General features: G+C 48.8%; 1 protein-coding gene across 1 annotated transcript; it reads left to right on the top strand.

The window, feature by feature from the left end:
* The first annotated feature begins 21,171 nt into the window (after nt 1–21,171).
* LOC116279687 (uncharacterized) lies at nt 21,172–42,098 on the top strand. The gene is made up of 15 exons (XM_072958203.1): nt 21,172–21,680; nt 24,002–24,116; nt 24,274–24,447; nt 28,478–28,584; nt 31,422–31,489; nt 34,408–34,466; nt 35,367–35,505; nt 35,990–36,048; nt 36,949–37,087; nt 37,562–37,620; nt 38,521–38,659; nt 39,122–39,180; nt 40,081–40,219; nt 40,698–40,756; nt 41,657–42,098. Exons 1-15 carry the CDS (start codon nt 21,460–21,462, stop codon nt 41,822–41,824), a joined length of 1,704 nt encoding a protein of 567 aa, XP_072814304.1. The 5' UTR covers nt 21,172–21,459; the 3' UTR covers nt 41,825–42,098.
* The last annotated feature ends 28,284 nt before the right edge of the window (nt 42,099–70,382 follow it).

Here is a 70,382-nt window from a genome sequence, read left to right as displayed (position 1 = left end):
CACCTTATCTCATCTTTCTTCAGGAAATGATACTTAGGCAGTAGGTAGCATGGTGGTGGAAAAGTGGGCTCTAAAGCCAGACAACCTGGGTTCTAATCCTGGGTCTTCTACCTATTGGTTCTATGACCTTGGTTAAGTTATTTAATTTTTATGTGCTACAATATCTTCATTTGTAAAACTGTTATAGTGATTGTACTTAACTCATATGATTGATGTGAAGATTAAATAAGAGACTTTGTGAAAAGTACTTAGAGAAAACGATGTCCAGTGCTTGTTGTGTGCCAGGTATTGTCATTATTATTGGCCCATAATTTTTCTAACCCATCATCTGAATCTTGCATTGACAAAGATCATGAATGCCTCAAGTGGCTGTATTTCCAGATATGCCAGGGACAATCCCAGTATACACTTGTTGTCCCAACATCATGATGAACAGCATTCTGTTTCAATCTCAAAAGTGTTCCAGTTTGGAAATAATTTACATGGTCATCGTAGTAATGTCTTTATAATTAAAAAATCCAGTGGGTCTTTTCTGTGTATCTTCCTAGCAGTACCTCAAACGATACTGCATACCCTTGTTTCAGAAATTCTTCTTTAGTTTCTGTAATTGGAAGGGTGATGCCGTGTCTACCCTACCTTTTTCCATAAGGGTTTCAAGGATTAGGGAGTGGATCCCTCTCCCAGAACTTCATGGAGAATGCCCTGCTCATGTGTTTGAAAGGTCCACAAAAATGATGGCACTTCAACAATAGCTCTGTGACAATGTTCATATCCATTAATGGTACCTATGTACCATTTAGGAAATAACTATGTCTCACCCTGTGTTTTGTTAAATCCCATCAGTAGTTGGATATCAATTTACTCTCTAGGTCTTCAGTTTTTGACCTTCAAAATCAAGTATTCCTGCTTTTCATCCAACCTATGACCTCTTTAATGAGTAAAACCATCCAGGTACAAGATAGACTTTATGGATTAAAAAAAAAAATCACCTGTCAGAATCAGGAAGTCTATCTCTCCGAATAGTAACTTCCTGGTGCCAAAACCCATGAAACCCTAGTTGAGTCTTTTAGTGTTATCTATTAAATGAATTCATTGCCATCTACCTAATTAGATATTCAATATTTAAATCACTACCACTTTCAGAGTTTGTTAGGAGACATTTGTGTCCTCTTAGAGATCAGCTCCCCAGCTCCTTACTCTTCCCCAGTCTGGTTTATGTCTCTATTCTATATTCCTCCTTGCTGCTGGGATCCACATATTCAAGTCTGAATATATTCAGGCAAAATTAGTGTTCTACTTTTGCTGTCACTTACTAGCTGTGAGACCATGAGGCATTTCCATATTGTCCCTGTGCCTCAGTTTCCTAATATGTACAAAAGAGGATGATGATGCTTATTCAACAGGGTTTTGTATGGATGAAACAAAAATTAGATGACATGTATAAAGTGCTTTTTAATTATACAGCAGTGTACAAGTTATTGTACGTTATCATGATGCTCGTGATTCACAGATGGGTATGTAGCACTTCTCGATCTCACAAATGCATTTTATTGGGACTAGAATCTATGACTTATCACCTTGGGTATTCAATTTTAGTGTCACCTACTGTCTCAGGCACAACAAGGCTGAACTAATGCATGATTTGCACTGGGGAATGCTATGAGAGAAAAATGCCATATGACTGTAAATCCAATTTTTTGTACTCGATAGTATTCTATGTAAGCCTGACTCATTTGTCCTTTCCTGTGTGTAGGTGATTGTGGTGACTGGGGAGTCAGCTTTTTAAAAATTGCCTTCAATACCTATGCCTTCAACATATATTTAGGTCAGAAAAAGTGAGTAGAATGCTGGACAGTCTGGTCCAAAGACTTGTCATCTTATGTGAATGTAATCCTGAAAGGATGCTAAAGCTGCAAGATGTTACCCTTTGGGTCATACTCTGTGGTGATGTATTTTCTTATTTCAATCGTCTATTGCTATATTCCTTTTAACTTCTTGACCTCAGAGAATTTTGCTAATAATGTTGGGTTTCATTTGGTTTATTTTTCTTTTGCTTGCAATTTTCAACAGGAGATCTTTTGAAAATACATGTATATATTTTTTGTAATAGCATAATTACCATAATTTCACACAAAGAAACTAGATAGAATTGATGTGACATATTTAACAAAAAAAACTTTTTCTGAATACTAGTGAAGGAAAGTAAAATGACAGTGGTTTGATGAATTTCCAATCGTATATATGCATTACTAAAATATTCCTGAAAAGCATTGTTACTGAGTCCAAGCTCATACTACTTGCCATACAACAGGCTAACAAATTAATTCTTTGTTCTTGTAGCTGTTCACATAGATCTGGGCAAAAAGTTCCTATAAACCTCCATTAAGACAATTGTCACTCTCTGTTCTGCAACTTTTTATCTCTATATGAATGAAAAGTGTTATACTTTAAAGGTCAAGCCCGGGCATATATCTCACGCTACAGGCATATATCTCACGCTACAGGCAACATTCTTTTACAGAGGTGCAGAGCTAGCAGACTAAGCACAGACAACAGAACAAAAAATTAGAGCTAAAGGAATAGACCCAATATGGAGTCAATTTGTTCTTCTCTGTTACAGTATGAATTGACATTGCTAAACCTTCTGTGCTAAGATTTTTGAGATATACTGTCAATAAAACCTTATTTATTAAGCTTACTCATTTTAAGTAAAACCAGTACTGTATACTGACAGGTTGAATATATAGTTATAAAAAAATAGTCTCTGAACCTTGAGTTAAAAGGAAGAAAATTACAGAAAATACAGTAAAACTAAAAACATTTTACTAGAGGGAAAGAAAGGAAACTCATTTGTTGAGATTCATTGATAAATGGACCATGTAAGGAGCTAAATTTAAGATGCGGTTCTCATGGCCTATGAGCACAGGGTCTAGAGACAAAACCCAGGGTTTGAACAATGGGCATGTATCATTAAAGATATGCCCACAAAAAGCTTCCCTGTGTAAATGTGAAGGAAAAAAGACATCTATTATAAACTATAAGAAAAATTATCTGTCATAAGTCTCGGGATAAAAGGAGTGAAACACATTCTTTTTTGATTTTTAACCATGAATTGTTTCTCACTTAAGGTTAAAGATTTAAATCATATGTTTTGCATAGGTTTGAAAAAAGAAGTCAAGTATTCAACTTAAACCCATTCTTGGTGGTAATAATTCTAAGCAACTGGTAGAAGTGAGTGCTAAGTCCTTTTATACTAAATCAGTTCAAATAAGGTGTTAAAGTGTTTTCTAACATAAAAATCCAAAAAAGGATGAGGTCACCATTAAAATGTAGAAGAGAAAAGCAAAGAAGGAAACACAAGCAAAAATAAGCAAAAGAACTGACAGCACAATAAAACCTGCAAAATCTTAACATTTTGAAATTATAAGACCAGAATATAAGAAGTATGTATATAATATGTTTAAGTAAACTTTTCAAATAATTAAAATATTTTCAAGGAAAAACATACTTATTAAAATGTCCAAAAATATTTGAATAAATATTTAAATAAACACTTTCAGCTATGGAAAGTATGAATATTGAGTTGAAAAATTCAATGGATATGTTTAATGAGCTAAAGAGGGAATTAATAAACTGAAATAGAAATCAAAAACCACATCTGCATATAATATAAAAAGGAAAAGAAATAAACAACATAGAAAAGAGTTAAAGATACAAAGGGAAATATGAACATCTAATATATATCTAATCAAAACCAGAAATAAACAGAAAGTAGACCAGAAGCAACATACACAGAATTGTGAAAAAAGACCAAAAAAAAAAAAAAAGCTAGGTTCCTGAAGCTTGGAAGTAGACCCCAAACAAAAAACACCTATACCAAGTCACATCATGGTGAAACTGAAAAACACCTAAGACAAACTATCTCAAAATCAGACAGAAAAGTCTAATTATCTCATTTAAAACAAACAAAACAAAAAAACTAAACAAAAAAGCAATATTTAGAGTGTCATCTGGATTCTCAACATTCAGAGTTAGAAGATAATGGCATAATGTGCTAAGAAAAACATTACAAGTGCCAACCAGATTTATATACCCAGTTAGAATATCTTTCAGGAATAAGATTTTCTTGTAGACATTTCATACAAAGTGAAACTGCAAAATTTTCTGGCAAGAGACTCATTAAAATCAATTATATTTCAGTGTATTGAAGTTAGGTATCTTGCTTGTAAAGGAGTAAAGATATGATGAATATTAGTCTTTAAGAAGTACAAATTTTAAAAATCTTTGGAAAAAAAAGAAAAGTGAAATAAATTGTAAGCAAAGAAATGTAATAAGTTAAAAAGCAATGAATTTTAAAAAGAGGCAAGAAATGAAAGACCGAATGCAGATATGGTGGGTCAAGTACAAAACACAGAAAGACAAGGTAGAAATGCTTTATTTTAAAAGATTGTATTAAAAAATACAGCTATATATTATATATGATATCCACATCTACACATATGTATACAGAAAGGTAAAAAATAAAAAATGAAAATACTAACCAAAAGAAAGACAGTGTATTCATATTAAGATTAGAAAAAAATGGACTTTAAAAATAAGAGAATAACTTATATTAATAAAAAGTTAAATTCTTATGGAAACTATAGGAAAATTAAATTTCTATGCACCCAAAAACATAGCTCCTAAATGCATAAAGTAAATTTACAGAAAAATAAATAGAAACAGTTAATTCATTTAAAGTATGATCCTGGCCTGGAAGGCTTCACTGGGGAATTCTACCAAATATACAAAGAAGAACATATACTGATCTTTCTCATACTCTTCCAAAAGGCTGAAGAGGAGGGAACGTTCCCACAGTTATTCTATGAAGCCATCATCACCCTTATAACAAAACCAGACAAAGACACTAACCAAAACAGAAAATTACAAGCTAATATCTTTTATGAATGTAGATGCAAAAATTCTCAACAAAATAATACCAAACTGAATCCAACAACACATGAAATGATCTTATACTATGATCAAGTCAGATTCATCCCACGGACACAAGGATTGTTCAACATACACAAATCAAACAATGTGATACACCACATCAACAAAAGAAAGGACAAAAACCATATGATCGTCTCCACAGATTCAGAAAAGAACATTTGATTTAAAAAAAAATTCAAAGTATGATCCTGGGTCCCTGTCTTCTTGTGTGTCTCTTCGTAAGTTCTCATTAACCTATACATTTCTGCTTTAAATGTATTACCTTCTCTCATATTATTTCTGTGAGTTAACCTTGATACATTACCCTCTCCAATGCCACAGCTGTTGTACACAGTACTTGTGTCAGTCTGTTCAGGCAGCTATAACAAAATGCCATGAACTAGGTGGCTTATAAACAACAAAAATTTATTTCTCACAGTTCTGGAGGCTAGGAAGTCCAAGATGCAATCAAATATATGGTAACTTCTTGCTGCGTCCTCACATGGTGTATGGGGCAAGGGAGCCCTGTCAGGCCTCTTTTGTAAGGACATTAATCCCCCCTCCTGAGGGCAGGATGTCCATAACCAAATCACCTCCCAAAGTCCTCACTCCTAATACCACCATCTGGGAGGTTAGGATTCAACCTATGAATTCAGGGTGAAGGACAAAAATATTCAAACAGTGGTATTTACCCTTAAACCCAGATTATATGGCATTAGCTTATTTACACAACTGTCTTCCCAGTCATTTTTTATAATAAAAAATTTAGCTTCAGGTTCTGAAATAATCATGAACTTCAGGACAATTGATGGAACACTTCCCTTAGTTATTTGAATACTTGTTTAGTATAATGTTTGTATTTCTTCCAAACATAAAGAACTGGCTTGTATACTCAGATGCATGAATCATAAAAAATAAAATACATGTAAGTTTGGTTTTAACAGTTTTAAAACTCAATTGCTTGCTAAATCAATAATTCACAGTACATCTGTAATAATTATTGCATAACGATCCATAGGAAAAAATCTGTCTTCAAAAGATGCACTGATTTTAAAAATACTTCCATCATCCAATAATACAAATGTGAGGCTAAATTCACTTCCTTTGTAAATACTGAAATACCAGATGCTTTCTGTAACTAAACAAAGCATAAAACTTGAATAATTTATCACATGAGGCACCTAATTTTCCTCGTTATAGTTGAGTATTGCAGAATGATAATGATGACTTCAGAACTACTATTCCCTCTGCCCATCACATCCTTCCCCCTCTGCCTAGCGAAGTCTCTTCTCTCTTCACATGCAGCTTTATTTCTCCTTGCTGCTTTGTGTAATTCTCCAGGACTCCCTGGAGCAGAGTTAGTGGTTCCCTGTGATGTTCCTGTAGCTTTTTGCATCTGTGATCACTCTTAATATATTGTATTTTCATCACTTCTTCCTATATTGTTTTCCTCCCTTTAAACCTATATTGTATCAGAGGGCAGACATCCATAATATCTTCATCCTTTAATAAGCATTTATTAAACACCTAATCTGATGCAGGCACCACACTGGTAGCCAGAGATACAGAAAAAGGAACCAAAAGTTTCCACTTACATGTTTCTTACTTACTCCAGGAAAGAGACAGTAAAACGGTTACAATACAACCAGAAGAGGGCCGTGAGGAAGTGGAGGATGTAGATAGAAAAAATCTTTCCCAGGGACTCAGGGGAGGTTTTCTGAAAGAAGCTGTCTAAATTGGATTTTGACAAATGAGGAGGCATTATCTGAACTGGGGAAGAATGACTACTAAGAAAGGTTGGGGTGGAATCAGGGAGAAGGGTTGGTCAGGGAGTATAGGCAGAAAGGACTGGATATCAGGAGCTATGCTGGTGGTCTTGGACCTCCCTCTGCTTTATCTATGCCTCTTGATTATGTGTATATTTCAAATTATTATCAAGTTTCATCTTATCCCTTGCTAAGAGCTCCATTTTGATTTGACAGTGTGATCTGTGTTATCTCAAACCTGAAGCAAAGTAGGTGATAATCACTTCAGAGATTTAGTTCATCCTAGAAGAGCACACTGAGGAAATTCCTGTTTAATAACAGAGGATATGAAGATACTCTCTTGACAACAATTCATGAGAGGAGAAATGTCGTGAGGTTACACATCTTTTGTAGGAATGAGAAATGGATATGGCTGGAGATGTGGACAAGGTTTCCAGAAAGCCTGGCTGAAGTTACAGACCATGATTGTCTGGTACCTCAGCCCCCGTTTTTTTATTGGTCTGCTCTTTTTTTTTTGTTTGTTTAACATTTGTTGTAGTTGATTTAAAATGTTGTGTTAAGTTTCAGGAGTACAGCAAAGTGATTCAGTTATACATATATATAAATATTCTTTTTCAGATTCTTTCCCATTATAGGTTATTACAAGATATTAAATATAGTTCTTTGTTCTATACAGTAGGTCCTTACTGTTTATCCGTTTTATATAGTAATGTCTGTTAATCTCAAATTCCTAATTTATCCCCCTCCCTTTCCCCTTCAGTAACCATAAATTTGTTTTCTACATCAGTGAGTCTATTTCAGTTTTGTAAGTAAATTCATCTGTATCATTTTTTTAGATCCTACAAGACATGTAAGTGATATCATATGATATTTGTCTTTGTCTGTCTGACTTACTTTACTTAGTGTGATAAACTCTAGATCCATCCATGTTGCTGCATCATTTTATTCTTTTTTATGGCTGAGTAGTATTCCATTGTATAAATATACCACATCTTCTTTATCCAGTCATTGTTGATGGACATTTAGGTTGCTTCCATGTGTTAGCTATTGTAAACAGTGCTGCTATGAACACTGGGGATGCATGTATCAATTAAAGTTTTCATTTTCTGGAAATATATGCCCAAGAGTGGGATTGCTGGATCATTTGGTAACTCTATTTTTAGTTTTTTGAGGAACTTTCAAACTGTTTGCCACAGTGGCTGCACCAATTTACATCCCCACTGACAGTGTAGGAAGATTCCCTTTTCTCCACACCTTCTCCATCATTTATGATTTGTAGATTTTTTTGAATTGGTGCTCCCAATTTGCATTGAGTTTTCTCCAACAGTACTAAGCAGGCTGGGTAAAGGAGCAGAAAAAAATGGGGGACTGCATTGATTCAAGCCTGGAGATGTTCTACCTCAGTGTAGTGCATCTGTATTTTGTAAAAATAAGGGGTGAGAGACTGGTGGATATTGAAAAACACTAAAAACCAAAGGTCAGTTTATTTTTTGCCCTGCAAGCCACTCCCCATTCCATTGATATAAAATATCAAAAAAAGTGCTGCTGAAGGACAAGCAATTCTATCTTTAACATATAGAGAGGAGAATAGAGGATGGGAACAAGAATTATCCATACTTCTCTCATCATGTAATAGAATCCTAGCCAAGGACCTTCTGCACTGAACGGCAACGATGGAGACTTTTCAAGTCATTGTAAATATGGGGTGGATCACCCCATAAATAGACACATTCCCCTCAAAATCATAAGCTAGGATAGGTTTTATCAATAAAACCCACTAATTCATCAGAAATGCCCACTGTTGAAAACACTCTAGAAAATCTAAGCCAGAAGTTGACATACTTTTTCTGTAAAGATCCGAATGGTAAAAAATGTAGGCTTTGTAGGCCATGTGGTCTCTGTTGCAACTACTTAATTCTGCCCTTAGATCAGGAAGCAGCCATGGGCAACGTGTAAATGAGTGGACATGACTATGTTCTAATAAAATTTTATTTACAAAAAGAGATGGTAAGCTGGATTTAGTCTACAGGTGATAGTTCACCAACCCCTGATTTAAGCAAGTTAAGGTTTTGTTTATTTATTTATTTTTTCTCTGTAAAGCAAGCAGGCACACTCTAATTTATTCTCATAGATATCTTTATTTTTACGTTGCTTGCTTAAATTAAAACCCAGCTGTATTTTAAGTACTGTATTTTTCCAAGTAATTATAAAATAAAAAGACAGAGATGGCTTGATTCAGTAACACATAAGGGATAGAAATGTTCATAGTTAATCATTAGCAGAAGGCTTTTGGGAATGCCTATACCATGATAACTAGCAGATATACTGACTTTGAAATGACTAGATTTCCAGATGGAGTCCTTACTCCTTGCATCTATGGAGACACGTTTCTTAGAAGCAGCATAATTACAGATAGATGGCACAATGCCCCCCAATTTTTAGGAAAATGGTCCTTAGCATATAATGACAGCTTGAATATGCTCTTTTTCAGAAGACACTGGAAATTATTCTGCTTTAGAGTTAATGGCCTTAGTTTTTGTATTTGATGTGGGAATAATTTAAACAACAGTTCAGTGATAGTTATATTATTACCATTTTTACAAGTTTATGTTTATGAGCATGTTTTATCTTGATTTATTTCATGATACTTTATAGTCACAGCAAGAATAACCAAACATCAGGGCAGGAGAGGGGTTATTCCTTAAAGAGATGGCGCTGCCTAGATCCTGGCAAGCCTGGTGCTAAAGGGTGGTGTGGGCTCTTTAAGGAGTGAGAGTTGTAGAGACCTGCAAGCAAAACAGGGTCCCCCTGAGGCTAAAACCATCATAAGCTTAGGAGAAGGTAGGTGTGGAAGAGGGGGCTCCTTGGGGAAGGCTATGAGAAGCAGTATTCTCAGAAGAATTAGTACCAAGCGTCAATTGTCTAAACGTGCCCTGAAAGCACCTTTTGAGAGGTTCATTGTTTAAAGACACCAGCTCAGAATAGCCTTGAGGCTAGACTATTGACCATGAAACTTGTCAACATGGAATTTAATTTATTAATATAATTCTCACATTTCTTTCATGTACTGAATTTTTAATCTCAATTAGAATCTTCTCTTTTTTTCTTGCATGTTATACTTATAAATAGAGCAGGCATATATTAATTCTTTAAAAAGGGGAAAGACATAAAGAGACATGAAGATGGTGTCTTACATGACAGCTGTTTCCTCTCTTTTGCATCTTAACCATTTATTTTTCTTCTACAGAGATATACACAGTATAGTTAGGTTGTCTCAGAAAAAATCCTACTACCATGAGATTGCCATGCATGAACATGAGGAGGTTTTTGCAGCACTGCTGGAAATTCTAAACCAGGCCAATAGATCTGACATCTACAGTCTGCTGTTTTTCCTATCACCATACCACTGCACATATAGGTAAATTATTGCTGTGGAATGACGATATTTGGGAGAAATCATTGTTTTAATATACTGGAATCTTGTAAGTTTTAAGAAGTAGGATATTCTAAAGAAAACATCAGTGTGACAATTCATTCTCAGGGATTTGGGAGGGTCCATTATAAGGAGCCAGAAAATTAGGATAGACTTGTTGCAAGAGAAACCTTGGTATGTTTCCATGGGACAGTGAGGAGAGAAGAGGCAGATGGTGGCAGGGCTGGTAGGCATCTTGTCCTTTAATCACAAACTACACTTCAAAGTCCTTTGTAATAGTACTGATTAAGCAAAAATAGTCTTAGAATAAAGACGACTGTGTAAGAAACTTACTGGATTTATTTTTAAAGATTGAAATAAATAAATTCAGGTATCTAATGAGAATATCTACAAAAAACCTACAGTTAACATTATACTTAATGATGACAAACTAGAAGCTTTCCACTAAGACCAGGAGCAAAGCAAGGAAGTCCCATCCCACCACTCCCTTTCGGCATCATACTGTTGACCCTAGCTAATGTGATAAGGTAAGAAAAGGAAATAAAATGCATACAGATTGGGAAGAAAGATACAACTCTCTTTGAGGATGACATGATTGCCTATGTAGAAAATTTGAAAGAACTGACAAAAAAAAACCTCATACACACACATAAGATTCCAGAACTAATCAGCAATAAACATTGCAGGATATAGAGTAGATATAAAAAAAACAATCCTTCCCAAATGCCATTAGTGAATGAGTAGAATTTGAAATTAAAAACACAATATCATTTACATTAGCATCCTTCAAAATGAACAACAAATATGTGTAAGATCTATATGAGGAAAAATCATTCACTACTTGTGGGAATGCAAAATGGTGCGGCCGCTTTGGAAGACTAAATGTACTCTCATTATATATCCAGCAATTGTGCTTCTTGGTATTTACCCAAAAGAGTTGAAAATTTATTTTCTCATGAAACCAAGTACATGAATGGAACTTTATTCATAATTCTTAAAATTTGGAAACAACCAAGATGTCCTTCAGTAGATGAATGGGTAAATAACTTGCCTACATCCAGGCAATCAAACATTCAGTGCTGAAAAGAAATGAGTTCTCAACCTATGAAAAGATATGGAATCAACTTAAACGCATATTACTAAGTGAAAGAAATTGATCTGAAAAGTCTACATAGTATATAACTCCAACTAAATGACTTTCAGGAAAAGGCAAAACTATGGAGACTGTAAAAGCATAGGTGGAGCACAGAGGATTTTCAGGGCTGTGAAACTATTCTGTATGACACTACAATGGTGGATAAATGTCATTATACATTTATCAAAACCCATAGAATGTAGAATACCAAGTATGAACCCTAGTGTAAACTATGGACTTTGAGTGATAATGACATGTCAATGTAGGTTCATTGAATGTAACAAATGTACAGCTCTGGCATGAAATTTTCATCATAGGGCTGTGCATATGTGGGCATGAGGGGTGTATGGGAAATCTCTGTACCTTCCCCTCAATTGATTTCTGTGAACCTAAAATTGCTCTAAATAATAAAGTCTATTTTTGTTGCTTCCAAAATTTTTTAAAAATTGACAAATGACTTGAAGACATTTCTTCAAAGAAGATACACAAAGAGCTAATAAGCACATGAAAAGATGCTCAACGTCATGAGTCACTGGGTAAAATGCAAGTCAAAATGACAAGATTCCACTTCACACCTACTAGGATGCCATTGATAAAAACAAAACAAAACAAAAAATGGAAAATAAGTTTTGGCGAGGATGTGAAGAAATTGGAACACTTGTACATTGCTGATGGAAATGTAAAATGGTGCAGATACTGTAGAAAATAATTTGGCAGTTCTTCAAAGAGTTCAGCCTAGAATTAGCATATGATCAAGCAATTCTACTCTTCGGTGTATAAACCAAAGAATGGAGAGCTTGGATTCAAACAGATACTTTTAAATTAATATTCATTACAGATTATTCACAATAGTCAAAAAGGTGGAAACAACCCAAATGTGCACCAAGAGAAAAACAGATACACAAAATGTGGCTCATACACACAGTGGAATGTTATTCAGCTATAAAAAGGAATGAAGTTCTAATATATGCTACAATATGAATGAACCTTTAAAACATTATTGCTAAGTGAAATGAGCCAGTAACAATAGGACATGCATTGCATGATTCCATTTATGTGAAATATCTAATAGGCAAATTAATAAAGAAAGAAAGTAGATTAGAGGTTACAGGGCCTGGAGTTATTAATTAATGGTTACAGAGATCTATTAGGGGTGATTAAAAAATTTTCGAACAGGATAGTGGTGACAGTTTGACAACATTTTGAATGTACTTAAGATAACTTAATTGTACACTTAAAAGGGTTAAAATCACAAATTTTATTGTATATATTAACTACAGTAGACTTTTTTTAAAACAAGGAGTTGTTGGTTATGTGCATTGGAAAAGAGGGAATCTGCTTTTCTTCCTTTCCCTAATACTCAATCTTATCTGAAGGAAAATGAGTCCTTAGAAAGAAATGGTTCAAAGGCAAGTTTTCTGAGAATTCCAAAAAAAGACAAAATATCAATAAATTGGGCAAATGAGGAAATTCCCAGCACACACAAAAAAAAAATCTCCCAAATTCTGGAGTAGTTTTGACTCTAAATTGCCTTCCTCTATTTGTAGAACACTTAGGAGTGAAACTAACCCTGAATTATATGAAGTTATCTTTTTAAAATATGGCTCTGATTGTGTCTATCAATAAGGCTTTATAATCAGTAGAGTCAAGATGCTAACTATTTTTTAAAAATCATCTGATTGAAAAAATGATCGTGAAATTTTAAAAATCATTTCTTAATCCCTGCTTAAATTATCTGAGAGGGAGGTCACATGTTTGATACAAAATCACTTAGCAAAGCAAGTAGCAAGAGAACATAATAACCACCCTGAGGCAGTGTTCTTCACTTGAGAAAAGGTAGTTCTAAAAATCAGTTTTGTATTATTTGATATATTCTTTATATATATATTTTTCTCCTCCATTTCTCTCCTTTACACTCCCAGAAGTAGCCAGCTGTTAACGTCCTCAAAAAGCTGTGTGACAGGGTGAAAAGCAGAAATGACATGCAAGCCTATGGCTTTTGCTTTCCCGAAGTCTACACTCTTAGAAGAACTGAGACCATTATAAAAGGAGGGAAAAGGGACTTGCAGACATAGGTAGACTATCTAAAGAGATATGGAAAGCAAAGCTTAAAGAGAGATTTCCCCAGTTGGAGACGTCTGTGGGTCTGAGGATAAGAAAGAACTTCTACCTCCTTTCTGAAGGAAGACTCGTGGCCACAGGTATCTTTGCAGGAGCTCCTGGTGTCCCAGAAGACAACCTCTGGACCAGAAGAGGAGAGATGGGTACATGAGGTGGAGGGCTCTGTGGCCATCCACTGGATCCAAGATGGAAGACTAGATACTGTCCCTCAGCCCACTCCCCATCAATGTCTTGGCATTCTCTATGAGATCCAGAACTAGCCCCAAAAGGACAGATGCTTAGTTTTCTATTAGTTCACTAAAATAGTAGCTTGGGATCAGATACAAATTTGAGCTATGAAAAATAAAAAGTGATTTGTACAGCTAATTTTTTGGACAGTGATTTATGTCCACCAGGAAAGCAAGCACGTACATACCTTACTTAATTACAAAGCTGAGTAATTGCCTTGGTGGTGAGTCCAATATAGAACTCAGGCCAAGCACACAGCCCACCTACTGCTGTGCCTCTCGTCTGGGCCACCAACACCCTGCCACCCCTCTTCCCCCTCAGGTCCGGTATGGCAGAAGACCCAACCCGAGCGTCCGCGCTGCGCTCAGGAGGAGGGGCGCGGCGCGCGCGCGCGGACGCACAGACGGGAGGATGCGAGGCCGCTGCGCTCCGTCCAGAGCGTGTGGGAGCTGGCGGGAGCCGGGTGCTCCTGGACCAGCCCCTCCGGAGGAACGCGGCCTGGGGTCTGGACCGCCGCTTGTTGTCGCCTACGCTGCTGCTGCTGCCGAGCAGGTAAGGGGGCGTTGGTGGGGGCGCGCAGGTCAGGGAGCAGGCAGGTGAGGCCTGGGCTGCGCAGTTGGGGAGGCGCGTAGGTAGGGGTTCGTCGGTGATGCCCGGGTGGGGCGGCCGATTAGGAACCTGAAGTGGGTCCGTGGCCTGCAGCCATGGTTCCTGGTGCCCCCCCCCCGTTAGTAGTCCCTGAACCCCGCCTCTTTGCCGCCGCTTGTACCCGAGTTCGGGAAAGCGGCTGCAGCCCGGGGAGGTGGGAGGGCGCCGGACGGTCCCGGAGCACTTCCCACCGCCTTTCTGCCTAGGCGGACCTGCCTGGCTAGCGGAGGCCGCCCTGGACCCTCCTGGGCTTATGCGACTTGGGGCAGGATAACCGGCAAGGTCTGGGCCTTTGGGAACTTGTTGGCCTGTCCCCGAAATGAAAAGCTTTTGGCAAGCCTATCTTTAGGTTTTTTAGGAATCTCAATCGGTTTGCTCCTGGGAGGCAGACGCGTCGCTGTCAGGGTGCGGGGGGGGGGTAGGGGGGGCGGCATTGGCGGCGGCGGCGAGGAGAGGGCTCAGCCCGTGCGAGCTGGTCTGTTCGCTCCGATCTCCCCGGCGGCCTGGCCTTGGGGGCGGCCTGGCCTGGGGGCAGCACTTGCTGCCCCTGGTTCGCTGAAGGCAAGTTCCCAGGACAGCCTGCTCTCTGGAGGCGGGCGCGGTCGTTCAGAGGTCTGGGCGGGAGGTGGCAGCTGCAGGGGTAGAGGGGGTGCCGTGATGCTCTGGTAGACTTGCTCCTATCTGCCCCAAGGCGTGGCCTGGGGGCGGCCTCTATGTCCCCATGTTCGCGTGACCTAGCTTCCAAGTCAGTCTGCTCCTGGGAGGCGGGCGCGTGCAGTCAAAGTGAGGGCGCCGCGGCAGCGGGAAATGAGAGCAAGTCCTGCGCTGTTGCATGGGGCAGCCCAAATCCCACCGTCACCGCTGCCGCAGTAGCGGCCGCTCCCTGGCCGCACCACGCCCGCCTCCCGGGAGCAGGCTGACCCGGGGACGTGCTTCCAGCGAAGCTGGGGCGGCCGAGGCCGCCCCCAGGCCATGCCCCAGGGGCGGTGAGGGCTAATCGACCAGCTTGCCAGGGGCTATGCCCGTTTCCCCGCTGCTGTCCCAGGTTCCTGAGACACTTGCTTGTAGGTGAGTGGGCTACCGGGAGGCAGGTGCCCTGCATGGTCATGGGGTGGTGGCGCCGCTGGTGGGGAGGGGAAGGGCGTCCATCCATGTTGCTGCGAATGGCGTTGTTTTTATTATTGTTTATGACAAAATCATTCATATGTTTTACTTTGTAGAGTGGTACTCTATTGTATAAATAGACCGCAACTTCTTTGTCTAGTTATCTGTTGCTTTATTTAGGTTGCTCCCATGTCTTGGCAATTGTATATAGCGGTGCTGTGAATATTGGGGTGCAGGTGTCTTTTCACATTAGAGTTTCCTCCAGATAATAATGTACGGAGACGTGGGATTGCTGAATCATATGGGAAGGCTATTTTTAGCTTTTTGAGGACTGTCCATACTGTTTTCCGTAATGCCTACACCAAACTACGTTCCCAGCAGCAGTGTAGGAGGGTTCCCTTTTCTCCACTCCCTCTCCAGCATTTATATCCTTCATGAACTTTTAAATGATGTGCCATTCTGCCTGGTGTGAGGTGACACCTCATGGTAGTTTTAATTTGCATTTACCCTATAGTTAGTGACATTGAGCATGTTTTCATATGCCTGTTGGCCATTTGTATGTCTTGTTTAGGTCCATTCTCAGATCAGGTGGTGGTGGTGGTGGTAGTGGTGGTGGTGGTGGTGGTGGTGGTGGTGGTTGTTGGGTTGCATGTGCTGTTTATATGTTCTGCAAATTAAGCTTTTGTGAGTCGCTTCATTTGCAGATATTTTTTTCCCCGTTCTGTAGGTTGTCGTTTAGTTTTGCTTAGGGTTTCCTTTGCTGTGCAAATGCTTTTGAGTTCAGTTAGGTCCCATTTGTTTATTTTTGCTCTTATTTCCACTGCCTGGGTAGACTGCCGTAAGAACGTTGTGAAGATTTATGTCAGAGAATGTCCTGCCTGTATTTTCTTCGACAAGGCTTATTGTGTCTTGTGCTATATGTGAGTCTTTAAGCCATTTTGAGCTTAGTTTTGTGTACGGGGATTTACAGGCTGCTATCCAGTTTACCCAACACCACTTGCTGAGGAGACTGTCTTTTCTCTATTGTATATTCATGTCTCCATTGTTGAAGATTAATTGATCGTAGGTCTGTGGATTTATTTTTGGGCTCTCTATCCTGTTCTGTTGATCCATATGTCTCTTTTTATGCCAATACCGTGCTGTTGTGATGATTGTAAGCCTGTAATACTGTCTGAATTTGGGCCGGGGAGCAGTTATTCCCCCAGCTTCATTCTTTTTCTTCAATACGGCTTTGGCAATTCTGAGTCTTTTGTGATCCTGTGCAAATCTCAGGGTCAGGATCATTTGCTCCAGTTCTGTGAAAAATGTCCAGGATAATTTGATGGGGAAATCTGTAGATTGCCTTGAGCAGAATGGCCATTTTAACAGTACGGATTCTTCCAACCCAGGAGCATGGGGTATCTTTCTGTTCTTTTAAAAGTGTTCTTGAACTTCCTTAATCAATGTTTTGTAGTTGTCCACTTGCAAGACTTTCACCTCCTTGGTCAGATTTATTCCTAAGTATTGTATTTGTTTTTTAGATGCATTTTAAAAGGGATCCTACCTTTACTTTTATTTTCTTGTTGATTCAGTGTTAGTGTAAAGAAATGCAACTGATTTTTGTATGTTAATCTTGTATCCTGCTCTCTTGCCGAATTCTAGTATCTTTAGAAGTTTTTGTGTGGAGCTTTTAGGGTTTTGTGTATATAGCATTTTGTCCTATGTGTATAATGTAAACTTTACTTCTTCTTTTCCAATTTGGATCCCTTGTATTTCTTTTTCTTGCCTGAGTTATGTGGGTAGAACTTCCAAGACTATGTTGAATAGCAGCGGTGAGAGTGGGCATCTTTGTTTTGTTCCGGATTTTAGTGGGAAGGTTTTTAGGTTTTCACTGTTGAGTACTGTGCTGGGTGTAGGTTTGTCCTAAATAGCTTGTATTATGTTGAAATATATTCCCTTTATACCCACTTTGGTGAGAGTTTTTACCATCAGTGGGTGAATTTTGTCAAATGCTTTTTCTGCATCTACTGAGTATCATGTGGTTTTTGTCCTTTCTTTTGTGGATGTGGTGTATCACATTGATTGATTTGCATATGTTGAACCATCCCTGTGTCCCTGGGGTAAATCCAACTTGATCATGGTGTATGATCTTTTTTAATGTGTTGTTGGATTTCGTTTGCTAATATTTTGTTGAGAATTTTTGCATCTACTTTCACCAGTGATACTGGGCTGTAATTTTCTTTTTTGGTAGTGTCTTTGTCTGGTTTTCATATAGGGGTGATGGTGGCTTCATAGAATGAGTTTGGGAGTGCTCCCTCCTTTTCAGTCTTTTTGAAGAGTTTGAGAAGGATCACTGAGTTCTGTATGTTTGGTAGAATTCCCCAGTGAAGCCTTCTGGTCCTGGACTTTTGTTTACAGGGATGTTTTATTTTATTGACATTTCTGTTTCATTTCTAGTAATTGGTCTATTCAAGTGGTCTGTTTCTTCTTGATTCAGTCTTGGTGGGCTTTGTGTTTCCAGAAACTTGTCCATTTCTTCCAAGTTGTCCAGTGTGTTTCCATATAGTTGTTCATAGTGTTCTCTTATGATGTTTTTATCTCTGGGGTATTGGTTACAGGAGCTTAGTTCTTGAATGATTTTAAGATTGGCCTAGGATAATTCACATTCAGTAAAGCAATGGTTTATGACTAGTAAACGGAATAAATTGATTATTTCTAGGTCTTAGTCTTCTTAGCCACTGCCCCCAATGAAGTGTGAATCCTCACGTCCCTTCCAAAAGGTTCTGTAGGCTAGTGTTTAATTTTATATTTATTAATTGTATAGTTTATAATCTAGTAGATAAAATTTCATAGATCTCATGTTTTTGTAAGGATGTTTAAAGCTATTTTATTATTTTAACTGGAACAATTCACACTATATATCTATGCAAAAGCAACCTACATTTACTATTAAAAAGGTACAAAACACGAGAAAGAAAATACATATGCGACAAGGAAGACCTCAGTAGTCACAGGGGATGTAGGTGTGCCTCACTCTGCTAAGACTGAGTCCTCCACATGCCAGGTTCTAAAGAGTCATACTAAGCTTCTGCCTACCTCCTTCCCCTACGAGCACCCACTTGGGTCTCAGGGTGGAGGCTGAGCCACTCAATTTGTTTCCAGTGAAAAAAATATCAGCCACCAAGAGGATGGTCGTAACAATTTCTTGGCACCAAACCCCTATAAATCTAAGAGGCCCTACGTTTGGCCCAGATTCTGGAGCAAGTAAAAATGGCTGAAGACTTTGTGAAGCAGAGATGCTCACCCATTTTTGTTGAAGGTGGTAAATGCACTAGGGGCTGACTGTAGTCATGAGGAAATAAGCTCAGTGCCAGCATTTGCCTTTTTCTTCTTGGAAGCAAAGGCCCTTGTGGGAGGGTTAAAGTAGGCCTGCTCTGTGCCCTCACAGTGCTGGAGGGCCCATGACACAGGGGTTAGTCTGGATTAGACGGGAAAGTGTGGAAGTAAAACAGGACCGAGCTGAAATTTTAACTTGCATTCTCCGAGAGTTTCAATGTCTGAGAGCTACCAAGAAAAGTTACAAATGCCCCATTCTGCCTAAGGAATCTCAGAATCACAGATGCTGTCTGCTCTGGCTAGATGGCCAAAGTAGGAAGAGGGTGAAAACATTTTGCAGCTGTAAGCTGCCATGATCCTAAAGGAGCCACAGAGATGAGGGCTATGCCAGGCAAGAAAATGTTCAGATCAGGTCTACAGTGTTAGGGAGAGGGGAGCGAACCATGCCAGTTTCCCCCGGACTGTCTTGATTTTATCACTGATAGTCCTGGGTGCCAAGAATCCCCCAGTCCTGGGCAAACCCGGGAGCCCACTTAGGACACATTCCTATGCCCCAGCAGCTGTCCTTCTGGACCCACATCTGTGTCTGTACCATGGCCATGTTTCCCACAAGTGCTCCTAGCCTCTGACTAGCAGGGTAGGGGTACAGTACAAGCCCATTTCTGGAAGAAGTGGGGTTTCTTTATTGGGCATTTTAAGGCTCCGGGACTCTCCTTTGGCCTTGCCAGAAACATTAGAATTGTTCTTCAGTTTCAGACGTTCTCCCCAATCCTCTTTGTTCCCCTCTGCCTTCCACGTTTGCATTTTACTTGATTTTTTAATTTTCATCTGCATACTGTTCTTCAATTTTGACATCTGGTGAAATCTACACCAGTCAGTCTGTGCCTGCCTTAAGTACCGCCAGAAACTGTCTCCTCTGTCTCCTGTAACAGAATTACAGCTTAAACATTTTCTTCACTCCTGCTATCAAAAGCAAAACAAAAGAAAATAAAACAAAACCACAGACATCCAATGATCATTTATAAATTGTAGTGAAGAAGTAATATACCATCACAATAAAGAAATGAAAAAAAACCCATATATAAATATATCAAGAAATATACAGGACTTACATAAGGAAAAAAGACACCATAAGCTAAAGAAGGACATAAAATGAGACCAATTGAGAGACATACCATGCACCTGGATACACTGTTACAGGAGATTGATTCTCAGTTAATTCTCGTAACGTAATTACCATGAAAAGCCTCACTAAACTAAGAATTCTTTTTAAGGGGGCATAGTGATGGTTAAAAATTCAGGTCAAATAATGTAAAGGTAAACATTTCCGAGAGAATCCTGAAGAGGAAGGATGAGGAGGGGAAGTTTGGACGTGTACTGCTGATGCTAGAAGCAGCAGACCATTCAGTGGAACAGAATGGAAAACCCAGAAATGGAAAAAAACCTCTGAGAACTGAATGCAAGCTGAAGTGGTACAGCTGAGAAAAGATGGGTTGTTTGGGACAAGTGAATAATCATTTTTAAAACATTCTCCAATGTTACCCCATGTTCCAAAACAAATCTTGGATTGATGAAAGATGTATTTGGTGGAAAGTCAAAGCAAAAATTAAAAGTGAAGCAAATGTGAAAACATAAGGCTGAGCCACAGGGAAGGTTCAGCAGGCCCGTGGAAACACGTTTTCATTTCATCTGGAGAATGTGCATCAGTTTCTCTTAAGTTTGAACTGAAAGACCCACATTGCTACAGTCTCTGAAACGATGAAAAGAGCTTTTCTGCTGTTGCATCTGCTACTTTCCATGGAGAGCGGCTGGGGCCCATAGGCATGTGGAAGGTGCTAACTAAAAAGTGGCACTTGGCACCTGCCTCTCCAAGGATCGGATCGGGTTGGCACTCGCCAGCTAACTCTGCTTGGATTCAATCAGGAGCTGCTGCCACCGCTCACCTCCAACACTCTGTGAGAGGAGTTCATGGCAGAGGTCAGGAGTGAGGCACTCTGTGCTCTCTGAAAACTGGCTGAACAGGCCTTCAGACAGTTAGGTATTTTCAGGAGAAGATTTTATGGCCCAAAGTCTTGCATCTTCTATCTAGAAAAGTACGAAAATCATTGATGGTGACATCTGCTCCTCATGACTAGCAGCAGCTTCTGCCTGAGTGTGTGCTTGACTGCATGTGCCCCCCTTCACTGAAATCCTGTATGACACTGAGTTTTCCCTTTGCTTCTTTGGAAGAATTTCTCAGAGCTTTCATCTTGCCGCCAATATGACTTAACCCAGAACTCTCTCATTGTGTGACTTTATTTCAGTTGACAACAGGAATAAACTGAAGGGCAAGGAGGTTGAAAGAGTTTTCGGGGGGAGCTCTCCGGGGGATGAGGCCCTCAGCATCCTGAAGCTCCACACCACTCCATGACCAGTCACATGCCAACACGTCTTTCTTGGGTGAGTCTAAATTCTGCAAATGTCCTGAACCAGCCAGCCAAGTAGCAGCAATATTTGAAAGGAAAGCAGTGTGGCCCAGAAGCAGTGGCAGAGATCAGAGATGCCTGGGGCTGGCACGTGCGGGCGGGGCGTGCTGGGCCTCAGGGCCTCTGTGCGCACGGGTAGGGGCTCGGGGTTCCGAGGCGCACGGGCACTGCATCAGCGTTGCTAGGCTGCGGTTACTGTGTACGGATAGAATCCAACGGACACAGCTTCCCAGCCAGACCCCAGTGGTGGTGGAAAGCCTACTTGTAGAGATAATGAGCCGATTTTTTTGCGTTTGCCGTGCGAGCTGCGAGTCGCCTGTGGGCTGTACCATCAGCCCTCAGAGAGACCGCAGGAACTCGCAGCCTGGCTACCACATTCACAGAAGGGACCTAAAAAAGATCCATAGAGCTGCCTGTGCTGGAGATGTCAGGAAGGTCCAGCGAGTACTCTTCCTGAGACAGAATGGCCTGGACGAGCGTGATAGAAAGAACAGGTCACAGGGGTGGCAGGACAGGGCAGGGCGGGTCTGGGAGGGGCCGGGGGCCGGGGGCCTGGCCCAGCTGTCAGTTTCCCTCTGAGGCTCCTGGAAACCAGCGTGGGGTCCAGTGGCCAGCAAACTTTATAGGCGGCTAAAGCTTGAGCTGGTTTTGGACCCACTCATAATTCCCCTTAGAGAGCACTTTCCTGACAGTTTTTCAGTGACTTAACTGCATGGCAGTAATAATAGAGACCAGATTCAACATAAAGATAAAAATGGCATCTTATTTTGAATGTACACTTTTATATACAGGAAAGTGTGTAATGAGAAAAATAATTGCCATGATAGATGAGCCTCTGGGATAAAACTTCTTGGGATAAAATTCAAGATCCATTTTATATCAGTGTACACGTTTGTACATACATTCTTTACTGAAGGACCTTAGAGGACAACTTTGAAGTGGGGAGATAGATAGCTGTGCTCTTGAACACGTGGACTCATTTTCTTTAAATCTGTGGTCTTCCCATATTTATTGAATTTTCCATAAACCAAATTCAAATTACAGGCTTTTTTTGCTTGTTGCTTTCAAAGACTTGTCAGTAAAAATGAACATATTGTCTGACACAAATACACTGTACATCTTTTAAAGGCACATTGTTGGTTTTTTTTGTTAATCTTATTTTCTGATCTACAGGGTTTTAATTTTTTTTTATGTTGTTCAATCAACCTCCAGAATTCTTGCTTTTGAAGTCCTTCTTTGGAATGTCTTTGTCAGCATAAAAAATGTATAGATAGAAATTTATGTTTTCTTCTGGTACTTTTCTCACTTTGTATATTTAAAAATGTTTATCCATACGTCTTACACTTATGTACGTGAGATAAAAATCTAGCTACTTTCCTCTAAATAGATTGTTTCTCCATCACGCATGAATAACTTCTCTTTCCCTTATATGAAATTTCATCAGTAACAAGTTCTAAAGTCTTACATAGACTTGGGTGTTTGGGCATGTTCCGATCCATTCATTTATGTGTTTTTTCAACTGTTGGTAAATCAGTAATTTGTGGAAATTTACAGCACATTTTGATATCAAGAAGGGTAACGCTTTGTCTTTGTCTACTACACAGATGTTTGAATTTCATCACAAGAATTCAAAACAGCATGTGTAACTCACAATTCTTCAATGGAAGTCTAGTTGATTTACAATATTGCCTATCATGTTTTTAAGGTCTAAAGTTGATTTAAATGCCACCCGTGTGACAAGAACTGCAGTAGACCTGCGGCATGGGCCATTATTGCACTTACTGAAAGGCACCATAGGTTGTCAAATGCCCCACTATTTTATGCCCCAATAAGGAAATTTGTTAAGTGCTGCCAACTCCCAGATACAGAGAACAAACTAGTGGTTCACAGTGGGAAGAGGGAAGCGGGGCGGGGCAGTATAGGGGTAGGGAACTTAGAGGCACAAACTGTAAGATTTGAAAGAAGCTACCAGAATATATTGTACAACACGGGGAGTATAGCTACTGTTTGATAATAACTCCAAGTGGAGTATAACTTTGAAAGGTTGTGAATCACTGAACTGTACACCTGTAATTTCTGTCACTGTGTTATACATCAACTATACTTCCGCAACAATAAAAATGCAACCGGAGACCAAAAGATATTCCAATAATTAGACCAACAGGAAAAATGAGAAACAGTTTTAAAAAATACTACCAAGTATGGTTGTAAGACATGATGAATTTGAAATTGCCTTCCCATGCCAGAGATGTTAAACTGTGAGAAAATGAGCATCTTAGAATCATTGAAGTCCAGTGTTCTCTCTGATCCTTACAGAAGCAAAGTAGGTGTGATACCATTTTACTTCATTGAAATGCTGTCTTTGTAAAATAGTAGTGAGAGTCATGATTATATTGTCGGACAGCAACTGAGCTGTTACTTGTGCAAGGAACTGTTGCAAACACTTTGCATGGATTTTCACTGAAGCGTCACAGCCGTGTCCTGTGAGATAACTCCTACTTCATCCCTGTTTGGTTGATGAGGAAATTGAGGCACAGAAAGGCTAAGTGGCAGCTTGTAAGTGACAGTTAAAGTAGAAGTCGGGCCCAAGTTGAGCTGAATCTCGAGGTCATGCTTACTATTCAAACAGGTTGTTCTTCCTTTAATGTGGTGAGTAATAAGAGCTTATAAATAGTGTTCTTCCTGCATAAGGAAACTGAGTATTTCTTTTAAAGGGGTAGGAAGAGCATGCTATTGAATGTTTCCAGTGATATGAGTAATTGTATGTTTGAACTACTACGCTCTACTGTCCTAAAAAGTTGTCTCCCGTTCATAGGACGGCCCTCCATTTGGCCTCTGCCAATGGCCACGGAGGCGTGGTGACTCTTCTTCTGGAGCGAGGCTGCCAGATCGATGCCCGGGACAGGAAGAAAAGGACGGCGCTGATCAAGGTGTGTAGCAGCCAGCCGTGCCCACATGAGGTGGAGTCCATGTAATGACTTAAAACTGAATTGGTTTGGTTTAAGCATAATGAACCGCTGGGACTTGTGGCATGTTGACTTGGAATTCCTGGCACTTACAGTCTGTTTCTTGGCATGATACCGACAGGCCGTACAGTGCGAGGCGGAGGAGTGCGTGGAGATCCTCCTGAAAAGTGGAGCGAACGTCAACGCCGCAGATGTGCTTGGCAACACCGCACTCCACTATGCGGCATGCCTCGACACCGCGTCTATCGCGGAGAAGCTGCTGTCCCACGCCGCGGACGTGGACATGAGAAATCAGGTATAGCTCCACTCGCTTTCTTGACAAAGTATTTCAAATACAGGTTCTTTTTTAGCCACAGGTGTTTTATTTCTAATACATGTACCGAATAGACTACATCAGGCCCTGTTACCATGGAAACAAGTCCAAAGCCAACGCCAGGGGCTAGAGAAAGGTGATGCCCACAGGAAAGGCAGAGCTCTGTCACCCAGCACCTGTGCTACCCTGGAAGGAACAGCTCCCCATTAGGAAGTGCTTGGGAGTGGGTGGTAGGTTCAGAGGCCATAGAAGATGAAGGCCTGGGGGGAGTGAAATGATGATGAGGGCTGGCTGCCTTAAGAGGCGGGGTGGCTACTGGGGATGGGTGGGAGGAGGGAGGCTCAGTATGCAGCAGGGGAGCTGGGTGAGTGCACATGGGCAGGGGAGGCAGCAGGCCACAGGCCCTGAGCACCCCAGGACCCCCGGTAATAGGATCAGGGCAAGTGAGGTCAGTCAGGTCATGTTTGACAACCGGCAAGGGCATTCACTGGTGCTGGTGTCCATGTGGCCCACCACGTACACCTTAGGGTCTTCCACGCTTAGCCTGGTGTAGCTCCTCAGTGGGGCTGTGGCTCTTTGTGGGCAGCAGGTGATGGCAAAGCTGGTCCGCCTGCTTTTGCTCCAGGACATCTGTTACCTCCCGCCACTGCAGCCCTGCCAGGAATGCCCTCCGCTGACATAGTAGGTGCAGTTTTACATATTGGAGGCTCAGGCACTTCCTGAGTGAAAATGTTTGGAAAGAACTTGTCTAAGATTTCACTTTAAATAATGAGATTTGCAAAGAAGCATTAGAAGGTGCAGCTTTCTTTTGTTTATTTATGGCAGATATTTGTGCAAACGTTGCATTTGTTGCAGGTAAAAAAAATTCTTTTCAGTTTTTACCCACTCACTTTTTTTTCTGTTTGGTGTAAAAATCAAAGAAAGCAAAACTTGCCTTGGAAATAGACTTTGTCTTAACACTGAAGCAAAACAAAAACATCTGACAGTGTAATCAACTTCTTGCTGCTATGGACAAGTTTCTGTTTTATTAAAACAAAGAATTTATCTAAAACTGATTTCTGTCTCATTGCCCAAGGCTTAAGGGGAAATAAAAGGAAACAGACTATGGATTGAGCAGTTGAAATACGCAGGCTAGTGTGGAAATTGGGAAATAGCAAGAGGAGGTTTTTGTTTTCCTTCTGTTTATGTAGTTGGGCAAGCTGTTCTTCACTTGTTGGGGAGAAACATTGTCATCTTGGGAAAGAGTGTGAGTGAACTGTACACTTGCCGAGACATCAGTTTTATGGGGACTCTGAGGAAATGACACTGGTGGTGAACAGGGAGGGGGTGAGTCCGTGGGAAATAAGAAGAACAGATAACAAACTGACCCAGTGTCCTATTCTGGCAGAAACAGCCTCTTAGATAAGAGTCTAGACTTGGCTGTCAAATCTAGGATGTCTTGATGGGAAGTAAAGAATGCAGAGATAATGAAATCAAGTTGCTTCTGAATTGAGTAGTCCCTGTTGTACTGCTGTCTACCCAGGAGAATGAAATGCAGTTTTGTTAAGTGACTTTTATGTCTCAACATTTCTTTGTTTGTGCAAATCCTCAGATGAGGGAAGGAACTGGCCACGTGGGTAAGCGATGGGTCCGAACTGGTCGGTTGTCTCCTGTGCGAGTTCTCAGCTAAAATCGTGCCAGTGAACCACAATCACCTGGCAGCATCTCCAAAAATGTTCAAGCCTAGGCTGTCCCCTGAAGATTTTGAGTGAATAAATGTAGTAAGGCTTGGGCACGGGTAGTCGAAAGATTTCCTTGAGATTCTGATACAGCCCTTGGGTGAGAACTGTTGAATGGCTACGTGTACTACGTGTCAGTTCACAGCTCTCGAACAGAAGGCCTCTCTAGAAGAGTGGGAGTGTGACATATGCGGCGTCCTTCAGTGCTCTCCTGTCCAGCCACAGAAGTCTGACTTCTATCCATCCCTACTTCTGTGCTTGACAAGTTAAAACGAGTATTATTGGCAGTATCTGTGGGCTTGAAGAATAACTCCTTTTTCCTTCCAATCACTGATCATTCGGTGTCACTCAAAGAGTCTTAGAAATTTGCTTCTGGTGAATGATTTAATAAGTAGAGCCCTTTGAGGATTTTGCACCTTTTGTTACCAACCAAGGCATTAGGCCAACAGGGTTTCCTGAGTGCAGTGATAATAAATCATGACCCTTCTGTTGGTTAAATCTGTGTGACCGAATCTTGCAATATATCTGTTAGATTCACTGAGCACCTGCATCATTAAAATGGTGGGTTTTTTTAAAAAATTGCAGTATACTTGATTTACAGTGTTGTGTTAGTTTCTGCTTTATAGCGGTGATTCAGTTATATACACACACACACACTTTTTCATATTCTTGGCCACTTTGGTTGACTACAGGATGTCGCATACAGGGCCTTGCACTGTATAGTGGGACGGTGTCGTTTATCTATTTTATATGCAGTAGTTTGTATTTGCTACTCCCAAACTGCTAACTTACCCCGCCTCCACCACCTTTCCCCTCTGGTAGCCATCAGTTTGTTTTCTACATCTGTGAGTCTGTTTCTGTTTCTTCAGTAAGTTCATTGGTGTCATAGTTTGGAGTCCACATATTAAGTGATATCACCTGGGGTTTGTCTTTCTCTTTCCAACTTTCCTCATCCAGGATGATAATCTCTGGTCCCATGCATGTTGTTGCAAATGGCAGGATTTCATTGTTTTTATGGCCGAGTAGTATTCCATTCTAAATGAATACACCATGCAAGATGGCAGTTTTAAACATCAAAACCCAGGAGGTTACTAACAGAAGGGAATTGTTTTAAGAATGTAGTTTCAGGCATCTTATGAACTAGACATCCATATGATTAACAATAAGGGAGATTGCGATACAGATTGTAGTCTGAGTAGGCATAGGAAAAGTTCTTAAAGTAGGTATTATGAGTCTTAACAGCACTTTTTATGACATGTTGGGGCCCAGTTTTTTTTTTTTTTTTGGTAGGACATATGCTACTAAAGGAAGGAAAGGTTTTACATCCAAATATTTGCTTCATACCCAGCTGTTTGGAAACACAGCAAACATACAAACACAAGTGGGCTATAGACGAAACATGGCCCCTGGATATGTTCAGTTGGCCTCCACACGTTGAGTCAACGTTTAAAATTTAGGAGACTCGTGCAGAAATCTACGTTTCAGACTTGAACTAAAGGAACAAATCTAGTCCCCCGTGAGCCCAGGCTCCCGTGTGGTCAGCTGTGCAGAGGCGGCCCCTAGTCAGTGGGGTGTGTGTTCTCCACTTTGCCGTCCTCACCTGGGACCTTCACTGAACATGGGTCCTCTACTTTGCCTCTGTAAGCATTTGATTTGACAATTACTGTTTTACAGTATATTTTGATAATGATTTTGAGGTTTTAAAGTCAGTGAATATTAAATTTATAATCTATTTCATATTGTATAATAATCTCACGCATGGGATTGAATTTTTCAAATTAGAACTTATAAGTTGATTTTTAAAACAACCTTTTTCTTTTCATGAATATGCAAATAATCATATTCCCATCGGAATGTCTTTAAACCTGATGAGGTTGGTCGTGGTCAAATCTGTACAGGTTATGCTCACTGCAGACGGTGTGATGTCTTTCTCCTCCACGTGGCTCCTTAGAGTTGCGCTTGACTCAGTAGCTACATGGCTCCCTGTGGAGCAGTGCTGAGAGCGCTGAGCGCAGTCACAGAGCAGTAAGGGGGCGACAGAAGGCCTGGCAGAAGCAAAGGTTCTTGGAACCAGTAAGTGCTTGAAGTGAGTTTTAGAGAATGACTTCACGGTGAACTTTCTGAAGAGCTCAAGGAGGAGTGTTTTAAAGAGTAGGAGCCCAGAGGGGTGAGGAGGAAGAGGCTACTTTGTATTTACTTTACATGATATGTTTATGTTCAGACTTACAAATTTTTACATTCAGTTTTGAAATATGTAATTTTGTACATTATACACTGTTTTTGCTGTTTTACAGGATGACCTGACACCACTGTTACTTGCCAGAAGGAACAACAGGCAGCTAATGGCAGACTTTTTAAAGGAAAAACAGGCACATATGCCTACAGTTGAGAAGACGAAAAGGTACAGTAGTTTGTTACCTTTTAAAAAAAAAAACTTTGCTGTTGTTCCCGAGCAGTATCAGTTAGAAAACTTAAATTAATAAAATGATTAACTTAGAATCCACACATCTTCGGTTAGGGAGAAAAGCAATTCCGACTGGGTGTCACAAAGAACAGAATAGAACAGGATTCCTCTTCCTTTATAATATTGACTGATGTCATTTGCAACCTGATTCTTTTGATCATATGATCTTCTCATAGGTCAGGGAGATCACTTTCATTTTATTAGTATGAATTCCAATTTTAATTGATGTTATGATAGAACATTGAATATCTGAATTCTTTTATAATAATGTTTAAATTTCTACTGTGTATAGGTTTTTTCTTAAAAGATGAAGGTTAAACATAGAGGAATTTGTTTTATCTTTTAGATGACTATTAGCTTGAAATGACTTTCTTTGAAGAATACTGATATTTTTAGGTTATCACACACGAGTGTGCATCACCATTACCGGATCCTATGGGCTCATCCGTTTTTATCCTTTCTCAATTCTTGTTCATTTTGATGATTTTATTTTTAATTGATAATGGTAGAAACAGGAAAGATAGCTTTAGTGATTGAATAAACATTTCCTTTAAAGCAGACAAGGCAGTGGTAGATGATAAAGAGGAAAGAGTTGAGCTTTAGATCCAGACCAGGTTTAAGTCCTAGCTTTCCTGTTTGTCAGGTGTGTTCCCTGAGGAACATAACTTCTTATCGACAGATAAGTTTCCTGATATGTAAAGGAGGACAGGAGTACATCCTTTATGGGGGGTTGTGTGTAAGAAGGAAATACATACGGTATTTAATTCAGGGCCAAGCACATGCTTCTCAGGATGATTCACTGCAACCGGGACTATTTTCATTATTCATATTATTGTTTGAAGCCTGCAAACAGCTTTTGTTTTCCTGACCTCTAGCTGATTTTAAAGTATAAAATTTCAGACTCATCAAGAAATGGGGAAATCTTTATTTAAATCTTTCCCTACTTGACATAAGTGACCTCAGCATCGTTTCTTGTCCATCAGAGGACTTTAAATCTGCAAGTTCGTCTCTGTGTTACCCCAGGAGGACAGGGGGCTGCTTTTTTGTGGCTTGCTTTTGGCCTTGAGGTAACTTGCCGAGATGAACACTTGAGCATGTATATGATCAGTCTTACAGAGATGGTCAAGGTACAATATATCAAATAAGCTGTTGGAGTAAGTTAAGTAAATTCCTTGGGGAGGGGGTGGGTTTTCTTCCCTGATTTTAGAACAGCCCTCATGCTTGCTGTAAATGATGAATCACCAAATATGGTCAGGCTTCTTCTTCAACAAGGCATTGATGTCTTTCCTCAAGATACCTAGGCATGGAGTGTAGAAGGATATGCTCTTATTAGTGGTTTTAATACGTAAGTGTTTACACTAAAATGGCGATGATCACTAAACTGAGGTTGAAAATAAGTGTTACTTGTCACACGACAGGTGAGAGTTCCGAGTTGGGTGCAGGCAGTTGGGGGATGGCAGTGAGCTGTGCCCATCATGAGCTGGAAATCACGCCAAAGGCCAGACTAGTGAGATGCAGCAGTGGCCCAGGATCCTTTATCTCAGGGCCTCTGAGCCCTTTGTCCTTCAGCATCCTCGTGTTCTGTATTTCATTCCAAGTGTATCCCTTATGCATGGGGTACAAACAATGTCATAACTGATTTTTCTAAGCAGCTATTTGGGTCCTAAAGTGTTTAATTGAGCAGAAAATCCTGTCTTTTGCCTTGAGGGCTTTCCTCTATACTCTTCCTCTGGAATCTTCCAAGAAGCGAAGGGATTCCCTGAGGTCAAAGTGACACCCGTCTTCCACAGGTCACTGGGGTTGGGGTGGGGAGGAGGGCTTTCTAGCCATTCTGTTGTTCCCCTCGATTCTGTTGCTGCAGCGTCGGTATGAAAACTGGTCTCAGCAGGGTCTCGTTGGCAGCTGGGTCTGCGCTGTGCATGTTGTTCTCTAAAGACCTTTAATAACATCATTTTAAAAGAAGAAAAGAAAACAGAATGTGGCCCTGCAGTTGGTCCTGTGTGACCTCTCCTCCCAGGATGCCCGTGCTGACCCACGCTCCTCAGCCTTCCTCGTGACCCACACTCAGACTGCAGGGCGACAGCTTGTATAGTTCTCATGCATTGCTTGTGTGACGTCCTGTACTTACAAATACAGCTACAAAACATGTAATAGCTGAGGTGCCCTGAATTATAATCCCTGAAAAAGGACGGCTCATCACCATAACTTGGAACATTTTCTGAAAACTGCACCTTTGAATATTGCACCTATGAAAAAACACACATTGGTTTTTATTTGGGGTGCTAAAATAGTTCTGGCATTAAAGTTCAAGAAGGACTTGTTCAATTTCTTCACCGTTTCTTGGAGCATTGTGGGGGTATATTATGTCATTAAATCCTCTGAATACTATTGGGAATTAAGGCTATAAGATCCCAGTTTTATAGAGGAACACTTTGAGCTGATGAGAAACAACTTTTCCGGGAACAAATAGCTGTTGGTTACAGAGCTCGGACTTCTGAGTTCAAGATCCTTTCCGTGTGTCAGACTAAGTCTAGTTCACTTCATGAGCTATCCTGCCCTCAACTCATGACTACTTAACCTGACTTTTTTTCTCCTTTAATTACATGTTAAAGAACAAGTGTATAGAACTTAGAAATTTGAGGTATACAGGACCATTGAAGGTTTGATATTAGCTCTGCTATTGTATGAAATAATGTAAGAGTTTAGTATCTTTGGTCATTATTTTCATATTGGCATTCAAGAGTAATATTTATCGATTACTTTTTTTAACATAGCGAACACAAAGACGAAAGGAGACGTGAAAGACCCTTTCAAACTACCAGCCTGGCGAAGACTTCTGATTGTAAGTGACTCTCTGTGGTCCTGCCATAGATGGAGAAAGTGAGAGTGAGGCAGTGCTGATCATGACAGAGCAGTCAGAACAGCCAGTGTGGGAATTCCATGTATACCTTGATTTTTACAATTAATTTCTCCCTTAATTCTCTACTGTTCCAGATTATTTAGGAATTTAATTGTAGGTCATTTAAACCCTGAGACAGTGTTGTCTGGAAAGAAATTCATGTATTTAAACACAGCCCCTGAAATCCCATGTTCTGTCTTTGTGTAAAGAAGGAAAACAGATCTTTAAGTTTGTTGTACATTTCCTCCATCAACCACACTATAACACACTGGACTTCTCATAGAACTGGATCTAATGGGTTACACTGGGGAAATGAAGGTTAGTTATTGCATAGTGACTCATCTCACTTAAAAAGTTACTGTCTTTAAAAGGGAGAAGTCAGTAATCCCTTCCTGGTACTCTAACGCTTTGGCAACCCGTGAGTACTGCAAAGCTGAGCCAGTGCGCAGCACACCAGTAAGAGATTGTTGTTGAAAAGTACCCAGCGACAGTACAGAAGTCCGGAAAGCAGTGCCTTGTGGAGAAGCACTGGTCATTTTTCCCATCCTTACACCAACCAGGTCTCACTCTTACAACTTCATTCCTCATAAGTGCGAACAGAATGTGATATGCTGACCTAATGACAACCAGATATATTCCTGTCTTTCTCCTCCTTCTCCTCCTCCCTCTTCCTCTTCTTATTCTTGGATACTTGTCATGAAACTAATTTTGTTAGAACCAGCTGCTCTGTTGCCATCAGTTAAAGGATTTTCATCATAAATATTCAAATAGCCCAACACAGGACTTAAGAAACTGCAGTAAAAGCACAAAAATGCTTCCCATGCGCATGAACACTGCTGTGCCGCCTAGATGAGAGCCCTGGCACTTGCACAGTCTGCGCTCTGTGGGGGCCCCTGTAACACAGCTAGCCCCTGGCAAGCAAAGAGCTTCTGCTGGTTGGCGTTGCCAGTTATGGGAGACACAGAGATGGAACTGGTAGTTCTTGTCCTTAAGGCAATCAGAATACGACACAGTTGTCCCTGGTTGTTTTCTGTGTTTTTTAAAATAGAATATTGAAAGGAAGCATTCTCATTGATCTGATAATTATTATCACTTTTTAGGTCATTTTTTTTCCCCACATAAATGGCTGTCAAGTGTCTCATAGGTGCTAAGCACGAACCTGATGTTACAAAATGCAGACATTTAACATGCAGCCCCGCCCCCCAGGAGCATGTCACTTATCGTCATGTTTGTGAGTCCCTCTCGGTGACTCTGCTCCCTGTGTCCCAGGGCCCCTAGGGCTTCATAAGTGTCTTTCTGTATCTTTCATTGGTATTTCATATGTGCCCAATGCTTTAAGTTCATGGTGAGGAAATGGCTCTTGAAAAAGTGGGCAGGACTGGAGGGAAGCATGCAGGGCGAGAAGTTTGCCAGGGAAGCAGAGAGAAGGACAGTGTTTGGTAGGAGGAACAACTTTCAAGATGACATTTGGCCAAAGGAACAGCAGGCAGAGGCAAAGATGTGCCAGGGAACTCAAGGGGATTCATGAGTTTCATGAAGTTGGCCCAAAAAGGATGCCGTGGGCGTGGTTGGGAACGAGGTGAATGCAGAGCTCAGGCACGCTCTGGGAAGTCCTTCTAGTTCTACAGAGAAGAGTAGGTCTCCTGTAGACCCCGGGAAATGTATCGGAATGCTGCTTGCTGTAACGAATAATAGACCTGAGGGGCAGTGGCTAAAACAAGAAGAAGTAGGATTGTGCAGATGATTCATGATGCCATCAGCATCCCAGATGTCCCTCCTTCAGCTGTGAGGCTGCCGGTGTTTGACGTCTCCTTTCCTGGTCTGCTGGTTGGCAGCAGCTCCTGGCATTATATTCTCACATGGGAATATCCAAAGGCCGGAAGGACTGCTTTTGTCTACCTCTTTTCCTACAAATAACGAAGAACAGTAGGATGCTTACAATAGCCTTCACCGGATATTTTACTGGCTGGGTTATATCACATACTCATTCCTAAATGAGCCTCTGGTGAAGGAAAGGTAGTTCCACTCATTATCTTAGAAGTCAATTCTGTTTCGGGAGCTGGGGAGAGGTTACCTTCTTTGTATATTGGGATAAAAAGATATCAAAGTAAAGTTGCAATTGTGCAACAAGAAGGAAGAAAAACAATGGCTGTCAGGTTGGAAATGAGCAACATGTGCTGCAGGGATTCCATAGGGAATTTTGAGGAAAAGAGCAAGAAGATTAGATTTGAGTATTAGGGCTCTCTGGTCATGACCTAAAGCATAGGGAGGGATGACCGAGCCAGAAATAGAGAAACAAGAAAACGGTACTGAGACGGATGCAAGCGATGAAGGTGCTCCAGAGGAGCCAACAGATGAGAAGAAGTTGACCTTTGTGGATGGAAAAGACAACACTGACATGGCCAGTAAAATAGTAAAATCTATGGAGTTTGATTTTTCTTCTCTCTGTGCTTAAAAGCCACTACAGGGTGAGGGAAGAGAATAGCTGATTGGTAGATGGATCGCATGCTTCAGATACAGGAGTTCCTTGGTTCAATACCCAGTATGTCCATTAAAAACAAAAATACAACAGCTAATGAAATATATCTGAAGTCTGTAGCTACAGATAACATATCCATTACTGTTTCTTTTCCATTTCCCAACTACCGCAATACATAGCCAACAAAAGACCAAGGTTTTCCTAAGCAAAGTGCATCTTCCCTGTGAAATTCTTTTGGGTAACGTTAAATTACGGAAAAATTCTTGCAAGCAGTTAGGCTTCACGTGTGTGTGTGTGTGTGTGTGTGTGTGTGTGTGTGTGTGTGTGTGCAGGTCAAAGCTGTCAGTGTTGTCTGAATAATCTGTGTGACTGCACCCTCTAGGTGAAGAGTCACCTTTCCCCTCGGGACCGGAGGAGGACGCACGCACCCCTGGCGAGGAGGTACCATCTCGTTTTCTTGACCTACGTCGTCTTGTAGCACCTAGCCGTCGAGGGTCCCTAGTGCACATGAGCGGATGGATGCATCGCCCCTGCGTCCCAACGTTTGCGTTTTCCCGTCGCGGTTCTTGACTCCCCTTTTGTAATCCAAGCTCACTAAGTCACTCTGTGCTTTCGGTCTCGCCAGGGCACAGTACACTTGTGTTAGTTCTCCACACTCCCCTACTGAGAGCGGTGTCTGTGTCTCCATTCTTTGCTTGCACTGCTTTTCCCTGGTAGGTTAGTCCAAGTCACTGCATATAGATAGCTCCCCGTGCCAGTTCGGTCAGGTTTCAGAGGTCTCCCGCTTCGCCTTGTCGTTTTGGCCCTCCTCGGTTTCGATGAGTGGCTGGTGCCTCAGTTTACTGAGTCTTGCCAGTGGGGTCTTCCCATTCCGTTCCCACCCAAGTGTGTTCCCGGTGTTCCGTGTGACTTCCCGTGCCGTTTCCCACCTCGTCCTTTGGCTCAAGCTGCCCCTCCTCGAGTCCCTCAGCCTGCCCCCTCTGCGCTCGGCCTGCCTTTGAAGACACGGTGCGGTCTTCCCAGCGTTCCCCGAGCCGAGCCCTGCCCCAGACTCTTCTGTCCTTTGTGCCCTGCCTGTCCGTTCGCGTCGGCTGTCGATAGGCTGCTGAATGGCCCTTTGCCGTGCTGATGGGTGTTCCCGTGTCCCTGCGTCTGGTAACAACACGGAGCAGAATGTGTCTTTCGTGTGTCTTCCCAGCTGTTGGCCAGGGTGATGCCTGTGGTTTGACACAGGCAGTGACTGGTTGCTGCCTCACCGAACTGACAGACTGAATGGCCAAGTGCAGGAGTCGGATGGTTTCTCAAGGTGGGTTGTGGGGTTCCTTTGCTTTGTTTTTACAGGAAGGGGTGCCCGAGCCCAAAGCAGAACGGGACGGCACCCGTGCTGAGACACTCGTCGCTGACGAAGGCGCTCCAGACGAGACAGCCGAAGACGAGACCCTGCCGCCTGTGCTTGCGGCAGAGCAACCTGATGAGTCCGGTAGGTTGGTGAACATCCACGGAGGTTGACTGTTCTCCTGTGTGTGCTTAAAGGCTACTGCGGGGCGGGGAAGGGTGTAGCTGGTGGGTAGATGGGTGGCATGCTTCGGATGCAGGAGTTCCTGGGTCCCATGGCCAGGACCTCCTTTCAAAGGAAGAAGCCAAATGGCGATCTAAGATACCTCAAGGCTGTAGGTCCACATACCCCATGCAGTACTCCCGTTTTGTTTTCCTTCTGCCCACTGTCTCCACACATACCCCCAACACAAGCAGGCCTTCCCTCAAGAAACTGCCTCAGTCCTCTGAAATGCTCTTGGGCCACGTTAGTTTACGGAAAGCTTCTTGGGTGGAGTTAGGCTTCAAGTGTTTGTGTGTGTGTGTGTGTGTGTGTGTGTGTGTGTGTGTGTGTGTGTGTGTGTGTGTGTGTGTGCAGGTCAAAGTGGCCAGTGATGTCTCTGAATAATCTGTGTGACTGCACCCTCTAGGTGAAGAGTCACCTTTCCCCTCGGGACCGGAGGAGGACGCACGCACCCCTGGCGAGGAGGTACCATCTCGTTTTCTTGACCTACGTCGTCTTGTAGCACCTAGCCGTCGAGGGTCCCTAGTGCACATGAGCGGATGGATGCATCGCCCCTGCGTCCCAACGTTTGCGTTTTCCCGTCGCGGTTCTTGACTCCCCTTTTGTAATCCAAGCTCACTAAGTCACTCTGTGCTTTCGGTCTCGCCAGGGCACAGTACACTTGTGTTAGTTCTCCACACTCCCCTACTGAGAGCGGTGTCTGTGTCTCCATTCTTTGCTTGCACTGCTTTTCCCTGGTAGGTTAGTCCAAGTCACTGCATATAGATAGCTCCCCGTGCCAGTTCGGTCAGGTTTCAGAGGTCTCCCGCTTCGCCTTGTCGTTTTGGCCCTCCTCGGTTTCGATGAGTGGCTGGTGCCTCAGTTTACTGAGTCTTGCCAGTGGGGTCTTCCCATTCCGTTCCCACCCAAGTGTGTTCCCGGTGTTCCGTGTGACTTCCCGTGCCGTTTCCCACCTCGTCCTTTGGCTCAAGCTGCCCCTCCTCGAGTCCCTCAGCCTGCCCCCTCTGCGCTCGGCCTGCCTTTGAAGACACGGTGCGGTCTTCCCAGCGTTCCCCGAGCCGAGCCCTGCCCCAGACTCTTCTGTCCTTTGTGCCCTGCCTGTCCGTTCGCGTCGGCTGTCGATAGGCTGCTGAATGGCCCTTTGCCGTGCTGATGGGTGTTCCCGTGTCCCTGCGTCTGGTAACAACACGGAGCAGAATGTGTCTTTCGTGTGTCTTCCCAGCTGTTGGCCAGGGTGATGCCTGTGGTTTGACACAGGCAGTGACTGGTTGCTGCCTCACCGAACTGACAGACTGAATGGCCAAGTGCAGGAGTCGGATGGTTTCTCAAGGTGGGTTGTGGGGTTCCTTTGCTTTGTTTTTACAGGAAGGGGTGCCCGAGCCCAAAGCAGAACGGGACGGCACCCGTGCTGAGACACTCGTCGCTGACGAAGGCGCTCCAGACGAGACAGCCGAAGACGAGACCCTGCCGCCTGTGCTTGCGGCAGAGCAACCTGATGAGTCCGGTAGGTTGGTGAACATCCACGGAGGTTGACTGTTCTCCTGTGTGTGCTTAAAGGCTACTGTGGGGCGGGGAAGGGTGTAGCTGGTGGGTAGATGGGTGGCATGCTTCGGATGCAGGAGTTCCTGGGTCCCATGGCCAGGACCTCCTTTCAAAGGAAGAAGCCAAATGGCGATCTAAGATACCTCAAGGCTGTAGGTCCACATACCCCATGCAGTACTCCCGTTTTGTTTTCCTTCTGCCCACTGTCTCCACACATACCCCCAACACAAGCAGGCCTTCCCTCAAGAAACTGCCTCAGTCCTCTGAAATGCTCTTGGGCCACGTTAGTTTACGGAAAGCTTCTTGGGTGGAGTTAGGCTTCAAGTGTTTGTGTGTGTGTGTGTGTGTGTGTGTGTGTGTGTGTGTGTGTGTGTGTGTGTGCAGGTCAAAGTGGCCAGTGATGTCTCTGAATAATCTGTGTGACTGCACCCTCTAGGTGAAGAGTCACCTTTCCCCTCGGGACCGGAGGAGGACGCACGCACCCCTGGCGAGGAGGTACCATCTCGTTTTCTTGACCTACGTCGTCTTGTAGCACCTAGCCGTCGAGGGTCCCTAGTGCACATGAGCGGATGGATGCATCGCCCCTGCGTCCCAACGTTTGCGTTTTCCCGTCGCGGTTCTTGACTCCCCTTTTGTAATCCAAGCTCACTAAGTCACTCTGTGCTTTCGGTCTCGCCAGGGCACAGTACACTTGTGTTAGTTCTCCACACTCCCCTACTGAGAGCGGTGTCTGTGTCTCCATTCTTTGCTTGCACTGCTTTTCCCTGGTAGGTTAGTCCAAGTCACTGCATATAGATAGCTCCCCGTGCCAGTTCGGTCAGGTTTCAGAGGTCTCCCGCTTCGCCTTGTCGTTTTGGCCCTCCTCGGTTTCGATGAGTGGCTGGTGCCTCAGTTTACTGAGTCTTGCCAGTGGGGTCTTCCCATTCCGTTCCCACCCAAGTGTGTTCCCGGTGTTCCGTGTGACTTCCCGTGCCGTTTCCCACCTCGTCCTTTGGCTCAAGCTGCCCCTCCTCGAGTCCCTCAGCCTGCCCCCTCTGCGCTCGGCCTGCCTTTGAAGACACGGTGCGGTCTTCCCAGCGTTCCCCGAGCCGAGCCCTGCCCCAGACTCTTCTGTCCTTTGTGCCCTGCCTGTCCGTTCGCGTCGGCTGTCGATAGGCTGCTGAATGGCCCTTTGCCGTGCTGATGGGTGTTCCCGTGTCCCTGCGTCTGGTAACAACACGGAGCAGAATGTGTCTTTCGTGTGTCTTCCCAGCTGTTGGCCAGGGTGATGCCTGTGGTTTGACACAGGCAGTGACTGGTTGCTGCCTCACCGAACTGACAGACTGAATGGCCAAGTGCAGGAGTCGGATGGTTTCTCAAGGTGGGTTGTGGGGTTCCTTTGCTTTGTTTTTACAGGAAGGGGTGCCCGAGCCCAAAGCAGAACGGGACGGCACCCGTGCTGAGACACTCGTCGCTGACGAAGGCGCTCCAGACGAGACAGCCGAAGACGAGACCCTGCCGCCTGTGCTTGCGGCAGAGCAACCTGATGAGTCCGGTAGGTTGGTGAACATCCACGGAGGTTGACTGTTCTCCTGTGTGTGCTTAAAGGCTACTGCGGGGCGGGGAAGGGTGTAGCTGGTGGGTAGATGGGTGGCATGCTTCGGATGCAGGAGTTCCTGGGTCCCATGGCCAGGACCTCCTTTCAAAGGAAGAAGCCAAATGGCGATCTAAGATACCTCAAGGCTGTAGGTCCACATACCCCATGCAGTACTCCCGTTTTGTTTTCCTTCTGCCCACTGTCTCCACACATACCCCCAACACAAGCAGGCCTTCCCTCAAGAAACTGCCTCAGTCCTCTGAAATGCTCTTGGGCCACGTTAGTTTACGGAAAGCTTCTTGGGTGGAGTTAGGCTTCAAGTGTTTGTGTGTGTGTGTGTGTGTGTGTGTGTGTGTGTGTGTGTGCAGGTCAAAGTGGTCAGTGATGTCTCTGAATAATCTGTGTGACTGCACCCTCTAGGTGAAGAGTCACCTTTCCCCTCGGGACCGGAGGAGGACGCACGCACCCCTGGCGAGGAGGTACCATCTCGTTTTCTTGACCTACGTCGTCTTGTAGCACCTAGCCGTCGAGGGTCCCTAGTGCACATGAGCGGATGGATGCATCGCCCCTGCGTCCCAACGTTTGCGTTTTCCCGTCGCGGTTCTTGACTCCCCTTTTGTAATCCAAGCTCACTAAGTCACTCTGTGCTTTCGGTCTCGCCAGGGCACAGTACACTTGTGTTAGTTCTCCACACTCCCCTACTGAGAGCGGTGTCTGTGTCTCCATTCTTTGCTTGCACTGCTTTTCCCTGGTAGGTTAGTCCAAGTCACTGCATATAGATAGCTCCCCGTGCCAGTTCGGTCAGGTTTCAGAGGTCTCCCGCTTCGCCTTGTCGTTTTGGCCCTCCTCGGTTTCGATGAGTGGCTGGTGCCTCAGTTTACTGAGTCTTGCCAGTGGGGTCTTCCCATTCCGTTCCCACCCAAGTGTGTTCCCGGTGTTCCGTGTGACTTCCCGTGCCGTTTCCCACCTCGTCCTTTGGCTCAAGCTGCCCCTCCTCGAGTCCCTCAGCCTGCCCCCTCTGCGCTCGGCCTGCCTTTGAAGACACGGTGCGGTCTTCCCAGCGTTCCCCGAGCCGAGCCCTGCCCCAGACTCTTCTGTCCTTTGTGCCCTGCCTGTCCGTTCGCGTCGGCTGTCGATAGGCTGCTGAATGGCCCTTTGCCGTGCTGATGGGTGTTCCCGTGTCCCTGCGTCTGGTAACAACACGGAGCAGAATGTGTCTTTCGTGTGTCTTCCCAGCTGTTGGCCAGGGTGATGCCTGTGGTTTGACACAGGCAGTGACTGGTTGCTGCCTCACCGAACTGACAGACTGAATGGCCAAGTGCAGGAGTCGGATGGTTTCTCAAGGTGGGTTGTGGGGTTCCTTTGCTTTGTTTTTACAGGAAGGGGTGCCCGAGCCCAAAGCAGAACGGGACGGCACCCGTGCTGAGACACTCGTCGCTGACGAAGGCACTCCAGACGAGACAGCCGAAGACGAGACCCTGCCGCCTGTGCTTGCGGCAGAGCAACCTGATGAGTCCGGTAGGTTGGTGAACATCCACGGAGGTTGACTGTTCTCCTGTGTGTGCTTAAAGGCTACTGTGGGGCGGGGAAGGGTGTAGCTGGTGGGTAGATGGGTGGCATGCTTCGGATGCAGGAGTTCCTGGGTCCCATGGCCAGGACCTCCTTTCAAAGGAAGAAGCCAAATGGCGATCTAAGATACCTCAAGGCTGTAGGTCCACATACCCCATGCAGTACTCCCGTTTTGTTTTCCTTCTGCCCACTGTCTCCACACATACCCCCAACACAAGCAGGCCTTCCCTCAAGAAACTGCCTCAGTCCTCTGAAATGCTCTTGGGCCACGTTAGTTTACGGAAAGCTTCTTGGGTGGAGTTAGGCTTCAAGTGTTTGTGTGTGTGTGTGTGTGTGTGTGTGTGTGTGTGTGTGTGTGTGTGTGTGTGCGTGCAGGTCAAAGTGGCCAGTGATGTCTCTGAATAATCTGTGTGACTGCACCCTCTAGGTGAAGAGTCACCTTTCCCCTCGGGACCGGAGGAGGACGCACGCACCCCTGGCGAGGAGGTACCATCTCGTTTTCTTGACCTACGTCGTCTTGTAGCACCTAGCCGTCGAGGGTCCCTAGTGCACATGAGCGGATGGATGCATCGCCCCTGCGTCCCAACGTTTGCGTTTTCCCGTCGCGGTTCTTGACTCCCCTTTTGTAATCCAAGCTCACTAAGTCACTCTGTGCTTTCGGTCTCGCCAGGGCACAGTACACTTGTGTTAGTTCTCCACACTCCCCTACTGAGAGCGGTGTCTGTGTCTCCATTCTTTGCTTGCACTGCTTTTCCCTGGTAGGTTAGTCCAAGTCACTGCATATAGATAGCTCCCCGTGCCAGTTCGGTCAGGTTTCAGAGGTCTCCCGCTTCGCCTTGTCGTTTTGGCCCTCCTCGGTTTCGATGAGTGGCTGGTGCCTCAGTTTACTGAGTCTTGCCAGTGGGGTCTTCCCATTCCGTTCCCACCCAAGTGTGTTCCCGGTGTTCCGTGTGACTTCCCGTGCCGTTTCCCACCTCGTCCTTTGGCTCAAGCTGCCCCTCCTCGAGTCCCTCAGCCTGCCCCCTCTGCGCTCGGCCTGCCTTTGAAGACACGGTGCGGTCTTCCCAGCGTTCCCCGAGCCGAGCCCTGCCCCAGACTCTTCTGTCCTTTGTGCCCTGCCTGTCCGTTCGCGTCGGCTGTCGATAGGCTGCTGAATGGCCCTTTGCCGTGCTGATGGGTGTTCCCGTGTCCCTGCGTCTGGTAACAACACGGAGCAGAATGTGTCTTTCGTGTGTCTTCCCAGCTGTTGGCCAGGGTGATGCCTGTGGTTTGACACAGGCAGTGACTGGTTGCTGCCTCACCGAACTGACAGACTGAATGGCCAAGTGCAGGAGTCGGATGGTTTCTCAAGGTGGGTTGTGGGGTTCCTTTGCTTTGTTTTTACAGGAAGGGGTGCCCGAGCCCAAAGCAGAACGGGACGGCACCCGTGCTGAGACACTCGTCGCTGACGAAGGCGCTCCAGACGAGACAGCCGAAGACGAGACCCTGCCGCCTGTGCTTGCGGCAGAGCAACCTGATGAGTCCGGTAGGTTGGTGAACATCCACGGAGGTTGACTGTTCTCCTGTGTGTGCTTAAAGGCTACTGTGGGGCGGGGAAGGGTGTAGCTGGTGGGTAGATGGGTGGCATGCTTCGGATGCAGGAGTTCCTGGGTCCCATGGCCAGGACCTCCTTTCAAAGGAAGAAGCCAAATGGCGATCTAAGATACCTCAAGGCTGTAGGTCCACATACCCCATGCAGTACTCCCGTTTTGTTTTCCTTCTGCCCACTGTCTCCACACATACCCCCAACACAAGCAGGCCTTCCCTCAAGAAACTGCCTCAGTCCTCTGAAATGCTCTTGGGCCACGTTAGTTTACGGAAAGCTTCTTGGGTGGAGTTAGGCTTCAAGTGTTTGTGTGTGTGTGTGTGTGTGTGTGTGTGTGTGTGTGTGCAGGTCAAAGTGGTCAGTGATGTCTCTGAATAATCTGTGTGACTGCACCCTCTAGGTGAAGAGTCACCTTTCCCCTCGGGACCAGAGGAGGACGCACGCACCCCTGGCGAGGAGGTACCATCTCGTTTTCTTGACCTACGTCGTCTTGTAGCACCTAGCCGTCGAGGGTCCCTAGTGCACATGAGCGGATGGATGCATCGCCCCTGCGTCCCAACGTTTGCGTTTTCCCGTCGCGGTTCTTGACTCCCCTTTTGTAATCCAAGCTCACTAAGTCACTCTGTGCTTTCGGTCTCGCCAGGGCACAGTACACTTGTGTTAGTTCTCCACACTCCCCTACTGAGAGCGGTGTCTGTGTCTCCATTCTTTGCTTGCACTGCTTTTCCCTGGTAGGTTAGTCCAAGTCACTGCATATAGATAGCTCCCCGTGCCAGTTCGGTCAGGTTTCAGAGGTCTCCCGCTTCGCCTTGTCGTTTTGGCCCTCCTCGGTTTCGATGAGTGGCTGGTGCCTCAGTTTACTGAGTCTTGCCAGTGGGGTCTTCCCATTCCGTTCCCACCCAAGTGTGTTCCCGGTGTTCCGTGTGACTTCCCGTGCCGTTTCCCACCTCGTCCTTTGGCTCAAGCTGCCCCTCCTCGAGTCCCTCAGCCTGCCCCCTCTGCGCTCGGCCTGCCTTTGAAGACACGGTGCGGTCTTCCCAGCGTTCCCCGAGCCGAGCCCTGCCCCAGACTCTTCTGTCCTTTGTGCCCTGCCTGTCCGTTCGCGTCGGCTGTCGATAGGCTGCTGAATGGCCCTTTGCCGTGCTGATGGGTGTTCCCGTGTCCCTGCGTCTGGTAACAACACGGAGCAGAATGTGTCTTTCGTGTGTCTTCCCAGCTGTTGGCCAGGGTGATGCCTGTGGTTTGACACAGGCAGTGACTGGTTGCTGCCTCACCGAACTGACAGACTGAATGGCCAAGTGCAGGAGTCGGATGGTTTCTCAAGGTGGGTTGTGGGGTTCCTTTGCTTTGTTTTTACAGGAAGGGGTGCCCGAGCCCAAAGCAGAACGGGACGGCACCCGTGCTGAGACACTCGTCGCTGACGAAGGCGCTCCAGACGAGACAGCCGAAGACGAGACCCTGCCGCCTGTGCTTGCGGCAGAGCAACCTGATGAGTCCGGTAGGTTGGTGAACATCCACGGAGGTTGACTGTTCTCCTGTGTGTGCTTAAAGGCTACTGTGGGGCGGGGAAGGGTGTAGCTGGTGGGTAGATGGGTGGCATGCTTCGGATGCAGGAGTTCCTGGGTCCCATGGCCAGGACCTCCTTTCAAAGGAAGAAGCCAAATGGCGATCTAAGATACCTCAAGGCTGTAGGTCCACATACCCCATGCAGTACTCCCGTTTTGTTTTCCTTCTGCCCACTGTCTCCACACATACCCCCAACACAAGCAGGCCTTCCCTCAAGAAACTGCCTCAGTCCTCTGAAATGCTCTTGGGCCACGTTAGTTTACGGAAAGCTTCTTGGGTGGAGTTAGGCTTCAAGTGTGTGTGTGTGTGTGTGTGTGTGTGTGTGTGTGTGTGTGTGTGTGTGTGTGTGTGTGTGTGCAGGTCAAAGTGGCCAGTGATGTCTCTGAATAATCTGTGTGACTGCACCCTCTAGGTGAAGAGTCACCTTTCCCCTCGGGACCGGAGGAGGACGCACGCACCCCTGGCGAGGAGGTACCATCTCGTTTTCTTGACCTACGTCGTCTTGTAGCACCTAGCCGTCGAGGGTCCCTAGTGCACATGAGCGGATGGATGCATCGCCCCTGCGTCCCAACGTTTGCGTTTTCCCGTCGCGGTTCTTGACTCCCCTTTTGTAATCCAAGCTCACTAAGTCACTCTGTGCTTTCGGTCTCGCCAGGGCACAGTACACTTGTGTTAGTTCTCCACACTCCCCTACTGAGAGCGGTGTCTGTGTCTCCATTCTTTGCTTGCACTGCTTTTCCCTGGTAGGTTAGTCCAAGTCACTGCATATAGATAGCTCCCCGTGCCAGTTCGGTCAGGTTTCAGAGGTCTCCCGCTTCGCCTTGTCGTTTTGGCCCTCCTCGGTTTCGATGAGTGGCTGGTGCCTCAGTTTACTGAGTCTTGCCAGTGGGGTCTTCCCATTCCGTTCCCACCCAAGTGTGTTCCCGGTGTTCCGTGTGACTTCCCGTGCCGTTTCCCACCTCGTCCTTTGGCTCAAGCTGCCCCTCCTCGAGTCCCTCAGCCTGCCCCCTCTGCGCTCGGCCTGCCTTTGAAGACACGGTGCGGTCTTCCCAGCGTTCCCCGAGCCGAGCCCTGCCCCAGACTCTTCTGTCCTTTGTGCCCTGCCTGTCCGTTCGCGTCGGCTGTCGATAGGCTGCTGAATGGCCCTTTGCCGTGCTGATGGGTGTTCCCGTGTCCCTGCGTCTGGTAACAACACGGAGCAGAATGTGTCTTTCGTGTGTCTTCCCAGCTGTTGGCCAGGGTGATGCCTGTGGTTTGACACAGGCAGTGACTGGTTGCTGCCTCACCGAACTGACAGACTGAATGGCCAAGTGCAGGAGTCGGATGGTTTCTCAAGGTGGGTTGTGGGGTTCCTTTGCTTTGTTTTTACAGGAAGGGGTGCCCGAGCCCAAAGCAGAACGGGACGGCACCCGTGCTGAGACACTCGTCGCTGACGAAGGCGCTCCAGACGAGACAGCCGAAGACGAGACCCTGCCGCCTGTGCTTGCGGCAGAGCAACCTGATGAGTCCGGTAGGTTGGTGAACATCCACGGAGGTTGACTGTTCTCCTGTGTGTGCTTAAAGGCTACTGTGGGGCGGGGAAGGGTGTAGCTGGTGGGTAGATGGGTGGCATGCTTCGGATGCAGGAGTTCCTGGGTCCCATGGCCAGGACCTCCTTTCAAAGGAAGAAGCCAAATGGCGATCTAAGATACCTCAAGGCTGTAGGTCCACATACCCCATGCAGTACTCCCGTTTTGTTTTCCTTCTGCCCACTGTCTCCACACATACCCCCAACACAAGCAGGCCTTCCCTCAAGAAACTGCCTCAGTCCTCTGAAATGCTCTTGGGCCACGTTAGTTTACGGAAAGCTTCTTGGGTGGAGTTAGGCTTCAAGTGTTTGTGTGTGTGTGTGTGTGTGTGTGTGTGTGTGTGTGTGTGTGTGTGTGCAGGTCAAAGTGGCCAGTGATGTCTCTGAATAATCTGTGTGACTGCACCCTCTAGGTGAAGAGTCACCTTTCCCCTCGGGACCGGAGGAGGACGCACGCACCCCTGGCGAGGAGGTACCATCTCGTTTTCTTGACCTACGTCGTCTTGTAGCACCTAGCCGTCGAGGGTCCCTAGTGCACATGAGCGGATGGATGCATCGCCCCTGCGTCCCAACGTTTGCGTTTTCCCGTCGCGGTTCTTGACTCCCCTTTTGTAATCCAAGCTCACTAAGTCACTCTGTGCTTTCGGTCTCGCCAGGGCACAGTACACTTGTGTTAGTTCTCCACACTCCCCTACTGAGAGCGGTGTCTGTGTCTCCATTCTTTGCTTGCACTGCTTTTCCCTGGTAGGTTAGTCCAAGTCACTGCATATAGATAGCTCCCCGTGCCAGTTCGGTCAGGTTTCAGAGGTCTCCCGCTTCGCCTTGTCGTTTTGGCCCTCCTCGGTTTCGATGAGTGGCTGGTGCCTCAGTTTACTGAGTCTTGCCAGTGGGGTCTTCCCATTCCGTTCCCACCCAAGTGTGTTCCCGGTGTTCCGTGTGACTTCCCGTGCCGTTTCCCACCTCGTCCTTTGGCTCAAGCTGCCCCTCCTCGAGTCCCTCAGCCTGCCCCCTCTGCGCTCGGCCTGCCTTTGAAGACACGGTGCGGTCTTCCCAGCGTTCCCCGAGCCGAGCCCTGCCCCAGACTCTTCTGTCCTTTGTGCCCTGCCTGTCCGTTCGCGTCGGCTGTCGATAGGCTGCTGAATGGCCCTTTGCCGTGCTGATGGGTGTTCCCGTGTCCCTGCGTCTGGTAACAACACGGAGCAGAATGTGTCTTTCGTGTGTCTTCCCAGCTGTTGGCCAGGGTGATGCCTGTGGTTTGACACAGGCAGTGACTGGTTGCTGCCTCACCGAACTGACAGACTGAATGGCCAAGTGCAGGAGTCGGATGGTTTCTCAAGGTGGGTTGTGGGGTTCCTTTGCTTTGTTTTTACAGGAAGGGGTGCCCGAGCCCAAAGCAGAACGGGACGGCACCCGTGCTGAGACACTCGTCGCTGACGAAGGCGCTCCAGACGAGACAGCCGAAGACGAGACCCTGCCGCCTGTGCTTGCGGCAGAGCAACCTGATGAGTCCGGTAGGTTGGTGAACATCCACGGAGGTTGACTGTTCTCCTGTGTGTGCTTAAAGGCTACTGTGGGGCGGGGAAGGGTGTAGCTGGTGGGTAGATGGGTGGCATGCTTCGGATGCAGGAGTTCCTGGGTCCCATGGCCAGGACCTCCTTTCAAAGGAAGAAGCCAAATGGCGATCTAAGATACCTCAAGGCTGTAGGTCCACATACCCCATGCAGTACTCCCGTTTTGTTTTCCTTCTGCCCACTGTCTCCACACATACCCCCAACACAAGCAGGCCTTCCCTCAAGAAACTGCCTCAGTCCTCTGAAATGCTCTTGGGCCACGTTAGTTTACGGAAAGCTTCTTGGGTGGAGTTAGGCTTCAAGTGTTTGTGTGTGTGTGTGTGTGTGTGTGTGTGTGTGTGTGTGTGTGTGTGTGTGTGTGTGTGTGTGTGTGTGTGTGTGTGTGTGCAGGTCAAAGTGGCCAGTGATGTCTCTGAATAATCTGTGTGACTGCACCCTCTAGGTGAAGAGTCACCTTTCCCCTCGGGACCGGAGGAGGACGCACGCACCCCTGGCGAGGAGGTACCATCTCGTTTTCTTGACCTACGTCGTCTTGTAGCACCTAGCCGTCGAGGGTCCCTAGTGCACATGAGCGGATGGATGCATCGCCCCTGCGTCCCAACGTTTGCGTTTTCCCGTCGCGGTTCTTGACTCCCCTTTTGTAATCCAAGCTCACTAAGTCACTCTGTGCTTTCGGTCTCGCCAGGGCACAGTACACTTGTGTTAGTTCTCCACACTCCCCTACTGAGAGCGGTGTCTGTGTCTCCATTCTTTGCTTGCACTGCTTTTCCCTGGTAGGTTAGTCCAAGTCACTGCATATAGATAGCTCCCCGTGCCAGTTCGGTCAGGTTTCAGAGGTCTCCCGCTTCGCCTTGTCGTTTTGGCCCTCCTCGGTTTCGATGAGTGGCTGGTGCCTCAGTTTACTGAGTCTTGCCAGTGGGGTCTTCCCATTCCGTTCCCACCCAAGTGTGTTCCCGGTGTTCCGTGTGACTTCCCGTGCCGTTTCCCACCTCGTCCTTTGGCTCAAGCTGCCCCTCCTCGAGTCCCTCAGCCTGCCCCCTCTGCGCTCGGCCTGCCTTTGAAGACACGGTGCGGTCTTCCCAGCGTTCCCCGAGCCGAGCCCTGCCCCAGACTCTTCTGTCCTTTGTGCCCTGCCTGTCCGTTCGCGTCGGCTGTCGATAGGCTGCTGAATGGCCCTTTGCCGTGCTGATGGGTGTTCCCGTGTCCCTGCGTCTGGTAACAACACGGAGCAGAATGTGTCTTTCGTGTGTCTTCCCAGCTGTTGGCCAGGGTGATGCCTGTGGTTTGACACAGGCAGTGACTGGTTGCTGCCTCACCGAACTGACAGACTGAATGGCCAAGTGCAGGAGTCGGATGGTTTCTCAAGGTGGGTTGTGGGGTTCCTTTGCTTTGTTTTTACAGGAAGGGGTGCCCGAGCCCAAAGCAGAACGGGACGGCACCCGTGCTGAGACACTCGTCGCTGACGAAGGCGCTCCAGACGAGACAGCCGAAGACGAGACCCTGCCGCCTGTGCTTGCGGCAGAGCAACCTGATGAGTCCGGTAGGTTGGTGAACATCCACGGAGGTTGACTGTTCTCCTGTGTGTGCTTAAAGGCTACTGTGGGGCGGGGAAGGGTGTAGCTGGTGGGTAGATGGGTGGCATGCTTCGGATGCAGGAGTTCCTGGGTCCCATGGCCAGGACCTCCTTTCAAAGGAAGAAGCCAAATGGCGATCTAAGATACCTCAAGGCTGTAGGTCCACATACCCCATGCAGTACTCCCGTTTTGTTTTCCTTCTGCCCACTGTCTCCACACATACCCCCAACACAAGCAGGCCTTCCCTCAAGAAACTGCCTCAGTCCTCTGAAATGCTCTTGGGCCACGTTAGTTTACGGAAAGCTTCTTGGGTGGAGTTAGGCTTCAAGTGTTTGTGTGTGTGTGTGTGTGTGTGTGTGTGTGTGTGTGTGTGTGTGTGTGTGTGTGTGCAGGTCAAAGTGGCCAGTGATGTCTCTGAATAATCTGTGTGACTGCACCCTCTAGGTGAAGAGTCACCTTTCCCCTCGGGACAGGAGGAGGACGCACGCACCCCTGGCGAGGAGGTACCATCTCGTTTTCTTGACCTACGTCGTCTTGTAGCACCTAGCCGTCGAGGGTCCCTAGTGCACATGAGCGGATGGATGCATCGCCCCTGCGTCCCAACGTTTGCGTTTTCCCGTCGCGGTTCTTGACTCCCCTTTTGTAATCCAAGCTCACTAAGTCACTCTGTGCTTTCGGTCTCGCCAGGGCACAGTACACTTGTGTTAGTTCTCCACACTCCCCTACTGAGAGCGGTGTCTGTGTCTCCATTCTTTGCTTGCACTGCTTTTCCCTGGTAGGTTAGTCCAAGTCACTGCATATAGATAGCTCCCCGTGCCAGTTCGGTCAGGTTTCAGAGGTCTCCCGCTTCGCCTTGTCGTTTTGGCCCTCCTCGGTTTCGATGAGTGGCTGGTGCCTCAGTTTACTGAGTCTTGCCAGTGGGGTCTTCCCATTCCGTTCCCACCCAAGTGTGTTCCCGGTGTTCCGTGTGACTTCCCGTGCCGTTTCCCACCTCGTCCTTTGGCTCAAGCTGCCCCTCCTCGAGTCCCTCAGCCTGCCCCCTCTGCGCTCGGCCTGCCTTTGAAGACACGGTGCGGTCTTCCCAGCGTTCCCCGAGCCGAGCCCTGCCCCAGACTCTTCTGTCCTTTGTGCCCTGCCTGTCCGTTCGCGTCGGCTGTCGATAGGCTGCTGAATGGCCCTTTGCCGTGCTGATGGGTGTTCCCGTGTCCCTGCGTCTGGTAACAACACGGAGCAGAATGTGTCTTTCGTGTGTCTTCCCAGCTGTTGGCCAGGGTGATGCCTGTGGTTTGACACAGGCAGTGACTGGTTGCTGCCTCACCGAACTGACAGACTGAATGGCCAAGTGCAGGAGTCGGATGGTTTCTCAAGGTGGGTTGTGGGGTTCCTTTGCTTTGTTTTTACAGGAAGGGGTGCCCGAGCCCAAAGCAGAACGGGACGGCACCCGTGCTGAGACACTCGTCGCTGACGAAGGCGCTCCAGACGAGACAGCCGAAGACGAGACCCTGCCGCCTGTGCTTGCGGCAGAGCAACCTGATGAGTCCGGTAGGTTGGTGAACATCCACGGAGGTTGACTGTTCTCCTGTGTGTGCTTAAAGGCTACTGCGGGGCGGGGAAGGGTGTAGCTGGTGGGTAGATGGGTGGCATGCTTCGGATGCAGGAGTTCCTGGGTCCCATGGCCAGGACCTCCTTTCAAAGGAAGAAGCCAAATGGCGATCTAAGATACCTCAAGGCTGTAGGTCCACATACCCCATGCAGTACTCCCGTTTTGTTTTCCTTCTGCCCACTGTCTCCACACATACCCCCAACACAAGCAGGCCTTCCCTCAAGAAACTGCCTCAGTCCTCTGAAATGCTCTTGGGCCACGTTAGTTTACGGAAAGCTTCTTGGGTGGAGTTAGGCTTCAAGTGTTTGTGTGTGTGTGTGTGTGTGTGTGTGTGTGTGTGTGTGTGTGTGTGTGCAGGTCAAAGTGGCCAGTGATGTCTCTGAATAATCTGTGTGACTGCACCCTCTAGGTGAAGAGTCACCTTTCCCCTCGGGACCGGAGGAGGACGCACGCACCCCTGGCGAGGAGGTACCATCTCGTTTTCTTGACCTACGTCGTCTTGTAGCACCTAGCCGTCGAGGGTCCCTAGTGCACATGAGCGGATGGATGCATCGCCCCTGCGTCCCAACGTTTGCGTTTTCCCGTCGCGGTTCTTGACTCCCCTTTTGTAATCCAAGCTCACTAAGTCACTCTGTGCTTTCGGTCTCGCCAGGGCACAGTACACTTGTGTTAGTTCTCCACACTCCCCTACTGAGAGCGGTGTCTGTGTCTCCATTCTTTGCTTGCACTGCTTTTCCCTGGTAGGTTAGTCCAAGTCACTGCATATAGATAGCTCCCCGTGCCAGTTCGGTCAGGTTTCAGAGGTCTCCCGCTTCGCCTTGTCGTTTTGGCCCTCCTCGGTTTCGATGAGTGGCTGGTGCCTCAGTTTACTGAGTCTTGCCAGTGGGGTCTTCCCATTCCGTTCCCACCCAAGTGTGTTCCCGGTGTTCCGTGTGACTTCCCGTGCCGTTTCCCACCTCGTCCTTTGGCTCAAGCTGCCCCTCCTCGAGTCCCTCAGCCTGCCCCCTCTGCGCTCGGCCTGCCTTTGAAGACACGGTGCGGTCTTCCCAGCGTTCCCCGAGCCGAGCCCTGCCCCAGACTCTTCTGTCCTTTGTGCCCTGCCTGTCCGTTCGCGTCGGCTGTCGATAGGCTGCTGAATGGCCCTTTGCCGTGCTGATGGGTGTTCCCGTGTCCCTGCGTCTGGTAACAACACGGAGCAGAATGTGTCTTTCGTGTGTCTTCCCAGCTGTTGGCCAGGGTGATGCCTGTGGTTTGACACAGGCAGTGACTGGTTGCTGCCTCACCGAACTGACAGACTGAATGGCCAAGTGCAGGAGTCGGATGGTTTCTCAAGGTGGGTTGTGGGGTTCCTTTGCTTTGTTTTTACAGGAAGGGGTGCCCGAGCCCAAAGCAGAACGGGACGGCACCCGTGCTGAGACACTCGTCGCTGACGAAGGCGCTCCAGACGAGACAGCCGAAGACGAGACCCTGCCGCCTGTGCTTGCGGCAGAGCAACCTGATGAGTCCGGTAGGTTGGTGAACATCCACGGAGGTTGACTGTTCTCCTGTGTGTGCTTAAAGGCTACTGCGGGGCGGGGAAGGGTGTAGCTGGTGGGTAGATGGGTGGCATGCTTCGGATGCAGGAGTTCCTGGGTCCCATGGCCAGGACCTCCTTTCAAAGGAAGAAGCCAAATGGCGATCTAAGATACCTCAAGGCTGTAGGTCCACATACCCCATGCAGTACTCCCGTTTTGTTTTCCTTCTGCCCACTGTCTCCACACATACCCCCAACACAAGCAGGCCTTCCCTCAAGAAACTGCCTCAGTCCTCTGAAATGCTCTTGGGCCACGTTAGTTTACGGAAAGCTTCTTGGGTGGAGTTAGGCTTCAAGTGTTTGTGTGTGTGTGTGTGTGTGTGTGTGTGTGTGTGTGTGTGTGTGTGTGTGTGTGTGTGTGTGCAGGTCAAAGTGGCCAGTGATGTCTCTGAATAATCTGTGTGACTGCACCCTCTAGGTGAAGAGTCACCTTTCCCCTCGGGACCGGAGGAGGACGCACGCACCCCTGGCGAGGAGGTACCATCTCGTTTTCTTGACCTACGTCGTCTTGTAGCACCTAGCCGTCGAGGGTCCCTAGTGCACATGAGCGGATGGATGCATCGCCCCTGCGTCCCAACGTTTGCGTTTTCCCGTCGCGGTTCTTGACTCCCCTTTTGTAATCCAAGCTCACTAAGTCACTCTGTGCTTTCGGTCTCGCCAGGGCACAGTACACTTGTGTTAGTTCTCCACACTCCCCTACTGAGAGCGGTGTCTGTGTCTCCATTCTTTGCTTGCACTGCTTTTCCCTGGTAGGTTAGTCCAAGTCACTGCATATAGATAGCTCCCCGTGCCAGTTCGGTCAGGTTTCAGAGGTCTCCCGCTTCGCCTTGTCGTTTTGGCCCTCCTCGGTTTCGATGAGTGGCTGGTGCCTCAGTTTACTGAGTCTTGCCAGTGGGGTCTTCCCATTCCGTTCCCACCCAAGTGTGTTCCCGGTGTTCCGTGTGACTTCCCGTGCCGTTTCCCACCTCGTCCTTTGGCTCAAGCTGCCCCTCCTCGAGTCCCTCAGCCTGCCCCCTCTGCGCTCGGCCTGCCTTTGAAGACACGGTGCGGTCTTCCCAGCGTTCCCCGAGCCGAGCCCTGCCCCAGACTCTTCTGTCCTTTGTGCCCTGCCTGTCCGTTCGCGTCGGCTGTCGATAGGCTGCTGAATGGCCCTTTGCCGTGCTGATGGGTGTTCCCGTGTCCCTGCGTCTGGTAACAACACGGAGCAGAATGTGTCTTTCGTGTGTCTTCCCAGCTGTTGGCCAGGGTGATGCCTGTGGTTTGACACAGGCAGTGACTGGTTGCTGCCTCACCGAACTGACAGACTGAATGGCCAAGTGCAGGAGTCGGATGGTTTCTCAAGGTGGGTTGTGGGGTTCCTTTGCTTTGTTTTTACAGGAAGGGGTGCCCGAGCCCAAAGCAGAACGGGACGGCACCCGTGCTGAGACACTCGTCGCTGACGAAGGCGCTCCAGACGAGACAGCCGAAGACGAGACCCTGCCGCCTGTGCTTGCGGCAGAGCAACCTGATGAGTCCGGTAGGTTGGTGAACATCCACGGAGGTTGACTGTTCTCCTGTGTGTGCTTAAAGGCTACTGCGGGGCGGGGAAGGGTGTAGCTGGTGGGTAGATGGGTGGCATGCTTCGGATGCAGGAGTTCCTGGGTCCCATGGCCAGGACCTCCTTTCAAAGGAAGAAGCCAAATGGCGATCTAAGATACCTCAAGGCTGTAGGTCCACATACCCCATGCAGTACTCCCGTTTTGTTTTCCTTCTGCCCACTGTCTCCACACATACCCCCAACACAAGCAGGCCTTCCCTCAAGAAACTGCCTCAGTCCTCTGAAATGCTCTTGGGCCACGTTAGTTTACGGAAAGCTTCTTGGGTGGAGTTAGGCTTCAAGTGTTTGTGTGTGTGTGTGTGTGTGTGTGTGTGTGTGTGTGCAGGTCAAAGTGGTCAGTGATGTCTCTGAATAATCTGTGTGACTGCACCCTCTAGGTGAAGAGTCACCTTTCCCCTCGGGACCGGAGGAGGACGCACGCACCCCTGGCGAGGAGGTACCATCTCGTTTTCTTGACCTACGTCGTCTTGTAGCACCTAGCCGTCGAGGGTCCCTAGTGCACATGAGCGGATGGATGCATCGCCCCTGCGTCCCAACGTTTGCGTTTTCCCGTCGCGGTTCTTGACTCCCCTTTTGTAATCCAAGCTCACTAAGTCACTCTGTGCTTTCGGTCTCGCCAGGGCACAGTACACTTGTGTTAGTTCTCCACACTCCCCTACTGAGAGCGGTGTCTGTGTCTCCATTCTTTGCTTGCACTGCTTTTCCCTGGTAGGTTAGTCCAAGTCACTGCATATAGATAGCTCCCCGTGCCAGTTCGGTCAGGTTTCAGAGGTCTCCCGCTTCGCCTTGTCGTTTTGGCCCTCCTCGGTTTCGATGAGTGGCTGGTGCCTCAGTTTACTGAGTCTTGCCAGTGGGGTCTTCCCATTCCGTTCCCACCCAAGTGTGTTCCCGGTGTTCCGTGTGACTTCCCGTGCCGTTTCCCACCTCGTCCTTTGGCTCAAGCTGCCCCTCCTCGAGTCCCTCAGCCTGCCCCCTCTGCGCTCGGCCTGCCTTTGAAGACACGGTGCGGTCTTCCCAGCGTTCCCCGAGCCGAGCCCTGCCCCAGACTCTTCTGTCCTTTGTGCCCTGCCTGTCCGTTCGCGTCGGCTGTCGATAGGCTGCTGAATGGCCCTTTGCCGTGCTGATGGGTGTTCCCGTGTCCCTGCGTCTGGTAACAACACGGAGCAGAATGTGTCTTTCGTGTGTCTTCCCAGCTGTTGGCCAGGGTGATGCCTGTGGTTTGACACAGGCAGTGACTGGTTGCTGCCTCACCGAACTGACAGACTGAATGGCCAAGTGCAGGAGTCGGATGGTTTCTCAAGGTGGGTTGTGGGGTTCCTTTGCTTTGTTTTTACAGGAAGGGGTGCCCGAGCCCAAAGCAGAACGGGACGGCACCCGTGCTGAGACACTCGTCGCTGACGAAGGCACTCCAGACGAGACAGCCGAAGACGAGACCCTGCCGCCTGTGCTTGCGGCAGAGCAACCTGATGAGTCCGGTAGGTTGGTGAACATCCACGGAGGTTGACTGTTCTCCTGTGTGTGCTTAAAGGCTACTGTGGGGCGGGGAAGGGTGTAGCTGGTGGGTAGATGGGTGGCATGCTTCGGATGCAGGAGTTCCTGGGTCCCATGGCCAGGACCTCCTTTCAAAGGAAGAAGCCAAATGGCGATCTAAGATACCTCAAGGCTGTAGGTCCACATACCCCATGCAGTACTCCCGTTTTGTTTTCCTTCTGCCCACTGTCTCCACACATACCCCCAACACAAGCAGGCCTTCCCTCAAGAAACTGCCTCAGTCCTCTGAAATGCTCTTGGGCCACGTTAGTTTACGGAAAGCTTCTTGGGTGGAGTTAGGCTTCAAGTGTTTGTGTGTGTGTGTGTGTGTGTGTGTGCAGGTCAAAGTGGCCAGTGATGTCTCTGAATAATCTGTGTGACTGCACCCTCTAGGTGAAGAGTCACCTTTCCCCTCGGGACCGGAGGAGGACGCACGCACCCCTGGCGAGGAGGTACCATCTCGTTTTCTTGACCTACGTCGTCTTGTAGCACCTAGCCGTCGAGGGTCCCTAGTGCACATGAGCGGATGGATGCATCGCCCCTGCGTCCCAACGTTTGCGTTTTCCCGTCGCGGTTCTTGACTCCCCTTTTGTAATCCAAGCTCACTAAGTCACTCTGTGCTTTCGGTCTCGCCAGGGCACAGTACACTTGTGTTAGTTCTCCACACTCCCCTACTGAGAGCGGTGTCTGTGTCTCCATTCTTTGCTTGCACTGCTTTTCCCTGGTAGGTTAGTCCAAGTCACTGCATATAGATAGCTCCCCGTGCCAGTTCGGTCAGGTTTCAGAGGTCTCCCGCTTCGCCTTGTCGTTTTGGCCCTCCTCGGTTTCGATGAGTGGCTGGTGCCTCAGTTTACTGAGTCTTGCCAGTGGGGTCTTCCCATTCCGTTCCCACCCAAGTGTGTTCCCGGTGTTCCGTGTGACTTCCCGTGCCGTTTCCCACCTCGTCCTTTGGCTCAAGCTGCCCCTCCTCGAGTCCCTCAGCCTGCCCCCTCTGCGCTCGGCCTGCCTTTGAAGACACGGTGCGGTCTTCCCAGCGTTCCCCGAGCCGAGCCCTGCCCCAGACTCTTCTGTCCTTTGTGCCCTGCCTGTCCGTTCGCGTCGGCTGTCGATAGGCTGCTGAATGGCCCTTTGCCGTGCTGATGGGTGTTCCCGTGTCCCTGCGTCTGGTAACAACACGGAGCAGAATGTGTCTTTCGTGTGTCTTCCCAGCTGTTGGCCAGGGTGATGCCTGTGGTTTGACACAGGCAGTGACTGGTTGCTGCCTCACCGAACTGACAGACTGAATGGCCAAGTGCAGGAGTCGGATGGTTTCTCAAGGTGGGTTGTGGGGTTCCTTTGCTTTGTTTTTACAGGAAGGGGTGCCCGAGCCCAAAGCAGAACGGGACGGCACCCGTGCTGAGACACTCGTCGCTGACGAAGGCGCTCCAGACGAGACAGCCGAAGACGAGACCCTGCCGCCTGTGCTTGCGGCAGAGCAACCTGATGAGTCCGGTAGGTTGGTGAACATCCACGGAGGTTGACTGTTCTCCTGTGTGTGCTTAAAGGCTACTGCGGGGCGGGGAAGGGTGTAGCTGGTGGGTAGATGGGTGGCATGCTTCGGATGCAGGAGTTCCTGGGTCCCATGGCCAGGACCTCCTTTCAAAGGAAGAAGCCAAATGGCGATCTAAGATACCTCAAGGCTGTAGGTCCACATACCCCATGCAGTACTCCCGTTTTGTTTTCCTTCTGCCCACTGTCTCCACACATACCCCCAACACAAGCAGGCCTTCCCTCAAGAAACTGCCTCAGTCCTCTGAAATGCTCTTGGGCCACGTTAGTTTACGGAAAGCTTCTTGGGTGGAGTTAGGCTTCAAGTGTTTGTGTGTGTGTGTGTGTGTGTGTGTGTGTGTGTGTGTGTGTGTGTGTGTGTGTGTGCAGGTCAAAGTGGCCAGTGATGTCTCTGAATAATCTGTGTGACTGCACCCTCTAGGTGAAGAGTCACCTTTCCCCTCGGGACCGGAGGAGGACGCACGCACCCCTGGCGAGGAGGTACCATCTCGTTTTCTTGACCTACGTCGTCTTGTAGCACCTAGCCGTCGAGGGTCCCTAGTGCACATGAGCGGATGGATGCATCGCCCCTGCGTCCCAACGTTTGCGTTTTCCCGTCGCGGTTCTTGACTCCCCTTTTGTAATCCAAGCTCACTAAGTCACTCTGTGCTTTCGGTCTCGCCAGGGCACAGTACACTTGTGTTAGTTCTCCACACTCCCCTACTGAGAGCGGTGTCTGTGTCTCCATTCTTTGCTTGCACTGCTTTTCCCTGGTAGGTTAGTCCAAGTCACTGCATATAGATAGCTCCCCGTGCCAGTTCGGTCAGGTTTCAGAGGTCTCCCGCTTCGCCTTGTCGTTTTGGCCCTCCTCGGTTTCGATGAGTGGCTGGTGCCTCAGTTTACTGAGTCTTGCCAGTGGGGTCTTCCCATTCCGTTCCCACCCAAGTGTGTTCCCGGTGTTCCGTGTGACTTCCCGTGCCGTTTCCCACCTCGTCCTTTGGCTCAAGCTGCCCCTCCTCGAGTCCCTCAGCCTGCCCCCTCTGCGCTCGGCCTGCCTTTGAAGACACGGTGCGGTCTTCCCAGCGTTCCCCGAGCCGAGCCCTGCCCCAGACTCTTCTGTCCTTTGTGCCCTGCCTGTCCGTTCGCGTCGGCTGTCGATAGGCTGCTGAATGGCCCTTTGCCGTGCTGATGGGTGTTCCCGTGTCCCTGCGTCTGGTAACAACACGGAGCAGAATGTGTCTTTCGTGTGTCTTCCCAGCTGTTGGCCAGGGTGATGCCTGTGGTTTGACACAGGCAGTGACTGGTTGCTGCCTCACCGAACTGACAGACTGAATGGCCAAGTGCAGGAGTCGGATGGTTTCTCAAGGTGGGTTGTGGGGTTCCTTTGCTTTGTTTTTACAGGAAGGGGTGCCCGAGCCCAAAGCAGAACGGGACGGCACCCGTGCTGAGACACTCGTCGCTGACGAAGGCGCTCCAGACGAGACAGCCGAAGACGAGACCCTGCCGCCTGTGCTTGCGGCAGAGCAACCTGATGAGTCCGGTAGGTTGGTGAACATCCACGGAGGTTGACTGTTCTCCTGTGTGTGCTTAAAGGCTACTGCGGGGCGGGGAAGGGTGTAGCTGGTGGGTAGATGGGTGGCATGCTTCGGATGCAGGAGTTCCTGGGTCCCATGGCCAGGACCTCCTTTCAAAGGAAGAAGCCAAATGGCGATCTAAGATACCTCAAGGCTGTAGGTCCACATACCCCATGCAGTACTCCCGTTTTGTTTTCCTTCTGCCCACTGTCTCCACACATACCCCCAACACAAGCAGGCCTTCCCTCAAGAAACTGCCTCAGTCCTCTGAAATGCTCTTGGGCCACGTTAGTTTACGGAAAGCTTCTTGGGTGGAGTTAGGCTTCAAGTGTTTGTGTGTGTGTGTGTGTGTGTGTGTGTGTGTGTGTGTGCAGGTCAAAGTGGTCAGTGATGTCTCTGAATAATCTGTGTGACTGCACCCTCTAGGTGAAGAGTCACCTTTCCCCTCGGGACCGGAGGAGGACGCACGCACCCCTGGCGAGGAGGTACCATCTCGTTTTCTTGACCTACGTCGTCTTGTAGCACCTAGCCGTCGAGGGTCCCTAGTGCACATGAGCGGATGGATGCATCGCCCCTGCGTCCCAACGTTTGCGTTTTCCCGTCGCGGTTCTTGACTCCCCTTTTGTAATCCAAGCTCACTAAGTCACTCTGTGCTTTCGGTCTCGCCAGGGCACAGTACACTTGTGTTAGTTCTCCACACTCCCCTACTGAGAGCGGTGTCTGTGTCTCCATTCTTTGCTTGCACTGCTTTTCCCTGGTAGGTTAGTCCAAGTCACTGCATATAGATAGCTCCCCGTGCCAGTTCGGTCAGGTTTCAGAGGTCTCCCGCTTCGCCTTGTCGTTTTGGCCCTCCTCGGTTTCGATGAGTGGCTGGTGCCTCAGTTTACTGAGTCTTGCCAGTGGGGTCTTCCCATTCCGTTCCCACCCAAGTGTGTTCCCGGTGTTCCGTGTGACTTCCCGTGCCGTTTCCCACCTCGTCCTTTGGCTCAAGCTGCCCCTCCTCGAGTCCCTCAGCCTGCCCCCTCTGCGCTCGGCCTGCCTTTGAAGACACGGTGCGGTCTTCCCAGCGTTCCCCGAGCCGAGCCCTGCCCCAGACTCTTCTGTCCTTTGTGCCCTGCCTGTCCGTTCGCATCGGCTGTCGATAGGCTGCTGAATGGCCCTTTGCCGTGCTGATGGGTGTTCCCGTGTCCCTGCGTCTGGTAACAACACGGAGCAGAATGTGTCTTTCGTGTGTCTTCCCAGCTGTTGGCCAGGGTGATGCCTGTGGTTTGACACAGGCAGTGACTGGTTGCTGCCTCACCGAACTGACAGACTGAATGGCCAAGTGCAGGAGTCGGATGGTTTCTCAAGGTGGGTTGTGGGGTTCCTTTGCTTTGTTTTTACAGGAAGGGGTGCCCGAGCCCAAAGCAGAACGGGACGGCACCCGTGCTGAGACACTCGTCGCTGACGAAGGCGCTCCAGACGAGACAGCCGAAGACGAGACCCTGCCGCCTGTGCTTGCGGCAGAGCAACCTGATGAGTCCGGTAGGTTGGTGAACATCCACGGAGGTTGACTGTTCTCCTGTGTGTGCTTAAAGGCTACTGTGGGGCGGGGAAGGGTGTAGCTGGTGGGTAGATGGGTGGCATGCTTCGGATGCAGGAGTTCCTGGGTCCCATGGCCAGGACCTCCTTTCAAAGGAAGAAGCCAAATGGCGATCTAAGATACCTCAAGGCTGTAGGTCCACATACCCCATGCAGTACTCCCGTTTTGTTTTCCTTCTGCCCACTGTCTCCACACATACCCCCAACACAAGCAGGCCTTCCCTCAAGAAACTGCCTCAGTCCTCTGAAATGCTCTTGGGCCACGTTAGTTTACGGAAAGCTTCTTGGGTGGAGTTAGGCTTCAAGTGTTTGTGTGTGTGTGTGTGTGTGTGTGTGTGTGTGTGTGTGTGTGTGTGTGTGTGCGTGCAGGTCAAAGTGGCCAGTGATGTCTCTGAATAATCTGTGTGACTGCACCCTCTAGGTGAAGAGTCACCTTTCCCCTCGGGACCGGAGGAGGACGCACGCACCCCTGGCGAGGAGGTACCATCTCGTTTTCTTGACCTACGTCGTCTTGTAGCACCTAGCCGTCGAGGGTCCCTAGTGCACATGAGCGGATGGATGCATCGCCCCTGCGTCCCAACGTTTGCGTTTTCCCGTCGCGGTTCTTGACTCCCCTTTTGTAATCCAAGCTCACTAAGTCACTCTGTGCTTTCGGTCTCGCCAGGGCACAGTACACTTGTGTTAGTTCTCCACACTCCCCTACTGAGAGCGGTGTCTGTGTCTCCATTCTTTGCTTGCACTGCTTTTCCCTGGTAGGTTAGTCCAAGTCACTGCATATAGATAGCTCCCCGTGCCAGTTCGGTCAGGTTTCAGAGGTCTCCCGCTTCGCCTTGTCGTTTTGGCCCTCCTCGGTTTCGATGAGTGGCTGGTGCCTCAGTTTACTGAGTCTTGCCAGTGGGGTCTTCCCATTCCGTTCCCACCCAAGTGTGTTCCCGGTGTTCCGTGTGACTTCCCGTGCCGTTTCCCACCTCGTCCTTTGGCTCAAGCTGCCCCTCCTCGAGTCCCTCAGCCTGCCCCCTCTGCGCTCGGCCTGCCTTTGAAGACACGGTGCGGTCTTCCCAGCGTTCCCCGAGCCGAGCCCTGCCCCAGACTCTTCTGTCCTTTGTGCCCTGCCTGTCCGTTCGCGTCGGCTGTCGATAGGCTGCTGAATGGCCCTTTGCCGTGCTGATGGGTGTTCCCGTGTCCCTGCGTCTGGTAACAACACGGAGCAGAATGTGTCTTTCGTGTGTCTTCCCAGCTGTTGGCCAGGGTGATGCCTGTGGTTTGACACAGGCAGTGACTGGTTGCTGCCTCACCGAACTGACAGACTGAATGGCCAAGTGCAGGAGTCGGATGGTTTCTCAAGGTGGGTTGTGGGGTTCCTTTGCTTTGTTTTTACAGGAAGGGGTGCCCGAGCCCAAAGCAGAACGGGACGGCACCCGTGCTGAGACACTCGTCGCTGACGAAGGCGCTCCAGACGAGACAGCCGAAGACGAGACCCTGCCGCCTGTGCTTGCGGCAGAGCAACCTGATGAGTCCGGTAGGTTGGTGAACATCCACGGAGGTTGACTGTTCTCCTGTGTGTGCTTAAAGGCTACTGTGGGGCGGGGAAGGGTGTAGCTGGTGGGTAGATGGGTGGCATGCTTCGGATGCAGGAGTTCCTGGGTCCCATGGCCAGGACCTCCTTTCAAAGGAAGAAGCCAAATGGCGATCTAAGATACCTCAAGGCTGTAGGTCCACATACCCCATGCAGTACTCCCGTTTTGTTTTCCTTCTGCCCACTGTCTCCACACATACCCCCAACACAAGCAGGCCTTCCCTCAAGAAACTGCCTCAGTCCTCTGAAATGCTCTTGGGCCACGTTAGTTTACGGAAAGCTTCTTGGGTGGAGTTAGGCTTCAAGTGTTTGTGTGTGTGTGTGTGTGTGTGTGTGTGTGTGTGTGTGTGTGCAGGTCAAAGTGGCCAGTGATGTCTCTGAATAATCTGTGTGACTGCACCCTCTAGGTGAAGAGTCACCTTTCCCCTCGGGACCGGAGGAGGACGCACGCACCCCTGGCGAGGAGGTACCATCTCGTTTTCTTGACCTACGTCGTCTTGTAGCACCTAGCCGTCGAGGGTCCCTAGTGCACATGAGCGGATGGATGCATCGCCCCTGCGTCCCAACGTTTGCGTTTTCCCGTCGCGGTTCTTGACTCCCCTTTTGTAATCCAAGCTCACTAAGTCACTCTGTGCTTTCGGTCTCGCCAGGGCACAGTACACTTGTGTTAGTTCTCCACACTCCCCTACTGAGAGCGGTGTCTGTGTCTCCATTCTTTGCTTGCACTGCTTTTCCCTGGTAGGTTAGTCCAAGTCACTGCATATAGATAGCTCCCCGTGCCAGTTCGGTCAGGTTTCAGAGGTCTCCCGCTTCGCCTTGTCGTTTTGGCCCTCCTCGGTTTCGATGAGTGGCTGGTGCCTCAGTTTACTGAGTCTTGCCAGTGGGGTCTTCCCATTCCGTTCCCACCCAAGTGTGTTCCCGGTGTTCCGTGTGACTTCCCGTGCCGTTTCCCACCTCGTCCTTTGTCTCAAGCTGCCCCTCCTCGAGTCCCTCAGCCTGCCCCCTCTGCGCTCGGCCTGCCTTTGAAGACACGGTGCGGTCTTCCCAGCGTTCCCCGAGCCGAGCCCTGCCCCAGACTCTTCTGTCCTTTGTGCCCTGCCTGTCCGTTCGCGTCGGCTGTCGATAGGCTGCTGAATGGCCCTTTGCCGTGCTGATGGGTGTTCCCGTGTCCCTGCGTCTGGTAACAACACGGAGCAGAATGTGTCTTTCGTGTGTCTTCCCAGCTGTTGGCCAGGGTGATGCCTGTGGTTTGACACAGGCAGTGACTGGTTGCTGCCTCACCGAACTGACAGACTGAATGGCCAAGTGCAGGAGTCGGATGGTTTCTCAAGGTGGGTTGTGGGGTTCCTTTGCTTTGTTTTTACAGGAAGGGGTGCCCGAGCCCAAAGCAGAACGGGACGGCACCCGTGCTGAGACACTCGTCGCTGACGAAGGCGCTCCAGACGAGACAGCCGAAGACGAGACCCTGCCGCCTGTGCTTGCGGCAGAGCAACCTGATGAGTCCGGTAGGTTGGTGAACATCCACGGAGGTTGACTGTTCTCCTGTGTGTGCTTAAAGGCTACTGTGGGGCGGGGAAGGGTGTAGCTGGTGGGTAGATGGGTGGCATGCTTCGGATGCAGGAGTTCCTGGGTCCCATGGCCAGGACCTCCTTTCAAAGGAAGAAGCCAAATGGCGATCTAAGATACCTCAAGGCTGTAGGTCCACATACCCCATGCAGTACTCCCGTTTTGTTTTCCTTCTGCCCACTGTCTCCACACATACCCCCAACACAAGCAGGCCTTCCCTCAAGAAACTGCCTCAGTCCTCTGAAATGCTCTTGGGCCACGTTAGTTTACGGAAAGCTTCTTGGGTGGAGTTAGGCTTCAAGTGTTTGTGTGTGTGTGTGTGTGTGTGTGTGTGTGTGTGTGTGCAGGTCAAAGTGGCCAGTGATGTCTCTGAATAATCTGTGTGACTGCACCCTCTAGGTGAAGAGTCACCTTTCCCCTCGGGACCGGAGGAGGACGCACGCACCCCTGGCGAGGAGGTACCATCTCGTTTTCTTGACCTACGTCGTCTTGTAGCACCTAGCCGTCGAGGGTCCCTAGTGCACATGAGCGGATGGATGCATCGCCCCTGCGTCCCAACGTTTGCGTTTTCCCGTCGCGGTTCTTGACTCCCCTTTTGTAATCCAAGCTCACTAAGTCACTCTGTGCTTTCGGTCTCGCCAGGGCACAGTACACTTGTGTTAGTTCTCCACACTCCCCTACTGAGAGCGGTGTCTGTGTCTCCATTCTTTGCTTGCACTGCTTTTCCCTGGTAGGTTAGTCCAAGTCACTGCATATAGATAGCTCCCCGTGCCAGTTCGGTCAGGTTTCAGAGGTCTCCCGCTTCGCCTTGTCGTTTTGGCCCTCCTCGGTTTCGATGAGTGGCTGGTGCCTCAGTTTACTGAGTCTTGCCAGTGGGGTCTTCCCATTCCGTTCCCACCCAAGTGTGTTCCCGGTGTTCCGTGTGACTTCCCGTGCCGTTTCCCACCTCGTCCTTTGGCTCAAGCTGCCCCTCCTCGAGTCCCTCAGCCTGCCCCCTCTGCGCTCGGCCTGCCTTTGAAGACACGGTGCGGTCTTCCCAGCGTTCCCCGAGCCGAGCCCTGCCCCAGACTCTTCTGTCCTTTGTGCCCTGCCTGTCCGTTCGCGTCGGCTGTCGATAGGCTGCTGAATGGCCCTTTGCCGTGCTGATGGGTGTTCCCGTGTCCCTGCGTCTGGTAACAACACGGAGCAGAATGTGTCTTTCGTGTGTCTTCCCAGCTGTTGGCCAGGGTGATGCCTGTGGTTTGACACAGGCAGTGACTGGTTGCTGCCTCACCGAACTGACAGACTGAATGGCCAAGTGCAGGAGTCGGATGGTTTCTCAAGGTGGGTTGTGGGGTTCCTTTGCTTTGTTTTTACAGGAAGGGGTGCCCGAGCCCAAAGCAGAACGGGACGGCACCCGTGCTGAGACACTCGTCGCTGACGAAGGCGCTCCAGACGAGACAGCCGAAGACGAGACCCTGCCGCCTGTGCTTGCGGCAGAGCAACCTGATGAGTCCGGTAGGTTGGTGAACATCCACGGAGGTTGACTGTTCTCCTGTGTGTGCTTAAAGGCTACTGTGGGGCGGGGAAGGGTGTAGCTGGTGGGTAGATGGGTGGCATGCTTCGGATGCAGGAGTTCCTGGGTCCCATGGCCAGGACCTCCTTTCAAAGGAAGAAGCCAAATGGCGATCTAAGATACCTCAAGGCTGTAGGTCCACATACCCCATGCAGTACTCCCGTTTTGTTTTCCTTCTGCCCACTGTCTCCACACATACCCCCAACACAAGCAGGCCTTCCCTCAAGAAACTGCCTCAGTCCTCTGAAATGCTCTTGGGCCACGTTAGTTTACGGAAAGCTTCTTGGGTGGAGTTAGGCTTCAAGTGTTTGTGTGTGTGTGTGTGTGTGTGTGTGTGTGTGTGTGTGTGTGTGTGTGTGTGCAGGTCAAAGTGGCCAGTGATGTCTCTGAATAATCTGTGTGACTGCACCCTCTAGGTGAAGAGTCACCTTTCCCCTCGGGACCGGAGGAGGACGCACGCACCCCTGGCGAGGAGGTACCATCTCGTTTTCTTGACCTACGTCGTCTTGTAGCACCTAGCCGTCGAGGGTCCCTAGTGCACATGAGCGGATGGATGCATCGCCCCTGCGTCCCAACGTTTGCGTTTTCCCGTCGCGGTTCTTGACTCCCCTTTTGTAATCCAAGCTCACTAAGTCACTCTGTGCTTTCGGTCTCGCCAGGGCACAGTACACTTGTGTTAGTTCTCCACACTCCCCTACTGAGAGCGGTGTCTGTGTCTCCATTCTTTGCTTGCACTGCTTTTCCCTGGTAGGTTAGTCCAAGTCACTGCATATAGATAGCTCCCCGTGCCAGTTCGGTCAGGTTTCAGAGGTCTCCCGCTTCGCCTTGTCGTTTTGGCCCTCCTCGGTTTCGATGAGTGGCTGGTGCCTCAGTTTACTGAGTCTTGCCAGTGGGGTCTTCCCATTCCGTTCCCACCCAAGTGTGTTCCCGGTGTTCCGTGTGACTTCCCGTGCCGTTTCCCACCTCGTCCTTTGGCTCAAGCTGCCCCTCCTCGAGTCCCTCAGCCTGCCCCCTCTGCGCTCGGCCTGCCTTTGAAGACACGGTGCGGTCTTCCCAGCGTTCCCCGAGCCGAGCCCTGCCCCAGACTCTTCTGTCCTTTGTGCCCTGCCTGTCCGTTCGCGTCGGCTGTCGATAGGCTGCTGAATGGCCCTTTGCCGTGCTGATGGGTGTTCCCGTGTCCCTGCGTCTGGTAACAACACGGAGCAGAATGTGTCTTTCGTGTGTCTTCCCAGCTGTTGGCCAGGGTGATGCCTGTGGTTTGACACAGGCAGTGACTGGTTGCTGCCTCACCGAACTGACAGACTGAATGGCCAAGTGCAGGAGTCGGATGGTTTCTCAAGGTGGGTTGTGGGGTTCCTTTGCTTTGTTTTTACAGGAAGGGGTGCCCGAGCCCAAAGCAGAACGGGACGGCACCCGTGCTGAGACACTCGTCGCTGACGAAGGCGCTCCAGACGAGACAGCCGAAGACGAGACCCTGCCGCCTGTGCTTGCGGCAGAGCAACCTGATGAGTCCGGTAGGTTGGTGAACATCCACGGAGGTTGACTGTTCTCCTGTGTGTGCTTAAAGGCTACTGTGGGGCGGGGAAGGGTGTAGCTGGTGGGTAGATGGGTGGCATGCTTCGGATGCAGGAGTTCCTGGGTCCCATGGCCAGGACCTCCTTTCAAAGGAAGAAGCCAAATGGCGATCTAAGATACCTCAAGGCTGTAGGTCCACATACCCCATGCAGTACTCCCGTTTTGTTTTCCTTCTGCCCACTGTCTCCACACATACCCCCAACACAAGCAGGCCTTCCCTCAAGAAACTGCCTCAGTCCTCTGAAATGCTCTTGGGCCACGTTAGTTTACGGAAAGCTTCTTGGGTGGAGTTAGGCTTCAAGTGTTTGTGTGTGTGTGTGTGTGTGTGTGTGTGTGTGTGTGTGTGCAGGTCAAAGTGGTCAGTGATGTCTCTGAATAATCTGTGTGACTGCACCCTCTAGGTGAAGAGTCACCTTTCCCCTCGGGACCGGAGGAGGACGCACGCACCCCTGGCGAGGAGGTACCATCTCGTTTTCTTGACCTACGTCGTCTTGTAGCACCTAGCCGTCGAGGGTCCCTAGTGCACATGAGCGGATGGATGCATCGCCCCTGCGTCCCAACGTTTGCGTTTTCCCGTCGCGGTTCTTGACTCCCCTTTTGCAATCCAAGCTCACTAAGTCACTCTGTGCTTTCGGTCTCGCCAGGGCACAGTACACTTGTGTTAGTTCTCCACACTCCCCTACTGAGAGCGGTGTCTGTGTCTCCATTCTTTGCTTGCACTGCTTTTCCCTGGTAGGTTAGTCCAAGTCACTGCATATAGATAGCTCCCCGTGCCAGTTCGGTCAGGTTTCAGAGGTCTCCCGCTTCGCCTTGTCGTTTTGGCCCTCCTCGGTTTCGATGAGTGGCTGGTGCCTCAGTTTACTGAGTCTTGCCAGTGGGGTCTTCCCATTCCGTTCCCACCCAAGTGTGTTCCCGGTGTTCCGTGTGACTTCCCGTGCCGTTTCCCACCTCGTCCTTTGGCTCAAGCTGCCCCTCCTCGAGTCCCTCAGCCTGCCCCCTCTGCGCTCGGCCTGCCTTTGAAGACACGGTGCGGTCTTCCCAGCGTTCCCCGAGCCGAGCCCTGCCCCAGACTCTTCTGTCCTTTGTGCCCTGCCTGTCCGTTCGCGTCGGCTGTCGATAGGCTGCTGAATGGCCCTTTGCCGTGCTGATGGGTGTTCCCGTGTCCCTGCGTCTGGTAACAACACGGAGCAGAATGTGTCTTTCGTGTGTCTTCCCAGCTGTTGGCCAGGGTGATGCCTGTGGTTTGACACAGGCAGTGACTGGTTGCTGCCTCACCGAACTGACAGACTGAATGGCCAAGTGCAGGAGTCGGATGGTTTCTCAAGGTGGGTTGTGGGGTTCCTTTGCTTTGTTTTTACAGGAAGGGGTGCCCGAGCCCAAAGCAGAACGGGACGGCACCCGTGCTGAGACACTCGTCGCTGACGAAGGCGCTCCAGACGAGACAGCCGAAGACGAGACCCTGCCGCCTGTGCTTGCGGCAGAGCAACCTGATGAGTCCGGTAGGTTGGTGAACATCCACGGAGGTTGACTGTTCTCCTGTGTGTGCTTAAAGGCTACTGTGGGGCGGGGAAGGGTGTAGCTGGTGGGTAGATGGGTGGCATGCTTCGGATGCAGGAGTTCCTGGGTCCCATGGCCAGGACCTCCTTTCAAAGGAAGAAGCCAAATGGCGATCTAAGATACCTCAAGGCTGTAGGTCCACATACCCCATGCAGTACTCCCGTTTTGTTTTCCTTCTGCCCACTGTCTCCACACATACCCCCAACACAAGCAGGCCTTCCCTCAAGAAACTGCCTCAGTCCTCTGAAATGCTCTTGGGCCACGTTAGTTTACGGAAAGCTTCTTGGGTGGAGTTAGGCTTCAAGTGTTTGTGTGTGTGTGTGTGTGTGTGTGTGTGTGTGTGTGTGTGTGTGTGTGTGTGTGTGTGCAGGTCAAAGTGGCCAGTGATGTCTCTGAATAATCTGTGTGACTGCACCCTCTAGGTGAAGAGTCACCTTTCCCCTCGGGACCGGAGGAGGACGCACGCACCCCTGGCGAGGAGGTACCATCTCGTTTTCTTGACCTACGTCGTCTTGTAGCACCTAGCCGTCGAGGGTCCCTAGTGCACATGAGCGGATGGATGCATCGCCCCTGCGTCCCAACGTTTGCGTTTTCCCGTCGCGGTTCTTGACTCCCCTTTTGTAATCCAAGCTCACTAAGTCACTCTGTGCTTTCGGTCTCGCCAGGGCACAGTACACTTGTGTTAGTTCTCCACACTCCCCTACTGAGAGCGGTGTCTGTGTCTCCATTCTTTGCTTGCACTGCTTTTCCCTGGTAGGTTAGTCCAAGTCACTGCATATAGATAGCTCCCCGTGCCAGTTCGGTCAGGTTTCAGAGGTCTCCCGCTTCGCCTTGTCGTTTTGGCCCTCCTCGGTTTCGATGAGTGGCTGGTGCCTCAGTTTACTGAGTCTTGCCAGTGGGGTCTTCCCATTCCGTTCCCACCCAAGTGTGTTCCCGGTGTTCCGTGTGACTTCCCGTGCCGTTTCCCACCTCGTCCTTTGGCTCAAGCTGCCCCTCCTCGAGTCCCTCAGCCTGCCCCCTCTGCGCTCGGCCTGCCTTTGAAGACACGGTGCGGTCTTCCCAGCGTTCCCCGAGCCGAGCCCTGCCCCAGACTCTTCTGTCCTTTGTGCCCTGCCTGTCCGTTCGCGTCGGCTGTCGATAGGCTGCTGAATGGCCCTTTGCCGTGCTGATGGGTGTTCCCGTGTCCCTGCGTCTGGTAACAACACGGAGCAGAATGTGTCTTTCGTGTGTCTTCCCAGCTGTTGGCCAGGGTGATGCCTGTGGTTTGACACAGGCAGTGACTGGTTGCTGCCTCACCGAACTGACAGACTGAATGGCCAAGTGCAGGAGTCGGATGGTTTCTCAAGGTGGGTTGTGGGGTTCCTTTGCTTTGTTTTTACAGGAAGGGGTGCCCGAGCCCAAAGCAGAACGGGACGGCACCCGTGCTGAGACACTCGTCGCTGACGAAGGCGCTCCAGACGAGACAGCCGAAGACGAGACCCTGCCGCCTGTGCTTGCGGCAGAGCAACCTGATGAGTCCGGTAGGTTGGTGAACATCCACGGAGGTTGACTGTTCTCCTGTGTGTGCTTAAAGGCTACTGTGGGGCGGGGAAGGGTGTAGCTGGTGGGTAGATGGGTGGCATGCTTCGGATGCAGGAGTTCCTGGGTCCCATGGCCAGGACCTCCTTTCAAAGGAAGAAGCCAAATGGCGATCTAAGATACCTCAAGGCTGTAGGTCCACATACCCCATGCAGTACTCCCGTTTTGTTTTCCTTCTGCCCACTGTCTCCACACATACCCCCAACACAAGCAGGCCTTCCCTCAAGAAACTGCCTCAGTCCTCTGAAATGCTCTTGGGCCACGTTAGTTTACGGAAAGCTTCTTGGGTGGAGTTAGGCTTCAAGTGTTTGTGTGTGTGTGTGTGTGTGTGTGTGTGTGTGTGTGTGTGTGTGTGTGTGCAGGTCAAAGTGGCCAGTGATGTCTCTGAATAATCTGTGTGACTGCACCCTCTAGGTGAAGAGTCACCTTTCCCCTCGGGACCGGAGGAGGACGCACGCACCCCTGGCGAGGAGGTACCATCTCGTTTTCTTGACCTACGTCGTCTTGTAGCACCTAGCCGTCGAGGGTCCCTAGTGCACATGAGCGGATGGATGCATCGCCCCTGCGTCCCAACGTTTGCGTTTTCCCGTCGCGGTTCTTGACTCCCCTTTTGTAATCCAAGCTCACTAAGTCACTCTGTGCTTTCGGTCTCGCCAGGGCACAGTACACTTGTGTTAGTTCTCCACACTCCCCTACTGAGAGCGGTGTCTGTGTCTCCATTCTTTGCTTGCACTGCTTTTCCCTGGTAGGTTAGTCCAAGTCACTGCATATAGATAGCTCCCCGTGCCAGTTCGGTCAGGTTTCAGAGGTCTCCCGCTTCGCCTTGTCGTTTTGGCCCTCCTCGGTTTCGATGAGTGGCTGGTGCCTCAGTTTACTGAGTCTTGCCAGTGGGGTCTTCCCATTCCGTTCCCACCCAAGTGTGTTCCCGGTGTTCCGTGTGACTTCCCGTGCCGTTTCCCACCTCGTCCTTTGGCTCAAGCTGCCCCTCCTCGAGTCCCTCAGCCTGCCCCCTCTGCGCTCGGCCTGCCTTTGAAGACACGGTGCGGTCTTCCCAGCGTTCCCCGAGCCGAGCCCTGCCCCAGACTCTTCTGTCCTTTGTGCCCTGCCTGTCCGTTCGCGTCGGCTGTCGATAGGCTGCTGAATGGCCCTTTGCCGTGCTGATGGGTGTTCCCGTGTCCCTGCGTCTGGTAACAACACGGAGCAGAATGTGTCTTTCGTGTGTCTTCCCAGCTGTTGGCCAGGGTGATGCCTGTGGTTTGACACAGGCAGTGACTGGTTGCTGCCTCACCGAACTGACAGACTGAATGGCCAAGTGCAGGAGTCGGATGGTTTCTCAAGGTGGGTTGTGGGGTTCCTTTGCTTTGTTTTTACAGGAAGGGGTGCCCGAGCCCAAAGCAGAACGGGACGGCACCCGTGCTGAGACACTCGTCGCTGACGAAGGCGCTCCAGACGAGACAGCCGAAGACGAGACCCTGCCGCCTGTGCTTGCGGCAGAGCAACCTGATGAGTCCGGTAGGTTGGTGAACATCCACGGAGGTTGACTGTTCTCCTGTGTGTGCTTAAAGGCTACTGTGGGGCGGGGAAGGGTGTAGCTGGTGGGTAGATGGGTGGCATGCTTCGGATGCAGGAGTTCCTGGGTCCCATGGCCAGGACCTCCTTTCAAAGGAAGAAGCCAAATGGCGATCTAAGATACCTCAAGGCTGTAGGTCCACATACCCCATGCAGTACTCCCGTTTTGTTTTCCTTCTGCCCACTGTCTCCACACATACCCCCAACACAAGCAGGCCTTCCCTCAAGAAACTGCCTCAGTCCTCTGAAATGCTCTTGGGCCACGTTAGTTTACGGAAAGCTTCTTGG

Source organism: Vicugna pacos, unplaced genomic scaffold (assembly GCF_048564905.1).
Source record: "Vicugna pacos unplaced genomic scaffold, VicPac4 scaffold_225, whole genome shotgun sequence".
Classification (NCBI taxonomy): Eukaryota; Metazoa; Chordata; class Mammalia; order Artiodactyla; family Camelidae; genus Vicugna; species Vicugna pacos.
Note: the sequence above shows the minus strand (reverse complement) of the source record. Positions and strands in the feature narration are given on the sequence as shown.

What these genes read in the sequence shown, in the direction of transcription:
- LOC116279687 (XM_072958203.1), top strand. Translation starts at nt 21,460, where the DNA reads ATGAGCCGATTTTTTTGCGTTTGCCGTGCGAGCTGCGAGTCGCCTGTG. An exon ending in AGAGCAACCTGATGAGTCCG is followed by an intron (nt 37,088 to 37,561) that starts GTAGGTTGGTGA and finishes TGCACCCTCTAG; the next exon opens with GTGAAGAGTCACCTTTCCCC. An exon ending in AGAGCAACCTGATGAGTCCG is followed by an intron (nt 38,660 to 39,121) that starts GTAGGTTGGTGA and finishes TGCACCCTCTAG; the next exon opens with GTGAAGAGTCACCTTTCCCC.